Below are 72,089 nucleotides of genomic sequence, written 5' to 3'. Positions count from 1 at the left end.
ACACTCGGAACTATTGTGAGTGGAGTGACTGCTAACGATGTTGACTATTCTTTCTTCTTTAGAAGTTTTTCCATTTCAACCCCCATCTCTTTAGATTCTCCATTTTTTTCAATGATAATATTGAACATGTCTTATTTCTCTTTCTGTAGCAGTCCAACTTCATTGGTCTATGGATATTTAGTGGATGGAAGCTTGAGTTGCTTCTTTAGAGCTATAATGTCAACATTCTTTCTTTTAATAATTTCCTTTACATCTTTCACATTACTGGGATCATATCCCAATTTGATTACTAGATCCTCTAAAGACTTAATCTTAGTGTCTTTAGCTAAAGAAGATATATTTTCTATTTTGATTTGGGACTGAATGTTGTTGACCGAAGCTTGCAGCCTATAAGTTGTTATTGTTGAGTTTGTCAAGGTTGAATACAACATCTCACATGTTTGTTTGTTTAATTCCATCTAATCAATGGGATGGATTTGATCAACATTGAAAGAAAAGATAGATTTCTTGTAATCATCTGGATTTTTGGGAAAAGGAACCTCTGGTATCACCAAAAAATTGATCATATAGCCTAATTTACTAGATGGATCGAAGTACACCATGTAAAGCAAATTTTACCATAGTAAAATTTCTTTCACTGTGAGAAATTACTTAATAAACCACTTTTGTCAAGTAAATTATAGTTAAACCCATGAAAAATAATTAAATAAATCACTATTTATTTGATTTTCTTCTACGAATAACTAATTAAACCATTTTTCAATTAATATTCCTTGTCATATTTGACCCAATTATGAAAAATCAATAGCTAAATCGTTAATTATCTTATTTTTCTCTAGGAATAATTATTTAATCACTAATTAATCATTATTCCTTGTCAAATTTGACTAAATCCCTCAAGAATAATTAAATAAATCATTATTTGTTTATTATTACTTAACCAATTTCTTGAGATGATAAATAAATCATTTATTTATTTTTATTTCTAAATATAAGTTTAAATACTTTTTCCCTCCTACCAATTATAATATAATATTCCAAGTGGTTATTCCAAGAATGGGTTCATAATATTTTATTATTGCTCATTATTTGAAGATAACTCAATATTTTGTTATAAATAGGAGGGTTTTCCATTCATTATTCACTTTTAATTATGTTCATTGTTGCACTCATTGCTGTAACTCTGATTATTTTCATTGTCCACCACCATTTTTCTTCCATTTGAGTTCCCATTGAACTCAAACATTTCATTTGTTGGGTTTACACATTATAGAGAAGAGAGACTCTATCAAAAGTTGAAGGCGTTTGAGGATAGTGACGAACCCATCCCATAGAGGGGACTGGTAACATTTATTTGTTCCCTTCATAGGTGTTACAATAAAATATATTCTTTATATATCTAGTTTCCATTGGATGATTGAAGTTATTACTATTTCCTTTTGTTGTTTAACTATGATTGTAGCATAGATCGGGACTTTGGCAGGTTCTTTTCTATCAGTTGTTGCATATCTACAATGTTTAGTAGCCATTTATATATTTTTGATACTATTTTCCATCCATAGTGTTAAGTGAGTTCTTTTCATACATCTTTGAGAAGAAAGCGCTTCAATAAAATTGGTGACTCTGCTGGAGAATTTCTGATCGTCGCTAATATTGGCGACTCCACTAGTTTTATACTTCACATTGAGAAAACTGGGTGATATTTAGTTTTCAGCTTAAGGTTCCTTCTTTCTTCAATATCTTAATGTTTCCTAGCTTTTTAACCCTAGATCTATTAAATTTTTGACTTCCGCAAGTTTTCTGGTCTTTTCCGCGGGTCACAAGAACCAGCCGTGACAGAGACGACAATTTTTTTCTGTGATATTCTGACCAAGAATCAAGGAGAAAAAACCATATTTTTTAGCCCAAAAAGTGTAAATTGGAGTCCAGCGCACACCTTTCAGCCCAAAAAGTGTGATCCCACCGGAAAACAGGTCAGTACCTTCGATTTTAAGGTTTCTAGGTTTTTATGAGATCTTCTTCTGGGTTTTTTCGAGAGTTGTTTATTGGGTTGTTTAACCTCTATCTCATCCCTATTAGGCCTTTGTCTATTCTGATTTAATTTCCAAAGTGGAATTTAGCCCCCTAGGGCTTCTAATATGCTTCCACCTTTACAGGAGGAGTTTAGCTGAGTGTGTAGTCTAAGTTTCTGCAACGATTTCAACCATATTTTCCAAATCTATCCCCTTTTGTTTTAGATATCCAAAGATAGGTTGTGTCCATCCATAGTTTCATATTAAAACTTCCTTGGTCATTGGCCTTAGGGTCCCATCGGTTGCCCTAGGTTGTTCACCCATCTCCCTATCTTATTGCAGTGATCTTCTTCTCTGATTTTTTGATCTTGTTGCAGCACTTTCCAACATCTTAGTGTCATTTGATCCCATTCACATCGACAATTAGATCTCTTGACCCTTTTTAGTGTTTTTTCTAGTTGATTTAGCCACCAACCAGCACATTGTTTGCAAACCCAATTTGGGTGGGGTTTAGTTAATTGTTTTGTTGTTCATTTTATGTTATTAATTTCAGTTTATGTTCAACAAGATTTTTTCTTTTTTACAAACACGATCTGGGCTTAATCAATAAATACACTTTCACATACAAGCACACCTTAAGTGAAGGGCACTTGGTTTGCACCACCAAGCCAAGACTTAACATAATACATTTATCTCCTCTCATTGAGACAAAGGCATATTGTTGATCTCCCTTCACCATTTTTGTGTCATGTGTGTCTTACCACCATTGTGCCACCAAGGTGTTTGTTGCAGAGAATATTAGGCCTTCACCCCGAGTTTCCACTTCGGCATATTACCCCTCCCTATTGGGTTCGAGTTCATAGCCTTATGAGTCCCTATACTGACTCTTCTCCTAGTTCATCTGATTCCTCATTTGATTCCAAGCCTCCTTCACCGCATATTGTCCCCATGTCTAGACCCATAGTTGGTGCAAGAACCCAACTTGGTGTTGGCTCTCATTCTATCTCAGTGGTCACATCAAGCGAAAAAGTCTCAAGAACCGTTCGGACAGTCCCTATGCTCCCTTTTATGCTTGGGTTAAGTATACCATATTTTAGCCAGTTCATAAATGACCCCATACACCACGATGATAGTTTTCCTTCTATGTCGACTAAGATTCCCTCAGACATCCCAAAGTTTGAGGGTAATGCTGGAGAGGATTCTACCAACCATGTCCACTCCTTCCATATGTCGTGCTCATCCAACTGCATTACCAATGACTCCATTCGCCTTTGGCTATTCCAACACACACTCACCGGAGACACTATAAAATGGTATGTAGACTAGCCTGCCACATCTCATTCCATTTTCGCGATGTTTGCTAAAGTGTTCCTCTCATATTTCTAGTTACCTCTTCGATACAACACTGGTACGAAGTTATTGACCTGTTTCTACTAGTCCTCTGCCACTAGCCTTTTCGATCATGTTTAGCAATGGCATAGAAGGAGGAGAACATGCCATGCCCTGCCCTTCAAAGACTGTGTCTATCTAGATTGGTTTCTTAGGAGCCTTTTAGCATCCGTTGGAAACGATGTTGCATCCCATTTCCTCAAACCGAGGAAGAAGCTCTCCAAACCACTCTAAGATACAACCTAATTTATGTGCAATCTGGTTATGTCTATACCGTCATTCCATACCTCCCTCACCCTGGAAGTGCTAATGCACCAGGGGCATCTCATGCTATTGACGGTATCATTGGAACCCTTTCACACCCTTTTTCATATACTCAGCAAAGTTATGGCTATCTACAGGGGGTACTAGTTCCTCTAACAATCATGCCCCTCCTACTAGCAACATGTTTTCAGGGCCCTAACCTGTCTACTAAACTGTTGCTCCTCCTTATGGACATCTAACTGCTCCAACCCCTCAAGTATTAGCACCATAGCCTCCCATGCATCCTCAGCCCCACCAGCCATTGTCCCCTTAGGGTAAAGTGTTTTCATGGCAGAGTGCGACCAATCCCTAAAATTCAAAGATAAAGAATAATGAGAAAGGTAACAAGGGTAACTAGGGTAATCAAGGTAATCAACCTAGTTAACATGAGGGGAACCAACCTAACAATAACAACCAGCAATAGGGCAGTCAACCCAAGTAGAACAAGGCTATTTGTACAAACAATCCTTGTACATGTTGTGGTGTACATGGCCATTATACACATGAGTGTCCTCTCTTACCCCATATGTGCCAAATGTGGGAAGCTAAAGAAACTTCTAGAGGTCAACAGTCACCTTAGAATACTACGCCATCTCAACTGATAATGCTCACAAATCCTTTCCTTTAGCAAGGATTTGTTTCTTCTAAACCTCAACCAGGTTAAGCAGCCCATCACCCCCAACCTTCTAGTCTTGGTGACTACCATATCCTCATGATGAATTATGATGAGGTTAACCCCTCTAATATCAACTTGCAAACTCAGTTGCATAAATATTACAAAACATCGACTTTGTCTGCCACTGAGTCCAAAACCAAAGCATCTACTGAGCCTTGTATGACACCAAATGGTCCACTACAGACCCCTCAACCTAAATTTGAGGAAATTCCCAAGATCCCAAAGGGACCATTACATTGTAATGTGGCCTCTAACCAAGTTTCCCATACATACAATATAGTAGATGACTTGGTGCAATCACCAGCTTCCATGTCAATGTTGGAAGTTCTCCAGTAGTGCCCATCTCAAAATAAATATATACTATCTTCTTTGGGTGCAATAGATCCTTCTGACGATCATTTGATTGTCTTCCCAGTTGATACATCAGACCATTCCCCATTGCCTTCATCTGTTGCTTTCCAAATACAGTCTGAGTCTGTAATGCCATCATCTCCTGATGCATTATTGATGAAGGTGCATCGACCTGTGTGATGTCCACTATAATTTGGAAACAACTCAATTCACCTGAGTTGCCCCTCCACCATCACTCTGCGTGCTTAGGATGGACACTCCTCCCAGCCTCTCAGCATGTACCGCAACTATCCATTGACCCTTGCGAGTAATATTGTCCATGTAGACATTGAGTTTATTGATTTCCCTTTACATTACAACATTCTCTTAGGTCATAGTTACACATGTGCCATGTCATCCTCCACATCTACGGTTTTCTACAATATGTGCTTCCCCCACGAAGGGAATATTGTTACCATCAATCAGTTGACATACTACGAGCCGGCATCTGTGACCTCCTCTGAGTCCATTATCTCATTAGTGTCAAATAAGAAACCTTCAACTCATCTCACCGGTGTTTCACCTGGAGTCTACAAAGATTCCTCACTATTGGGTGCTTTCCCTAGTCCTCCCCCTCTCATTTTAGAGACTAACTCTTTGATTTTTTACATGTTGCAAGCGTCACAGGCTGCTCTCAAGAATTCTGGTACATCTAATCAATAGCTAGCTCCTCAGCACCCTGTTGTTTCCATCCCTGCTTAACCTTTTGGATCCACCCCCCAAGACCTCCTCCATTTGTGGGTGCCTCCCCTATGTTTCCACCAGGAACTATTCCTCGAGGTCTCAACCATCCAAGAACTATTCCACCAGAACATTACCCTGTAGGCTAGATACCTTTTTATTTCCCCCTTTGAGAGTATTTTATGTCCCTGTCATGGCTTCGATGGTCCTTCCTAACATGAATTTTGGGATATCAGTATGTTACATTGATTCCCCTGCAATAATTCCACCTAGTCAGCTATGACCTTATCATGATTTGACTCTGGTTTAACCAATCCCTACAGTGCCTGCTACTACATTTCCATCACAACCTCAACGTGCACCCACTGCTGTTGTGAAAGAAAATGAATAGGGTGCAAAGCTAAGAGGAAAGAACCTAAGGACAAGGCTTCCCAAGCTCCTCCAACCCCTAAGGCCCCAAATTTGTCACCTCTGTGTGCTTTGTGTAAAGTTGTTGGGCACACCACCAATAATTGTCCTGAGCTTCCTCATCTCAAAGCTTTGGTTCATCAAACATTCCATGATTGAAATATCCCTGAATTCCATGTTAAATTATCGGTTCCACCCAAGAAACTCAGAACATTACACACAAATCACCCTTATGCCTTGTGTGGTCATCATGGTCACTATTCCCATTGTTTCCCTTGTCTCGATGAATTTTGTGATTGCCTTGAAGTGCTTCGCCAATACAAGGTCACTTGTAATGGAACACCTACTCCTATACCTATGGATTATGGTACCCCTAGTCAACCAGAACAGGGGGAATCTGGGCCCACCATCATGATCACTCCCATCGATGTTGAGATGAGGGACACCACAGGCCATATCCTTTACCTATCATCATCCTTGATTTCCTTGCAGAGAAACCTTTCTGAGGTTTTTGCACGCGCTTCTATTGAACCTTTTTCGAGAAAATATTGGGTTTCAACATCTGTATATCCTCCATCTACCAACCCGTCATATAACTTTCAAGATGGTGCATATGTGAACCTTATTTCTCAGTTTTATGCACTAGTTATAGTTTTTGCATCATGTAGTTAGTCTTCCTCCCATCTTCCATTCTAATGAGGACATCATCGAAGTTATGTCTACCCTTGATTACCCTTACTTTTAGGCAAGGGGTCATATTTATTTGGAGAATTTTGAAGGCCACTTCCTTCCTAATTGTCCCAGTGCACTCTATCTACATCTTTCCTTTCTCAGTGCCAAAGGTAGAGAGAATCCTATAATGTGAGGATGTTGTCTATTTCCAAAATTGAGAATAGGTAGTAGCTTTTAGAATCTCATTTTCTTCTTAATTTCCTTATACTTAGAAAATATACTTGGTTCATCTTGGTCATGAACCAATTCTCCTGACTGAGATGTGTCTAGTGGCTCTTGGGAAGCTGAAGATGATGGAGATCCTATGAAAATATCTTCATTCCTAGTAGAAGTATAGGGGCCTGTCAAAACTATAGTGGACTGTACATTTTCCTCTTGAAAGGATTCTTCTGTTGGATTGGTCTTCTATCTCTTCTTGTAAATATAAAACTCTTTCCCCTGAATTTCTGTGACTAAAGGGAAAACATCCTCCCTTGGTATTTTTTCCTACTTCTCATGTGGTGTTGGAGTCTGTGATGTCATTGTAGAGAGTACATGTTATTCTACCTCCTGCAAAGTATTTTCCTGCCATTGATCCTGATTCATATATTTTTCTATTTCTGGCCTTGGAGTATGAGTATAGGGAGAATTCTTCTTATCTTATCTTAGTTTCAAAATTATTCCCAAAGCTTCATATGACCAGATGAAGCTGAGTTTAAAATTCATCTCCTCGAGGAGAAGATCTTCTTCTTTGGTTGTTGTCCTAGTATTGAAAATAAAAGTTGTAGAATTTTCATGTGTAGATCAACTGATATATGCATTGTCCTAAAGCATAATACTAGATCTACTTCTACCATAAACTTTGCGGAAGCTTAAACAAATATGAGCATCATCAACCAAGAACAGATATAACTGAGAATGAGAAGTAATCAACCATAACACAAAAGATATAACATTGGGGAAAGCAACTGCCTAAAACCCCAACTTTGTATTATCATACAAGTGGAAATCTTGTTCAAGTTACAAAAAGAATCAGCTCAAAAGCTATTTTGTTGTCTCTGCAATCAAGTAAAATAGCTCACAGACTGAATAGACATAGAATATATATTCCTCAAGCCCTCCAAGCCTCCTATTTCTTTGCGCAGTTTTGATTGGGGTCCAATGATGTCACATGTGTGAATTGGCTTCATCACACTCACTGTAACCTCTGGTTTAACTGTGCAATCCTTAAGGAATAATATTCCTTCTACATGCAAGGAATATTCACAATGGAATATTCTCGCAACTAATAGTACATTGTCCCTCCATCTGATCTCAACTGGGTCTCTGATTGAATTGACATGCATGAGTTATCCATGAGCGAATACTCAGTTATCTGAAATACAGTAGTTACATGAATGCAAGCATTAACTAACTGAACTCTCATTAATTTAACAAACTGTTAATTTAATCTAACTGGACTTGACTCAGTTAGCTAAGCCAACTAATTACAACTCAATATTACAACTCATCTTTTTCTCTTTAACTAACAGATAAATCCCTCAATCAAAGGAGAAACTATTGCATGTCCTCACATAGACTTCATGTTCATAATTCCTTAACTAATTAACTCAAGATGAATTAATTAATCAATTTACAAAAAACTGTTAATATCAAATTCAAATTTTACTTCCTATGTTTAGTCCAAGGACTGATTAAAATAAGAAGGGATCCCGAAATGTTATTTTTAGAAAATCTATTTTTAGCACTTTCATTTTTCACCCATTGTTGCTAAGATCCACAAAGGCTAACTACTATTTATAGTTGTGCTATTTATAGCAGTGCTATTTATAGCAATGCTATTTTTAGAATTTTCTATTTTTAGCATTTATTGTTACACTTTTCAACAAAAATCCCAACCTATGCTTTTATCTTGAATTGAGATTTCTTCTTGGCTGCCACAAAGTGCAGCTCATCCATATTATTCATTTTTCTAATATATTATAGTGAAAAAAAACTCATAAGATTAAATTTGGGCAACCTATATGGAGGAAATTCGCACCCATACACTATGATCTCAGTGTAATTTTGGTACAGGTACTAGTCACATGTCTGGGTTTGCTCACTGAGGTGTAGAAATATTTTTATCTCAAGTCCTATCCTTGGTTCAACATCACTATTAAATATGCAAGAAACTGTATACAAAAAATGGTCTACACAATCATTGAAACGGAATTCATTGGTATGCTTCCTTACCAACAAAGTCCAATGAATCATAGACTGGGCATTCCCTTATTCATCCAATTTCTGTAATTGAAACTAAAACCTGTCTTCCTGATGGAATAAAAAAAATATTAAAACTGAGGCATACTTAAATACCCATTATGTAGAAAATTTTAGGAATTGTTCATGGATGACATCTGCTAAGAATTCACTGTAATTGAAGATGACTGAGGGCTTTTCACTTGTTGAGAAAAATGATAAAATCCCTATGATGGATTCATCAATCCACTGATCGGATTGATATCCCAGTGAATGTATAAATTCTCACTGTAGATCAACAAATTATGCAATATACTAAAGAAAAATAAAATATCTACTTCTACAACAATCTTTGTAGAAGATTAATTGAATGTGAGCAAGATTAATCAAAACACATATAACAGAGAAGAAGATTCAATCACACATGAAACACAGAAGAATACTCTGCGGAAAGCCTCAGCTAAAAACTCTGATCTCTGTATTATCATACAAGTGGAAATATATCCAGATTACACAAAGCTTTAGCTCACAAGCTATCCAGCTCTCAGTACAATTCTTCTGCTACTCATAGATAGTCAAAGGCTTCTCACAAACCTTTTCCTTTGCCCTCCAAGCCTCCTATTTCATTTCACAATTTCTCCTGGGGTCCAATGCTACCACCTGTGTGAATTGGCCTCATCACACTGCTCAGTAACCTTTGAAATAACTGCACAAACCTGAAGGAGATAATTCCTTCTGCATGGATGAGTTTCCTTTATAGGAAAATTCCTCCAACTAATAGTACATTTTCCCTTCCTTTAATCTCAATTGGATCTTTCTCTAAACTAACATGCATGAGTTATTTATGAGAGAATATTCAGTTATCTGAAGTGCAACAGTTACATGTATGCATGCATTAACTAACTGAACTCACAATTGATTCAACAAACTGTTTGAATTAATCTAACTGGACTTGACTTAGTTAACTGAGCCAATTACAACTCAATATTACAACTCATCCTTATCTCTTTAACTGATGGATAGATTCCTCAATTAATGGAGAAACTATTGCATGTCCCCACATAGACTTCATGTTTGATTTTCTACAACTAATTAACTCAAGATGAATTAATTAATTATTTTACAAACCACTGCTAAGATAAAATTTGAATTTTACTTCTCTATTTTAGTTCAGGGACTAACTAAAATAGGAAGGTATCCCGAAATACTATTTATAGAAATTCTATTTTTAGCACTTCCATTTTTCATTCCTTGTTGTTATGTCCAACACTGGTACCCAAACTGCTACTTATAATAGTGCTATTTTTAGCACTCCTATTTTTAGCATTTCTTGTTGCCATTTTCAACAGTAAATAAGAAACTATTGAGATAATTTTATTTTTCATTTTAGGGGACATGGAAGATGGATAAGGAGAATTTTTATTAGGCAAATGGACATCCTCAGTGTTATAGACATTTTTGTGCCTAACAGCATGAAGCATGAAATGTCAATAATCTGAGGGATCCAAAGTCCCTAAACATGTTGTTCCTACCCCTAGAGGAACAAGGTCAGCAAACCACAGCACTGAAAATCAGTTCTCCACCTGAAAACACTCAAAAACAAGCTAATTCTGGATCATGTCAACTGCTCCACTGAGCATCTGCGCTGAATGTCAACTGCTCCACTCTGTACCTGCGCTGAATGTCAAAAGCAATGAAGGCTACCTGCGCTGGGCGAGATTGGCCAAGTGGCACAGTCATTCTGCAAGGTGTCAAATGCCCAGGAAGCTTCCAAAATGACACTTGGATCAGGGAATTCTCCTTGTGATGAGTAAGAGGATCTAGATCTCCAAGTGGAAGCAAGAAACTCCAAGTGGACTCAAAAACTGAAGTATAACTGAAGTGGGAGAGGACACTAGTCAGCTTCATGCCAAGCTCAAGCTAACTCATCCTTTCTCCAAAACTCCTATATATAGAGCTCTCTCATGAGGTCTAAGGGGGCTGGAATCTTGTGAATGTAAGGAAGTGTTGTTGGTTTGTGCATAGAACTATTGGGTGATTTCTTTGAAGGAGGTGAAGAGAAGATTTCTTTCTGCTGGGAGGTGTTGCTGGATTGGGCCTATTATGGTTGTAACACTCTCAGAACTTTACTTCTTCCATTAATAAAGTATTTGAGGTTCTTCTATATGCATGTGTCTCTGTGGCGTATTGATGCTTGTATATTTGATTTATTCTAATCCTTGAATCAATTATGGATGTATGCTTCTCGTAGTTTCCCTTTCTTGTGCTTTTGCAGGATCTTTGTGTAGCTGGGCCAGTGAAAGAGCAAGGAGCTGGGAGCAAGCAGCAAAGAGGGAAGATTGGATCAACCATTAGCGGAAGATAACAGTTAGTGGATCTCTTTCTCCTCTCTCTTACATCTCATAAAGAAGTAATCTTGAATAGCTTTGCATTCGGTTGTTGCTGAGGTACTATCGCCCTTAGAGTGGGATAGGGTCATTCCGTATTGGATACTTTTCCCAACAACAAATTGGCGACTCCGTTGGGGACTGTATCTTGTTGGTTGTTTGTGTTTTGCTATTCATTTCATAAACAAAGGGAGTACCGAATCGAACGGTATTTGGATCCTTCAAATACAAAGTAGAGGGCAGCTACTCTAGCTCAGTTTCTGGGAAAGTTTATGATTTGAAGAGCTGATCCACAAGGACTCTAATAAGCTCTTAGTGATAGCTTTTCATCCTCCTTGTCATCCCTTAGTGTGTCCTTGACTGATAGCTTCTGATTTGAGCTAAAACTGTGAATTTTTGAGCAATCTGTGACCCGGAAACCAAGAGAAACGAAAGTTTCGTTCTTCAGTGCAGGATGTACAAAGGTTGTCTGCATTTCAGCGCAGTTCCCGAAGGGGCTACCTGCGCTGAAGGTCAAACAGACAGTGTCCCACCTGCGCTGGACCAGTCTTGCCTTGTGCTACTGGGGTTTCCTGTTGTTTCTTGCCCTGTTTTCACTCTTGTTTTTGCTGTTTGTTACCAGTCAGTGTGCCTATCTGAAACCAACTTTCCTTGTCACTATTCTGCCTCGGTTGTATAAAGAAACTGTGTTTTTTCTTTGTGTATTTCTTGTATCATTTACAGTTTCCCATAACGAAAGTGAACTAGTCTTGTTGTGGCCTCTTAGATCTAGACCTGTGATAAAGTGTCGTATTGATCTTAAGAGTTAGTTTGTTTGCTGTTCATAGCTGATTGAGCTTTTGCTTTCGTCATATGGTTTGAATTCATATATTTCTAGTGTCGAAACAAGTAAATCTTAAGGTGTCTTTTGATTTTGGACAAGCTTGTTTACTTTCACTTGAAATTGAACTCGAAATTATACAACAGCTTTCTTTTTGTGTCGCACAAACATTAAGGAAGAGAAAATAAATACCTGCATTTTGCATTTTTGCATATAAGTTTGTATGTTGATTTAGGGAAAAAGTGCATTAGCGAGTGCTCTTTGATCTATGTGAAAAGATTTTGTCTCTCTTTTCCCTCAGTAGTTAAGATTTTCATAAGTCGAAAAGATTGAAAAAGCTTGCTTCTCATCTTAGACTGCATTTAGGAATTTGTATCAATGCATCTCGTGGTGAACCTTGAAAGGCAAACTTTAAAAAGATCAACTTAAAATATATTGAATGAACCTAACAACGCTTTGAAACATAACGCAAACATCTAGAGGTCTAAGCTAGAGACGTGTTCCGGCGTCGTTAAACATAGTGACTGTCGATCTCTACGAAGGTGGGTGATTCCTCCTGAGAGTCGGTGGCACTAATACAGACTTTTGCTCCCACATACCGTTGCGTATATATTGGGAGACCCCTATAGGCATATATATTTTATCCTTAGGAAGCTGTGTCAGCCACCCTACTGATCGCAATGCAGTGAACACAGCATTCACGAAGATCGACCACTCGTACCGTAAAACGTATTCTGTGGTTTTGCGAAAAGTTTGGCACACCCTCTGCCTAGAACTCCAGAGCAGTTTCTTTTGGCCTTTTTCAAACTCTATAACTGAAAAAGTCCAACCGAGCATTTGTCACTTCGGGCTCGTTAATACATCGAAGGAGACTAGAGTCATCTTTAGCTTTTTCTCGACTCTTAAAAAGTGAAAAAGCAAGTTGTGTCTAAAAGCGTCTAATAAAATTCATTCAATTCGGAAACACAAATTTCCCCTTTAATATTTTAGTTGATCGAGTAATCCGCAATCGTGGAAGAAAGTCAATTGAAACCCCGTCGTTCGCGGAGGCTTACGAGTCAACCGTCTTTGTCCCCGGAATCGAAAACAGTACGGGCAAAGCGAACTCGTTTAACCGGTTCAAAATCTCCTTTGAAAGTTAGAACAAGTGTTCCAACTGCATTCGAGGTTCCGGTTACTCCTAACATTTCTGGAAACCCTGCCTCTATAGAAGAAGTTCAACAGCCACAGAAGGACAGTAATACTGATCCTAGTCTGGGGGCAAATACTTGTGTAACTGAACCAGTTCCATCTGTAACCGGTCCAGAAAGTTTTGTTCCTCAAACAACTGTCGGTGTCGAAGCAACCACTTCTTCGGCACCAGAAATATTTTACGGACCTGACGGTCTTCCTCTTCCACCGGGTTTGATTGCGATAGAGGAAATTGCAGAGGATCCGCAAGCAAGTACTCCAACTCATTTTGGAGTAGGGGTCACTCTCTTTCCTTCATCAGAGGTTAATCCACCACAAGTGGAAGTCCCTGAAGAATCGCTAGGCAATCTATTGGATAGACTTAAAATGTCTGAACAACCGTCATCGTCTAGGACTGTGTCAAATGACACAACGACAACAGAAGCCCCTGCCACCACTCCAATGATGTTTGCCGGCATACCAGCTGTCCCAACTAGCTCTCAACAGCTAGAAGGAGTCCACCAAGGGACTATTTCGACAGTATGGTCTGTTCCAGTTTGTTCATCCGGAGTAATACCCGGTAATTATTATGTTGAAACTTGACAGATTGATCCTCATGGAGGTCAATTTGGGCCATCCAGTCCTCAAGGACTAACAATCCCTCTGAGTTCCGGATTGCTACCATATGGGGGGCAGTATGCCCTTTCATTACCTCCTCCGGGAGGATATCCATATGGCAGTTCTCAACAGTATTCGGGTTATACTGGAATTGTATCAAGTAGTTGGGTACCTATGCTACCTCAACAACCAAGGATTGTATATTCTATGCAACAGTGTGTACCTGTGACGAACATCCCAACCACACCGGCTATTGTAACCATGTCGCAAGTTCAAGCGATACCTGTTACATGTCAACCTCAGATTTCTCAGGTTGTAATGCAACAGTCGCTTGACCATGGGTCACAACCACAATCGCCAACTGGTGAGACGACACAAGTACAAACGGGTACAATTACCCCACACCTTGGTCCAATGGTTAGCATGGCGCAACAGAACATGGCGTCACAACCATGGCTTGTACAATACCAACAACCGCAATTCCAGCAAGTGTACCAAGGATCTGAGCAGCAGGTCTTTCCGAATAGTGGACAACCGTATATCCAAAACGGTCAAAACCAACCACTTTACAGTGGTCAAGTCCACCAACCGTATCAGTCATACCAACATCAATTACATTATGCTGGTATGCAAAGACCCACTGCTCAAGCGATTCCATCGTACCCTGGGTACGCTTCGCCTAACCTGAATCAACAGTTACCATTCGTGGCAACTTTAGAGTTACCCGATTTACACCGGTTAACGAACGATCCGATTGCTTATGCCCCTTGGTGGCCAGCGATTCCTCATAAACTTCCATCTGACATTCCTAAATTCAATGGAAATCTAGGTGAAGACCCATCGAATCACGTGATGACTTTTCATCTGTGGTGTTCGTCGAACACCCTTAATGACGATTCGATAAGACTTCACCTTTTTCAGAGGACATTGACAGGTCCAGCGGCTAAGTGGTATATTGAATTGCCAAGAGCCTCTTTCGACAACTTTAGTTCCCTAGCCACGACTTTCTTAACCCACTTTCAATTACCAATAAGGTATGAAACGGGAACAGAAATATTAACCAACTTCAAACAGACAACTGCTACCCATATATCTGATCATATACATGAGTGGCATCGTCGTCGTAGGATGGTGAAAACATATGTTCCCAATCAGCTACTAGCTGAATGGTTTATAAAGTCGTTACTTCCGGCTATTACGGAAGATGTGGCCAAGGGGGAAGTCGTAACAGAGGAGCAAGTGATTGCTCGTGCACAATATTTGGACTTAGTTTATACTCAGTCCGGCACACTCTATGACAAAATACCTGACGCCCCTAGACCAGAGTTTTCAATTCCTCCCCCTCCTAAATCAAATAGTGACTCTCATGTCGGTGATGGCATGATTGGCACAGCAAACGCGAAATCGATAAAGGCTTCGTCAAAGAAAGCCCGTAAGAATTCGGATCAAAATGCAAAAGAAGAAATTCTTGCTTTGGAAGTAAATGCCGTATCAGAAGATAAAGGCAAAGAAACCAATCAACCGGGAAGCAAGAAGAAGCAAAACAAAGGGAAGAAGAAGAAACAGGGTGAGTCATCCCCTGGAAAAAATTCTTCAAACCCTCCTGGAAAAGGGAAACCAAACAGTCCATGTATGATATGTGACGAAGATCACTGGACAAGGGATTGTCCTTACAAAGCTGAGCTTAAAAGGTTCTTTAAAAGTTCCCAAACCTTAGCTATGTTGACTGATCCGTTTCCCAACCCAGGTCAAAAACTGGTTGATAGTGGAAATGCTTCCCCGTCGCAAGTCCTCATGTTGTCGGTTTCGAAACAGCAGAATGATGCTTTGATTTCGACAAGGAACAAAGATTACGGGAATCCTCAGCTGTCGAACGAAAAAGGTAAAGATCAACCAAGTAGCTCGACAACAACTTCGACAGAAGTTGTAACGCCCACCATCCCTGAATTAACAATAAAACCGCCAAAGGGCATAGTACACAAGTCGACATTTAATCCTCGTGCCAGAGCAGCGCAGCATTATAACATAGTGGAAGATTTGGCCCAATCGCCATCCGCTATGTCGACTCTTGAAGTGCTACAAAATTGTCCAACCCAAAGGCAGGCGTTGTTATCGGAAATTGGTGGGGTTGATCCTAAGGATTCCAATCTTGTGTCCTTTGATCACAAAGGATATGATCCTCAGTTACCAGCTCAGCTAGCTTTCCTTATTCAAGTGAAAGCACTCAACAAAACTGTTCACAGAACAATAATTGATGAGGGAGCCTCGACATGTATTATGTCAATGAGTTGCTGGAAAACTTTAGGATCTCCAACCTTGTCGCGATCTTTGACGACATTAAAATCTTTCGACGGAAGGACTTATACCCCTTATGGTATCCTTAATAACTTGAAAGTTGAACTAGGAGGAAAAACAGTAGAAATTGATGTAGAAGTCATTGATGGAAATCTTGACTATAACATCCTACTGGGTAGACCATGGATTTATGCCATGGCAGCTGTCATGTCGACTTATTTTAGGAAGATCGCATTCCCATTTGAAGGAGGGATTACGATCGTCGACCAACAGAATTTCCTCCCTAATGGTTCACAAGTTACAGGAAGCATTCCCATGATCCATGAAAGCAACCATTCAATTCAAGATATCGGAGTAGGATTATTGAAAGACCCCACATTGATGGGAACTTTCGCGCTACCACCTCCTATTTATATAGGAAATGTACCGTTTGTAGCAACCTGCAACATGATATCTTCCACGAAGGTCAACATGGATCATTCAATGGTTTTGCCCCCAAGCCCTTTAGAAATATTATAGCAATCAATGTTTCAAGCATGGGAGGCGAGCCCAAATCAACGCTCGTCAAGCGTTTGGGTAGATAGGTCTAGAGAATATGGAACCCCATTAGATCCTTGGTCGAAAGTACATGGGACTGACGAAGGAATCTTACAATCAATGATGATTGAGGGGGCACCATGGAATGATCACCACCATCGTTCCCTTCTTCCGGAATATGAAGAAGATACTCAAAGTGACCTTTATCACCCTTCAGTATTTGAATTCCTAACAAATACTGTAAACACGGTGGATTCCGAGCGAAACCTATCCAATATTGAAGAGACTATAGCCATAAATATCTCGACTAAAACAAATGTTGTAGAGAATATTTATGTCGGCAAAGGTTGTTCCCCTTCAGAACTGGAAATATATAACGCTCTTTTTCGCGAATTTAGAGATGTCTTTGCTTGGTCATACGATGAAATGCCAGGCATTGACTTGAGTATCGTTGAACATGAAATTAAAATGTATCCTGATGTCAAACCAGTAAGGCAACGGCTTCGGAAAGTGCACCCGAAGAAAGCCGCTGCCATTAAGGCGGAAGTTGAAAAACTCCTCCATGCTGGATTCATCTACCCGGTTCCTCTAACCGATTGGGTATCGAATATTGTCCCTGTTATGAAGAAACAAGGGACGATTAGAGTGTGTGTCGATTATAGGGATGTAAACCAAGCATGTCTGAAGGACAACTACCCTACACCCTTCATCGACCAGATAATTGATGAATGCGCCGGATGTGAAATCTTTTCATTTATGGACGGATTTTCCGGGTATAATCAAATAAATATCCGCCCACAGGACTAGTCAAAGACTGCATTTATTTGTCCGTGGGGCACATTCGCTTATCGAAAATTACCCTTTGGTTTAAAGAACGCAGGGGCGACGTTTCAGAGGGCGATGAATTATGCCTTCCATGACATCAAGAACATTGTTCAACCTTATCTCGACGATCTTCCGGCTCATTCGCGAAAGCGGACTGATCATCCGCAGCATTTAAGGGCGATATTTCTACGTTGCCGACACTACAAGATAAGACTCAATCCGCACAAATGTGTGTTTTGCATCGGTTCTGGTCGTTTACTTGGCTTTGTAGTCTCTAAAGATGGGATTCGTCTCGACCCCTGTAAGGTTCAGGCAATCATTAATTTGCCTCCACCTTCAAATTTGCTTCAGATTCAGAAACTCCAAGGGAAAGCAAACTTTCTGAGGAGGTTCATTCCAAATTACGCAGAACTTGCTAAGGGTTATACTCGTCTTTTAAAAAAGGATGTACCTTTTGTTTGGGACCAGGTGGCGTAAGCTTCCTTTGATGCTCTGAAAGATTGTCTAGTAAAAGCATCATTAATGTATGCCCCGGACTATCAAAGAGATTTTAACCTGTATCTGGCTGCAGCAGATACGACCATTGCGATGGTTTTAGTTCAAGAAGTCGATGGAATTGAACATCCTATCTATTATTTAAGTAAAAACTTAAACGATACAGAAAGTAAATATTCTTATGTTGAAAAACTAGCGCTTGCAGCTGTTCAAGCGATTCAAAGGTTTCGACATTATGTCCTCTTTCGGAAAACTACCATCTTGTCAGATTGCAACCCCATGACTTATATACTATCGCGACAGTTGCTGGGGGGAAAATATTCAAAATGGATAGCGATCCTTCAAGAGTTTGATCTGGAATTTGTAAAATCCAAATCAAAGATGGCCCTAGTTTTCGCAGAATTATTGTGCGATCTCCCATCATCGTCCAACGATGAAACATCGGAAGAGTCAATCATGGACGAAAGTTTGTTTCTGATATCTGTAAGCGATGAGTGGTATGGAGATATCATAGTTTATCTCCAAACCCAAAAGTTCAGGCCTAACACCTCTCGCTCCGAAAAAAAACGTATACGATACCAAGCAAAAGACTACATGATCGTCGGTGATACACTTTACTGTCGTGGTGCCGATACAGTTCTGAGGAGGTGCCTTACCCATGAGGAGGCCGAAAAAGCCCTGAATGATTGTCATTCAGGCGCGTGTGGGGGGCATCAGTCTGGATATGCAACAACACAAAGAATCTTACGAGCAGTATACTTCTGGCCAACCATGTTCAAAGATTGCATAACCGCAGTCAGAAGCTGCCATGCTTGTCAAATCTTTGATAGCAAAACCAGACGACCACCCGCACCTTTACAGCCGATAGTTGCTGTTGGGCCCTTCGCCAAGTGGGGCATCGATTTCATGCAATGTAACCCCACCTCGACCGGGGGGCATGGGTATATTATAGTCGCTGTTGACTATTTTACCAAATGGGCCGAGGCGATGCGTACATTGGATAACACTGGTGAAACAGTTGCCCTTTTCTTTTTCAATCATGTAGTCGCCAGGTTCGGCGTACCACAGGCTATAGTTATAGATCATGGGTCGCATTTTCGCAACCACATGATGGTCGAATTAGCTGCCAAGCTAGGGCTATCTCACGACAGCTCTACCCCATATTATCCGCAAGCCAACGGACAAGTTGAGGCAATCAACAAGGTCCTGAAGCGTATGTTGCAAAGGATGATTGGGGTTCATAAAAGAAGGTGGCACCTAATCCTGTACTCAGCCTTGTGGGCTTACCGAACGTCGGTAAAGAACGCAACCGGGTTCACACCTTTCCAACTGGTGTATGGCCTGGAAGCAGTCTTACCAATCCAGTGCGAAATTTCGTCGCTTAAACTCGCAATCGATCTTCTCCCCGGAACCTCAGAAGAAGAGGCTCGTTTCTTGGAATTAATCCAGTTGGATGAAACCCGTCGTGACGCCGCTTTGGCTAACGAAGCTCATAAGAAACGAGTCAAGGCTCAGTTCGACAAAAATGTCAAACCCCGTGTCTTCTCAGAAGGTGATTTGGTCTTGCTTTATGACCAAGAATCTGATAAATTGGGAGCAGGTAAATTCAAGTCCTTATGGATGGGCCCCTATATTGTTAAAAGGGTGTTAGCAAAAGGAGCCTACGAGTTAATGGATTACGATGGAATTCCACTGGCGCAACCCCGCAACGGGTTGTACCTCAAGCGTTACTATGCTTAAATAGTAACCTGCATGCTTTTGTTGTATTTTGTTTTCGCTAAAGTGTTTGTTCTGGTCGAGTGATCCGCCTTTTTCGTTCGTTGCAGATGTCGAACCTTATGGAGACATGTGTTGGATATGCCGACGGAGCGAGTCGTAGTTCACGGAACCTATCCTCCGCAGCCTGGGCCATTTTTGATCCAAGCGGCGAGTTAGTAAGTTTCAGAGGTGTATATATTGGGCAATCAACGAATAACATCGCTGAGTATAGCGCATTGATAGAACTACTCTCTGATGCCATCACACGTGGCATACGCCGACTAATTGTCAGGCTAGACTCACAGCTCGTAATACTACAACTCAATGGTATATATTTTGTTCGCAATCCAGCTATTTATCGCATGTTCCTAAGGGTTAAGATCTTGGAAAGACGATTTGATTCAATTCAATATCAACATATTTCAAGAAACTTAAACACATTAACTGACTCATTAGCAAACTATGTGTTAGATAGACATTTGCAACATTTATAAAAAGGACACATCATCAAAGATTGTATATATGGATCACATAAATCAACCAGAATAAAACTCGAAAATCAAAATATATATATAAGCTGTTTATATAAGTTCATACATAATGTTCTGTAACCAAGACAAAATTGGTCATATGACCTAAAAACTCAAAAAGATGCTAGGGGGCACCCTAGCCTAGTGGTGCTCATGATAGTACGTCACGGCCTGTGCAATCATGAGCAAGAGACGAGTCCATCGTCTAGGCACACCAATGGTATGCCGTTGCATCTATAAAGGTAACTCGTCAATCTGTACATCCGGAAGGCCACGAGTAAGGCTCTCAACCTGCTCCTGCACAGCTGTAAGAGTCTCAGTGTCGTCAAGATCGCGAATAACAACTCTCCTAGCGGGCTCCCCTACCGGGACAGCAGCTGGCGATCTCGGACGAACTGCTGGATGAACAGGACCAATATCTGCATGCACCCAAGAGTACAATTAAAAGTCTTGATAGAATAAAGCACAGCAAAATTATGAGTAAGAACAATAAACAGTAATATGGTCAAGGAGTTTACCAATGGCTCCCCACTGCTCGCCATCCGGTAGCACCAAATCCGGATCACCTCGGAAATCCATACCCACATATGGATACTCAGAAAACGCAATCTCCTGGCGCTCGAACCACCTAAAGAAGGCCTCAGTAAAAGTAATCTGAGGTTGACCTGCGTGCCTAGACATGTGGTCAACCCACCTCTGCATGCGTGGCTCGGTCGGAGAAGGCAAGTCAAGTATGATGTACTGAGGCTGCATCAGTGGGATTTTCTCTAAGGCGAAGGCAGTCAGAATAGAACCAAATCCAAAGTTCTTCAGCTTCCCGTCCTTTACCTTGGTCAATTGACTTTTCATCTGAACAAGTACTGCATCACACCAGTTGAATACTTTCGGTTGGAGACACTCCAAGGCGTGCTGCATATAAGACCTGTTGGCAACATGTAGAGCTGCGCTACCGGCCATCCTACCAATAGTGAACAGAATGGACCTGAGAGCCCGATCAGTAATCTCACGGATAACAATCTTGCCATCTCTGCTCGGCTAAGAAACTTCCCTACAATACTGGCGAACATAATCTCTGGTGGAATCAGTCCCCCGGGCCGTACCTGATAAGGAAATGGGGGCACCTCGTCTTGACAATCCAGTCAAGAAGTACATGTCCTCTATGGTCAAGGGGATGGTCTTCCCCCTAATCTGGAACACTTGGTTAACAGGATCCCAAGCATCAAGCATATACTGTAGTAAAGAAATCTGTGCTCTCATGCTAGAGATACGGAAGAACTTCAGCAGGCCACAGTTCCGCAGCGCGTTCACCGTGACCGGGTCATGGAGGGAAATCATGTCCTCCTCTTCATGTTCTCGTTCTCACCATGTAAGGGACATTTTGTTCAAGGTTCCCTGCAAAGCAAACAAGAGAAAGAGTGAATTCCTGATTTGATAAAAAAACTGGCGAAAAAATCATCAAAAATAACCTTAAAACTCAGTCTTTTTGAGCCCAGCGCAGGCAGAAGGTCCTCTACCTGCGCTGAGGGTCAAACTGCCTTAAGGCAGATTGACCTTCAACGCAGGTTTCGAATAGAGAACCTGCGCTGAACCTAGGGCGCCCTGGCAAAACCCCAGGGGCTCAGAAAGACCAAAAAACAGGCAAAAAACAGGAAAATGAAACCGTGAAAAGAAAGAGCTAGGGTTTAGCTCCTACCTGGTCCAGACGGCACCGAAAATCGTCCGCAGAATCTCCCGGAATCAGCTGGTGAAAATCAAGGGGGAAGAGGCACCTCCAGAGCTCCAACAAACCAAATGCAAATGAAATGGTAAATGAAAGGTAAAAACACCTTTTAATGGCTTTTTACACAGTTTAAAGTGAAATATTAGGGTTATAATCTCATTTTCATGCAAATATTATTCATTTCTAATGAAGTTTGTTGCAGCAATTGAAAAGCAGTACTATATTTGAAAAGAGAAAAGCTAGTAATGGTAAAAAATCAAAATTTGACCATATAATCGAGCAGTTTTACCGCGGAATTTATGCTCGTTAAAAAATAGAAAAGCGAGATCCGAGTAGTTTTAACGCGGAATTCATGCTCGTTAAAAAATAAACATAAGCATTGAGCAGTGTTTTGGCGCATTCAAGCTCATTAAAAAATGAACCCATCTCGGTAAATAACCACTGTGATCGTAAATTTATTAGCCATAAAAAGCTTTGGTCGTCTTTGCACCCGCCACCTCCATTCCATTTGGCCAATCGTTCACGTCCATATGATTGTTTACCTATTTTGAGGAACAGCTGCGAAGAGTGATTTCACCTAGCCATCCTTGTGACACTGCCGTGATTGGAAAATTCCAACCTGTACCTGGAATCTGCTGCTATCCCTATTTATCACTCGTTCCTCAAAAGATGAGTCTTCTTTGAGCTCTTTTCATCTGACTTGTAAAATATGAAAAGTTTGCCGAGTTTTGGCCTTCTAGCTCGTTAAATTGACCGGAAGAGCTATCCCTCGTCTAGATTTTAATCTTTTTGGACCGGAGGGATTATTACATAAAAAGGTCGAGCGCTTGTTTTATTCGGCTCGTTAAAGTTATCGAAAACTCATCCCTTCTGTATTGTTTTATACTTTTTCAGACTTAAGGGATTAGATGACGAAAAAGGAATTTTGGAGTTAACTTTCTGTACCTTTTCAGACTCTCTAAAATTGAAAAGGACCAAGTTTTCCTTGTCGTTAGACTCGTTAAAATGATTAAATAGCGACAAACTTGTCTTTAGACGAGAACGAGTTTCCCTATCGCTAAGCTCATTAAAACATAGCGATGGGCCTGCCCGAAGGGCAGGTTATAGAACAAGCATATGTTATCCTCCTCAAGCTTGACAAAAATAAAGAGGTACTGGTCAGAAATGACTGGGGAAAAATTGGGAGAACCTCAAAGCTTTAATGGTAGCAAGTCGCTCTTGAACATGACACTTTGTCCTCCGTATCACATCGGGTTGGGTTGTTTCATTCACCGGTCTCATCACCATGGTCTTCGCCAAACCATCCACATTTGGGGTAATGCTACCGATCCATCACATCAGTGTCGTTATATGTTCAAGAGATGTTGTTCAGAAAGAGTCAACCGTGTCCCATCCACTGCCATACATTATCCTTCACCCACCCATGATCACCACCCTGAATCATATCTCACAGATTGTTTTCACCTCCACTAAAATCATTAGCTCTGTTCCGTGTCACTGATGTGGGATTCATTAAGGCCCTCCTTTGACGGATCGCTTCTTGTCGACTTCAACTCATTATCCAAGAAGTTGATCTAGGAACAACCCCCCTCAGTACTTTGAAGCTTGCATGCCTCAATGGAAAGTTTCTCACTTCCGGCGACAGGTATACATCAATGACCTTCGACCAGAAGATTTTGCATGGTGTTCGACGCCAAGTCCTTTATTCACACCACGTGAATTGTACTGCAGTACCTTGAGGATCATTGTCATTATTGGTGATTCCTCTCGCGCTTGTTAACGGTTTACATTATTGACCAGTAATCAAGCGATGTCTTTCCATGTTCGACTTCAGCGCAATTCTCACATGGATCGACTTGTACTTAGAGTGAAGATCGAACGAGTTTGAAGACCTCGGATCTAGTTTCATCCATTCGGGCTGCGATATATATTCAGGAAATATAAAGACATTTGTTATGTACATCATTGCAGCAGATGATCATCCTACTCAAAGGATGATAATTTCAGCAGAGAATTATCAGTCTACCATCAGACGATCGTCTGTTCTATGTACCAAAATGAATTTATAAAGCTGAGCATGGGAATGCCCGCCTCAGCCAGATCATGAAAGCAGAATGAAAAATAATGTATTGTATTGTATTTTATTATAGGGCACCTCTCAGCGATTGAATGAACTTCGGATCCTCCTGATAAAGCATTTCACCCGATAAACGACCTCATACTTTAGGGGGCAACTGTTATAGACATTTTTGTGCCTAACGGCATGAAGCATGAAATGTCAATAATCTGAGGGATCCAAAGTCCCTAAACATGTTGTTCCTACCCCTAGAGGAACAAGGTCAGCAAACCACAGCACTGAAAATCAGTTCTCCACCTGAAAACACTCAAAAACAAGCTAATTCTGGATCATGTCAACTGCTCCACTGAGCATCTGCGCTGAATGTCAACTGCTCCACTCTGTACCTGCGCTGAATGTCAAAAGAAATGAAGGTTACCTGCGGTGGGCGAGATTGGCCAAGTGGCACAGTCATTCTGCAAGGTGTCAAATGCCCAGGAAGCTTCCAAAATGACACTTGGATCAGGGAATTCGCCTTGTGATGAGTAAGAGGATCTAGATCTCCAAGTGGAAGCAAGAAACTCCAAGTGGACTCAAAAACTGAAGTATAACTGAAGTGGGAGAGGACACTAGTCAGCTTCATGCCAAGCTCAAGCTGACTCATCCTTTCTCCAAAACTCCTATATATAGAGCTCTCTCATGAGGTCTAAGGGGGCTGGAATCTTGTGAATGTAAGGAAGTGTTGTTGGTTTGTGCATAGAACTATTGGGTGATTGCTTTGAAGGAGGTGAAGAGGAGATTTCTTTCTGCTAGGAGGTGTTGCTGGATTGGGCCTATTATGGTTGTAACACTCTCAGAACTTTACTTCTTCCATTAATAAAGTATTTGAGGTTCTTCTATATGCATGTGTCTCTGTGGCGTATTGATGCTTGTATATTTGATTTATTCTAATCCTTGAATCAATTATGGATGTATGCTTCTCGTAGTTTCCCTTTCTTGTGCTTTTGCAGGATCTTTGTGTAGCTGGGCCAGTGAAAGAGCAAGGAGCTGGGAGCAAGCAGCAAAGAGGGAAGATTGGATCAACCATTAGCGGAAGATAACGGTTAGCGGATCTCTTTCTCCTCTCTCTTACATCTCATAAAGAAGTAATCTTGAATAGCTTTGCATTCAGTTGTTGCTGAGGTACTATCGCCCTTAGAGTGGGATAGGGTCATTCCGTATTGGATACTTTTCCCAACAACACTCAGGTAGAAATGTCTCAAAGATTTTGGCTTTGTGAGAGAAATTGAGGTTTTTATAGAGTTCCATGAGGGAATCTACTAAAAAGGGTTTCAGAGAGGTAGAATTCTAAATATGAAGCATTTGGCTTATGGAATCAGGGGTAGTTGTGAAAAGAATATCATTGTTTTGGGCTACAATTTCCCTTTGACTAGGAATGTATTGGAAGTGGTACCATGAAACAAATTCAATAAAATGATGGGTCTGAGGAAAGACAAATTGGGGTGTGAAGGAGTCCCATAAACCCAATTTGTCACTAAGATCAATGAATTTTTATTTTAACCAATTGTGGAGTTCGTAGAGATCAAACTCACAATTGGTTTTAATGATTTTGTATTTTTTATCTACTAGGGGCTAGTCGTCTAAGTCAATTAAAGGGGGAAGAAGGGGTTTTTTTACTATGGTTTTGGATTTACCCTTAGAAGTCATGTTGGAAACAAAATAACTGGAATATTAAAATTACCTGGAAATTGGTTGGATGAAGATGGGTGGCTTGGTGACTAGTTACAGTGGCAATTTGCTTGTTGACTGGTCACTATAATCGGCTTTGTCATTCAATGCCTTGGAATAGTAAAGGGAATGGCCAACTAAATGGTTTCAAGCTTTATTTATAAATGAAATCATTTACCGTTGAGATTAAAATGTTTAATGGAGCAAGTTAATTACTTTGGGAATGATTACCTCTCGAACGGTTAGTTAATAGTTATTGGCAAGTGTAAAGGATGTGCCATGTGGCGGGAGTGAGTTGGAGTGGAGTGGGAAGGGATATGCTAATAAAGGAAGTAGATTTGGAAGGGATGTGCCACTTGGCAGTAGTGGAGTGGGGTGGAAGGCGCAGAGTCAACGGTTATAATTAGGCAGGAAGAAGGAAAAGGTGGATTTTGAAGGGAGGGTGAGTGGTAAGCAGTTTTAGGTGGGGGATGGTTCTGAAGTCAGCCAAGAAGCATCATGATGCAAAAAGTGGTAAAGGAGAATCCACTTTTTTGACCGCTTCCCCCCTTGATTAACTATCAGAGGGGTGGGAGGGAGGGGGCTTTGAAGTGATCTCCCGCTATTCATCTGGGTGGGTTAGATCACTGCCCTTGATTTCAACCCACACATTATTAAAAAATGACAAGTTTGTTGTATCAAAAATTTATTAACCTTTAACATAATCGCTCTTAAAATGTGCGATTAAGTAATTAAACACACTTTATTAAACTAATCTAATCATGCTTAAACTATGCGATTAAATAATTAAACACATTTATTTAAATCTAATGTAGCATTTAGACTAGCTGCGCATATTTATTTTTTTCTAAGGGGTATTTCATCATATATTCTTTTATTTTTTTCAATATATCTCTTTCTTTCTAATTGAAGTGGCATTTGAACTAGCTCACTTATTGGGGCTATTTTCATTTTTTCATAATTTTTTTTTCACACACACACATATATATATCCTTTTTTTGTATCCCCTTTCATTTTTGTTTTTGTTTTTTTTTTCTTTTCTTGGAAATAATTTGCAGAATGAAACATTATTTACAATATCTCATAACATAAAAATTAACAGATAATCATTAATTGATCCTATAAATTATAGGACCCTAACAATGGCTCCAATGGGAATGGCATCCTCCCTGTGAGGTGTCAAGAACGTTGTAGATTAGTAGCCTTTGAACATTTGGTATCATGTTCTTACTCTGAAAATGAGTTGATTATCTATTGTTATTATAAATACTAGCGTCAAATCATGAGAAGCTTAGGGCCTTCTCTTCGGGCTTCAATTCCTAATGTTAGCCACCCTCTCTTGCATTAAAATAGTAAAATGATATTTACAATGACTTGAATGAGAAACTTATCTATTCTGGAAGAAAATATTGCTTGAGTAGTATGTCATTGACATGTCCTCCTGGTAGTCCTTCTCTAGTCAACTCTTTCAAAAATAATGCATTGTTGCCTTGAAAAGATTTAATTTTATAGGGTATTGTTGCCTCAGAAAGCTTCAATTTTATAGGGTCCTCTCCACAAACTATCAAATTTCCCATGCTTACCTTTTTCTTCATTTCTTGAAGTCCCATATCAACATAAGGTCATCTACTTGGAAGTCACCTACTTTGGTTCTTTTGTCATGGATATTTTTTATTTTGTCTTGAATAATCTGAGTTTTGTTGTAGACTTCCTCTCTAGTGTGCTACAACTATATTGTTTGATTTATCCTTCTATCTACATAATTTGGCTTGACATGTGATTCCTGTAATAATTTTAGCACAGGGATTGCCAAGGAAGTAGGAAAAATTGCATCCACTCCATATACTAAATGCAAAGGAGACATTCCAATAGACTTCTTTCTGCCAATTCTGTCAGCCCATACAAAATTAACCAACTTCTTGTGCTAGGATTTTTTATTTTCTTACAACATTTTCTTAATAATGTTGACTAAACTCTTATTAGAAGACTCATATAACACATTCCCTTATGGGTAATAAGAAGTAGAGTGTCCTAACTTGATGTGATACTTGTGGAAAAAATCAATCATTCTCTTTGACTTGAAATCATCAGCTTTTTAAGTAATGATTTTATGTGAACATCCAAATATGGAAAGAATATTACCTTCTAAAAACTGAATGATTACGGTGTTTGTATCTTGTCTGGTTGGAATAGCCTCAATCCACTTAGTGAAGTGCTCAGTGGTTTTCAAAATCCATTTATGTTGGGATGAGGAGCTTGGGTGGATTTATTGAATTAGATCTAGGCCCCATTGTTAGAAAGGAACCTCAACTGAAATGGGTATAAATTTAATGGAAATTTTTTTCTCTTTTCTTCAAATATTTAGCGTTGATGTCATGTTCAAACTCTCCTATAAACATCTGCAAACAAGGTAGGCCAGTAAAAACTAGCTCCCAATATTTTGTTAGTTGTGGTTTTCCAATACAAATGTCCTCCATAATCTCCTTGATGAAATTACTTTATAGCCTTGTCTACTTGATCCTTCAATAAAAAAATTAGCAAAATACCCCTAGCATCTTTCCAATACACATTCTGATGAAAATGCATAATTTTATAGCTTTTAACTTGAGAAATCTAGATTCTTTTTTTGTTAAACCAGCAGGATCTTGTAAATTTTGTAACACAAAGATAATATGCGCATACCAAGGAGAGGCAGCAAAGGATTCTGATACCTGTGGAGTCGACAACTCTTCCTCTTCATCAAGGGAAGCTATGAAATTGCATGGAATTTGAACTTGTCCATTAGCTTAGCTAATCCCTGACCTTTGATGAGCTTTGTAGGTCTTATCTCAATGTCATATTCTATAATAACTACAATCCATTTGCGTCTTTTCCCATCTAGATTAGTTTGTGTAAGGATATCTTTTACTACAACACTTGGGACAAATGCAATTATATGATAATGTAGAATTTAAACTCTAAAATCTTTCAGTGCCTTCACTAAAGCAAAGGCTTGTTTCTCCATGATATTATACTTTAATGAGGCATCCCTTAAATCTTTGTTGAAGAAATATATAGGTTTTTCTTGTCCTTCACTATTTTTATGCAACAAAACTACTGCAATAGTATGTTCAGATGCAAAAGAAAAAATCATGAAATCCTTTGTAAAACAGGAGCAATTGTCAAAGCTAACTTTACTTGAATAGAATGTTTTTTTGCTTCACTATTCCATTTTATTTCAATGTCTTTATTTAGCATGTTTGAATTGGCTCTCAAGATCTCGGCCAAGTTTGGAATGAATCCTCTTGGGAAATTGATCCTATTGATAAAAGAATGAAATTCTTTTTTGTTCCTGGGAGGATCAATATTCATTATGGCTTCAACTCTATTGGGGTCTATTCTGATGCCTTTTTTCGAAATAATGTGACCCAATAGTTTTCCTTCCTCTAAACCAAAAGGATATTTCTTGAGGTTCAAGGAGATACCATATTTTCTGTATTTTTCAAAAAGATTTCTCAAGTGTAATAGGTTCTCTTTATCTCTTTTGGAAAACACGGTAATATCATCCAAGTAAATCATAATGAACCTATCTTTATCATCAGAAAATGCAATTTCCATTTCTCTTTGAAAAGTAGCTTCTGCATTCATAAGGCCAAAGAGAATTTTTATATACATAAAGGTCCCCAAGGTGTAGTGAAATGTGTTTTATGTTGATCATCAGGATGAACCAGGATATGGTTGTATCCTAATAAATGATCTAGCAAAGAAATTTTGTTGGAACCAACCACTTTTTCTAAGATATGATCCATTTTTGGAAAAGGGTAGTTGTCCTTGAGAGAAACTTTTTTTAGATTCCTAAAATCTACACAGAGACTTATTTCTCTTATTTTCTTTCATTTTGGTACTAGATTAGAGGCCCATTTTGAAAATATTAGGGGCAAAATGATTTTCGCATTAAAAAAATTGACTTATTTTTCTGTCAAAGGTAATAGGACTGGATTTACTCTCCTCAAATTTTATTTGAAGGGTTTACGATCTTCTCTAATGGGAATGGTATGTTTTATGATACTAGTAGCATATCATTTTAAATCTTCGTAGCTCCAACCAAGCACATCAGAAAATTCTTTAAATAGCTCAATGCATTTATGCTTTTCTTTAGGAGGCAAGGACTTGGAAAACTTTACAATCTCTAGAATTTCTTCAGTACCAATATTATAGTCCTCTACCACAGCTCCTGCAAGTTTTATTTTTTGCTTTTTGTCTACATCGTTAAAATCAAAAAGATCTTCCAATGGAACCAATCCTCTTGGTAGCACATTGTATTTTAATTGCAGAACCTCAAGTTCTTATGGATTATCATTAGTTTCATTTAACACTATTTCCTTTATATTCTCATGTACATCATTATCTGTATCAATATGTACACACTCAAATTCATCTTTCAATTGTAAAAGAAATTCTACTTGCTTATCACTACCAATAACCTGCCAATATCTTACATTATCTGGAATAGCTAGCCTTTGTTTCACTTCCACCTCATATTTTCTATTGGTATGGAATGGAATTTTACAAGTACTGGCTAAAGTAGCCAAAGCACCAGCTAAGGTAGTTTCCCCTCTAGGGATAACAAAAAATCTAAAATTGCATTTATGTAGGCTCTTAGTCTAGGGTGTTTAGCTGAGTACTCACCTTTAATTTGGTTAATTATGAGTTCAAAATCCCCATGGACAAAAATTATTTTACCTCCCAACCTCTTCAAAATTTGCGGTCCCAAAATCATTGCTTCATATTCAGTTATATTATTTGTACGTTGGAAATTTAGCTTGTAAGCATGTACCTTTGCTATATTTTTGTGTGCGTTTGAGATGAAAGCACCTACCCCTACTCCTTCCTTGATCACAGCCCCATCAAAATCAATATTCCAAAGGGTTTCTCCCTCTTCATATGGTTTCTTAGTATCTAATTTTATATCCTTCATCTTACTCAATTCAGCTTCCAAGTGTGACACTTCCTCCTCTACACATTCATTACTATACAAAATAAAGGAGTCCATATCTAAATGCACAAAGTATAGGGGGTAATTATTTAGCTTGTCTTGACTAATAACCATATATTTCATTAATGTTTCCCTATATAACCTTCTGACCAAAAACATGAATGGTAGCATAGGTCATGTCCATCTATAAAGTACCTTGTAACTTTGCTCCCCATGATCTTGTAGTAGCATTCCATTCTTGGGAGGTATGCCTACCACTAAAATATCCATTACCAAACTCTTTGTTGGTATTTGGACTAGTGTAACACATAATTATTTGATGATACATAAGAATCTTACTTTGTTGGAATCAAAATAATACAAATCTTTGTAAGGTCTTGTGATGTCTAAACCTAGTTTTTCCATGATAGCTCTGGGCATCAGATTGTGAGAAGCACCAGAATAAAGAATTGCATTGTGAAGAATCTTGTCATGAATTTTTACACTGATATAGAAAGGTGGCACATTTCAATCACGAGACTTTCCTTCAATTTCAGGTCCAAACAATAACTCAGGTTGGTCATCAACTAAGTTGATTGTGACTGTCCCTCCCCCTATCATTAGAGCCTTCATGACTTGAGATCTATATGCATTCTTGTTAATTAATTTAGTGAGAGGAATAGAAATTTTCACCTTAGCCAATTCATTTTCAATACTAAAATATATTTTAGGTTTATCTATTTCTTTGATATTTAGATCCTATTTTTTAAAAGTCTCCTTTTGAGAATCATCTTTTGACTAGCTAATAGAAGGGGTGTTGTTCTAAATTTTCTTGGGAGGATTTTTAGCAGCCGTTTTACTTCTCAAATTGTACTGTCTTTGCACCTCCATGATAACATTTTGGTATCCTTGTTTATAATTATTTGACTCTAAAGGGAGGAATTCTAGTTGTGATAGGAAGAACAGATATCGCTCCTCTTTAGTTAAGAAAATGTGGTCAATTTCACTTTCCTCAAATAATTTTATTTTATTTTCTTCATGATCCTCTAGTTGCTTAGATTGTTCATCTGCATAATTCTCTTGGAAAGGAGGTCTACTTTTTTTATAATCAGTTTGGCCTCTCTGTTCTCTCAGTTTCATTTGAGGTGGATTTCTCTTAAAACTAGGATTTCTAATTGGAGGGCCATCTTGATTTTCTCTTGGAGGAACCCTATCAGTTAAACTTATCCTTTCCATTATTCTATCCATTTTTCTAACTAATGTATTCAACATAGAATCTAATGAGGAATAAGAAGGTTCTTCCTTAATAATCACTTTACTCTCAGATTTTAATATAGCTCTCTTTGCCAACAAATTCGCTTCTACACTGATTGCATTCCTCTGCATTTCCTCAAGGGTGGAAGTATTTCTTTCTCTTTTTTGGTAAGACATGTATGGATCAAAACTATCTAGAAATTTGATCATGCCTAGTCCTGGTGAGGGTTGTATAATAGCTGTGATAGAATTGTAAATGTTATTAAATCTAGTGCAATAGTCTTAGACAGTTTCACCAAGGGCTCTCTCTATTCTCTCATATTTAGCCAAGATTTCAAGAGGATTATTATTTACTTTTATCTTCTAAGGAAATATTGGTGAAATTGTGTGAGATCTGGGATAGAGGCAGCTAGAAATACATTAAACCATTTCTTAACTTCTCCTGTGAGACTTTCGACAAATAGTCTCATCTTCACATCATCATCATCATCATAAATTTCTTGCAAATCTAAATAATCATCCATTTTTTCTATATTTTTTTGAGAAATGATTGGCCTCATGCCATCAAATTGAGGTATTCAAATCTCATAATCTTGTGGCATGGCATTAAGTTGCCTAGATAGGACTAGGGGGGTAGAATGAGCTGTCATGATTGGTAAGTGAGAGGAATATGTAACTACAATGGATGTGGATGTGGAAGGTGTTATCACAAAATCATGCCCCTGATAGGCTGCTGATCAGGAGGACTTTGAGTAACTATTTCAAACCAAACTTTTGGTTGAGGCTTAGCCTCCTCAGCCTGAGAGGGCTCTCTCAAAGGGTTAAAGATTTTGATTAAAGGATAAGATAGATGGCTAACTCTATGGTTTGTGATTGTATATGTTTATAGGTTGAAAGATGAAGGTTGGCTACCATTGGGCTATGGAGTCAAAGTATGTTCAATACCACAGCAAGATCAGCTTAACATGAAGTCAGGGCATAGAGAGTTTTTATACATCAACAAAACAAAGATACAATGCAAGGAAACACAGTTTATAAATACATGAAGGAAGTTAGAGCATCATTGATGAATTCTAAGTAACATGTATTCATACCACTACAAGTAAGTGAAAGAGAAAAGCCATGAGACAATAGGACATTAAAAACCCTCTTTGAATCCTGAGTAGTGAAGCCAAAACATTCTACCTAGCATGGAAGTCAAGGCATTATAGAGTTCAAGTGCAAAAATGCAAATATAAAACAGTGAAACACAGTTAGTTTATCTATGAAGGAAGTCAGAGCATCATTGATGAATTCTGAGTATCATAAGTAAACCTCACTGCAATGTAAGTATTGGAAGATGCCATCAAAACAAGAACATACAAGAACTCTTCATGAATCTTGAGTTGTCTAAGTAGAAATTCTGCATTAGGTTAAAAATATACACAGTCTGCACATAGAGCAGCAATTGAGCCAAAAAGTCTCCAACCCCTTGCTAATTCGACCTCTTGCTCTATATAAAGCATTTAGAATTAGGATTCCATCATCCCTCCTCAAGAGAATTCGAATTTGCCATCAGTGACACCTATTCTAACCATAAAACAAACCATTAAATGTATTTGACACCTAACTAGTAGTCCTAGAGACCTAATACAACTAGGAGTGTAACTCCTTATTATGATTACAAAAAACTTATATAAACATTTAAAGCATTCTTTGACACCTAAAACTCCATGAGGTCGAATTTGATGAAGCCTCCCACGTGGTCACCCAACTGCTGATGAGAAACCCTAGAAATTAGGGAACATGTTTCCCTGTTTTTAGGGTTAGTTCCTTGAAAATTGCAGAGCCTTTATCTCTTCATCCACGACACATTTTACGAAACTGAAGGAGGTTTTTGTATCCCATGTTGTCCAGAACAAAAACCTCTCCTGGGTTTTGAAAATATTTCTCCAGCTGTCCAGAAACTGTCCTTGAATAACACGTGGCAAACAGGGAAAAATCCGTTTTCTGAAATTAGGGTCTCAATGAAAGCTTCTTATCTCCCAACAGAAAACACATACGAATAAAGTGAGATAGGTTATTGTAGCTGAACATGTTATGAAGAGAAACCTCCTTCAGAACTCCAAGATAGCCTTTCATGTGACCAGAAACTGATTTTGAAAAACACTACTAAAACCAGTAGACAAAGCTTGACTTTCTGCAGTTTCGTAGCGCAAGTTTAACTATAAATTCCTCCCACCTCAGAACGAATTTGAAGAAACTAAAAGAGGTTTTTTTAGTGAGAATGTTAGGAAGAAAAGCCTCTTTCAGTTTGCAAAATTAAGTTCTCAGCTGCTCAGGAAAGCTTTTAGAAATTGAATAGTAAAAGCATAAAACAGAGTTTCTTCAGCTGAAACAGACTGCTACAGGGGTTTCGCAGCGCGCTGCGAAATCACTGATTTCGAAGCGCAAAATAGGATTTTTACACTGTCTGCGCTACGAAAACGTGGATTCGTAGCTGGTTTCAAAATTTCTCCTTATCCTCCTCAAAGCTCTGTCTTTCTTCTTGACTGCTGGCTGCCTTGCTTGAATTTGATGAAGATTTCTGCTCTCCTTTTCCTTTGAAATATTTTCAGTGATAACAGTGGCTCCACTTGGGATAGTGTGCCCTTGTGGTACACTAAGAACTCGCAGGTCCAGTGCCTTATCCTCTTATGATAAATGGAAATTTGTTTGACAAGCATCCCCTTTAATCTTCTTGAGCCTTCACCTCGGGCTTAAGCTTGATGATGACTGTGGGAAAAAGAAATCTACCACTACTGAAAAAATGCTCAGTCAACCTTGAGCTTTTTTGCACTTTCCTACCTACCTACCCTATCAGCTGTATTCTCCAATTGTAGCTCAAGGAACATGAAACTTCCAATGAAGCCAATCATCAATCTGATCTGAAACTTGGATCTCCTTACTGTGCTTGAAGCATAAATAAACCAGATACTGAAATAACCAAGGAAGCATGAGGTGCAACTGTTCTTCAAGATGAACATATAATTGGAAGCCTGAACAGTAAATCTTTTCCATGTATTCAGCTATAGGGTCAAAAAACACATGGTTAGTTTTCTGATTCTCAAAAACTTCTATATCTTTAGACAACTTATCTTCAGCCACACCAAATTTATTTGATATGCTATCCAACTGCCTTTCTAAATGATGCTCACAAACAATGTAATTTTCCTCACTACTATGATCATTATTTGAAGTAAGCTGATGCAAGGAATTACAAAATTGAGCAAGCTTTTCCTCTGCCTGAGGGTCATAGAAAATTTCCTCCAGTATTTCTTCTTGCTGGGTGTAATCATTTTCATCTTCTTTATGTCGAAGACTGAGAGATCTGTTGCATCTCTACATCAATATCAAAGGATGAAACATGGGTTTCACAACTAAACCCCTGCTGCTCTTCATGTTGTGTTTCAGGGAATGTTATACCTTCTCCTTGGTGCAGGAATGCATTGTTATGGAGAGCCTCTAAAATTTCTTCATCCATAAATTCATCATCACCATAACAATCCTCCAAGTACTGAATAAGATTTAAAGAATGCCTACAGCAATCTTTGAGCAGCAACAAAGAAGGATAACATTCTTTATACATTTCACAGAACACATCATGGAAATCAGCAAGAGAAGATAATGAACCATTTTCCAAACTTTTATACCAAGACCATGCGTTTCCTTCTAAAGTGGCCATAAACATCCTCATGAGACAATCTTCAGGGAAATGAACCTTAAGACTGCGTACATGCATATGAAACCTAACCAAATGGAGAGCAGCATCATCCTTCTTTTCATCTTTGAATATTGGAAGATCATCTAACCAATCAACCTTTGGCATAGGATTTGGAAAACCAGGGATATGAGACGGATTCATAGGAACATACCTGGCATTCATTCTTGCAGTGGAACTCATTTTGAAACTTCATCAAGCTACTGATCTTCTAGCAGTGGAGTCACCTTCTAATTTGTTATTTGATGTGTGGAGTCGCCAAGGTAGTTTTGCAGCCTCAAAAAGATGTCTGAGCTCCTGCTACCTTCAGAAGTTCAGCCTCTTGATTTCGGGAATGAATAGACTTCAGGCTCCCGGCAGACGCACCAAAATGTTATCACAAAATCATGCCCCTGATAGGCTTCTGATCAGGAAGACTTTGAGTAACTATTTCAAACCAAACTTTTGGCTGAGGCTTAGCCTCCTCAGCCTGAGAGGGCTCTCTCAAAGGGTTAAAGATTTTGATTAAAGGATAAGATAGATGGCTAACTCTATGGTTTGTGATTGTATATGTTTATAGGTTGAAAGATGAAGGTTGGCTACCATTGGGCTATGGAGTCAAAGTATGTTCAGTACCACAGCAAGATCAGCTTAACATGAAGTCAGGGCATAGAGAGTTTTTATACATCAACAAAACAAAGATACAATGCAAGGAAACACAGTTTATAAATACATGAAGGAAGTTAGAGCATCATTGATGAATTCTAAGTAACATGTATTCATACCACTACAAGTAAGTGAAAGAGGAAAGCCATGAGACAATAGGACATTAAAAACCCTCTTTGAATCCTGAGTAGTGAAGCCAAAACATTCTACCTAGCATGGAAGTCAAGGCATTATAGAGTTCAAGTGCAGAAATGCAAATATAAAACAGTGAAACACAGTTAGTTTATCTATGAAGGAAGTCAGAGCATGATTGATGAATTCTGAGTATCATAAGTAAACCTCACTGCAATGTAAGTATTGGAAGATGCCATCAAAACAAGAACATACAAGAACTCTTCATGAATCTTGAGTTGTCTAAGTAGAAATTCTGCATTAGGTTAAAAATATACACAGTCTGCACATAGAGCAGCAATTGAGCCAAAAAGTCTCCAACCCCTTGCTAATTCGACCTATTGCTCTATATAAAGCATTTACAATTAGGATTCCATCATCCCTCCTCAAGAGAATTCGAATTTGCCATCAGTGACACCTATTCTAACCATAAAACAAACCATTAAATGTATTTGACACCTAACTAGTAGTCCTAGAGACCTAATACAACTAGGAGTGTAACTCCTTATTATGATTACAACAAACTTATCTAAAAATTTAAAGCATTCTTTGACACCTAACACTCCATGAGGTCGAATTTGATGAAGCCTCCCACGTGGTCACCCAACTGCTGATGAGAAACCCTAGAAATTAGGGAACATGTTTCCCTGTTTTTAGGGTTAGTTCCTTGAAAATTGCAGAGCCTTTATCTCTTCATCCACGACACATTTTACGAAACTGAATGAGCTTTTTGTAGCCCATGATGTCCAGAACAAAAACCTCTCCTTGTTTTTGAAAATATTTCTCCAGCTGTCCAGAAACTGTCCTTGAATAACACGTGGCAAACAGGGAAAAATCCGTTTTCTGAAATTAGGGTCTCAATGAAAGCTTCTTATCTCCCAACAGAAAACACATACGAATAAAGTGAGATAGGTTATTGTAGCTGGACATGTTATGAAGAGAAACCTCCTTCAGAATTCCAAGATAGCCTTTCATGTGACCAGAAACTGATTTTGAAAAACACTACTAAAACCAGTAGACAAAGCTTGACTTTCTGCAGTTTCGTAGCGCAAGTTTAACTATAAATTCCTCCCACCTCAGAACGAATTTGAAGAAACTGAAAGAGGTTTTTGTAGTGCAGCATGTTAGGAAGAAAAGCCTCTTTCAGTTTGCAAAATTAAGTTCTCAGCTGCTCAGGAAAGCTTTTATAAATTGAATAGTAAAAGCAGAAAACAGAGTTTCTTCAGCTGAAACAGACTGCTACAGGGGTTTCGCAGCGCGCTGCGAAATCACTGATTTCGTAGCGCAAAACAGGATTTTTACACTGTCTGCGCTACGAAAACGTGGATTCGTAGCTGGTTTCAAAATTTCTCCTTATCCTCCTCAAAGCTCTGTCTTTCTTCTTGACTGCTGGCTGCCTTGCTTGAATTTGATGAAGATTTCTGCTCTCCTTTTCCTTTGAAATATTTTCAGTGATAACAGAAGGTATTAAAGGGGGTGGGATAGTACTTTTTTGTGTTGATGTAGTGGTGGTAGGGATAGTAGATGAAATGGGTACATTGGTGATAGGGAAAATTACTGGAGGTGTAGTAGAAATAGGGGGAATCTTTGGATGGGTAGTATAAATAGGGGTGGATCTATGGTGGGATAGTAGTACTAGGTGGAATTACTAGCAAGGATATAGTACTAGGTGGAATTACTAGTGGGGTTGGTGATGAAGCAGTAGAAGAAGAAGGTAAATATCTACAAGATTCAAGTGATTTATGCACAACCTGATCTAATTCGGTTACCAACACTTCAAGCTTATTGAATTATTTGATGACATCATTATCAAAGTCTGGATTAATGGGTTGATGCTTTGAAATTTAAGGCTTTAAAATCCTTTCAACAAAAATAGTTTTAGGTGCAAAGTCGTCAGAATTAGTATGAAAAATACTATGATAAAAAGCTAGATCAAATTCAATTTCTTCTACAGTCACAAAACTTTCATGAAGAGAATTAAATCTAAGTGGAGGATTATTTCTTGCTTGGTTCTCAGTTAAAGTCTTCTTTCTGATAATTTTTTTCAGGAATATCTACAATTTTTGGTGGTTTAGGATCTGGATTATCTCTAGTGTATATCTTTCTAGGAGCTAGATATACAATATTATATTTACAAATATAAATTATGTACAACTTTAAAGTGGAAAACAACCTTAATAACATCTATTTCAAAGCCACACACTTGAAATAATTTTTAAGCTTTGAAATAAAAATTTTACCAAGGAAAAATTGAATCATATCAGATTTGTTTGAAGGTCCCTAGTATGGTCGCAAGAACCTAAGGTTGTAAAATAAATCTAGAGGTAACCACAAAACCCCTTGTAAGCTTAGAATCTATCCCTTCTAAACTCATAGAGGGATTGCTCTATTGCATTTAAATTTATTATTTTGAGATTTTTGCTAGTTATTAGGTTCAGAGTTTGGTTTTTTCAAATGTTTGGTTGAGACTACAAGGAAAGGCCATTGGGAAATGGAGTAAAAAAGTCTTAGGGTGATCAGATAGAGAAATAGCAGAACAAATTATATAATAGGGCAAGGTAGGCAGACTATTGGATCCTTGGAGATTTTATGGAATGATAGGGAGGAAATATTTAGATTCAATTAAACATAAAGTGTTTTATAATGAATTCTATATTTAATCTTAGTTTGAAAACACATAAATTGTTTACTAGCCAGAGAAGAGTGTAATTAAATAAGTTTGGCCCTTAATTTTCTTTAAACAATACAGATAGGAAAAACATATGGAAAAAAAGAGAAATAACAATTTCACAAGAGGAAAAGCATCACCAATTTTCCTGACACGTGAATCCTGGAATGAATTTATGTATTAATGAAATGATCACTTTAGCTCAGTACACAGGTTTACAACAAAATTTTCTTTCTTGGTACAAGTTCCAACCCTTTGTACTTCGAATTACGAAGTATTTATACAAAACTTATCAAAATATATTGAATTGAAATATCGATATTTTGCTTATAAAATATCCTAAAATATTGTTTACAAAAATAGTACAGAAATATGGGAAAATAAAATTTTGTAGCTCTCTCGTATCTTTGAGGATTTTGGTGTTGACTTAGCTTGAAAAATTACTACGTTGTTGTTGAAGATGAACAGTTGTTTTACTCAAGTAGTTGGCATATTTGATCCCATCTGTCTTCATCTAGGGTGGATAATTTGATTAACCTTTTGTAGTTTTCATCCATTTCAATATATTTCTATAAGGCGGGCTTAATTAAAACAAATGTTTTATCTCATGTTTGATAAGTAAATCGAATTTCAAACCCTCCATGAAATATTTTCCTGTGATGGTTCCCTTGATGGTATAAAACATTGAAATATCTCTGGCTATGGAGTGTAATTTATTCTAATAATCATCTAACTGAACCAAATTATCTCTAATTGCTTTCAAACCTGGTAGCCCCTTTTGATTCAGTACATTGAATTTTTTGTGGGACTTTTGAATGCTGGCCTCCAAGTTATTTCACTTGTTTTCTAAATGTAGCATCAAGTTTGTTTTGTAAGGACTCTTCTCACCTCAAGGATTGTTTTTATCTTGTCTTCATTATCAAATTCCTCTAGTTCCTCCTTTGTCTTTCAATTTACAATCCTTATTAGGGTAGTGGCTTCACCTGGTTTCTATCCCAAACTTTCTTTTATTTCTTCAATAACTTCTTTTGATCTCTACACTAATTCCCCTTGTTTGAAAATTATTTCAATGGAAGGCCAAATTTCAGTCATATCTTCATTGATTTCTACCCACATGTTCTCCTTTACCAGTGCAATTGTTTGGATTGTGGCATATTCATTCTCTAACTATTCAATTCTTTGGGTTAACCTATGAGTCTTTTGAAGCCCTGTTATGTACACATTATCAATCTTTAATTTTTGTTCTTAGAGATTTTTATCTAAGCTTTCATCTTTTCAATCTCTTGCCCTCTGATAGACAGGTCCTCCATAGCTTTGACTAGTTCTCCTGATGAGTTTGTAGACTATCCCTCTACTGTGATGGTTGTTGAAGTGGAAGCTCTTGCTATTAATGTACCTGCAATTAGAACTACTGTGAGTGGAATGACTGCTAACTGTGTTGATTGTTCTTTCTCCTTTAGCAGTTTTTCCATTTCAGTCTCCATCTCTTTAATTTTCCCATTCTATTCAACGATAATCTTGAACATGTCTTCTTTCTCTTTCTCTAGTTGTCCAACTTCCTTGGTCTGTGGATCTTCAGTGGATGGAAGCTTGAGTTTCTTCTTTAGAGCTGCAATGTCAACATTCTTTCTTCTAATAATTTCCTCTACAGCTTTCACATTACTGGGATCATATCCCAGTTTGATTACTAGATCCTCTAAAGACTTAATCTTAGTGTCTTTAGCTAAAGAAGATATATTTTCTAGTTTGAGTTGGGACTGAATGTTGTTGACCAAAGCTTGCAGCCTGGAAGCTACCATTGCTGAGTTTGTCAAGGTTGAATACAACATCTCACCTGTTTGTTTGTGTAAGTCCATCTGATCAATGGGATGGATTTGATCAACATTGAAAGAAAATATAGATTTCTTGTAATCATCTGGAGTTTTGGGAAAATGAACCTCAGCCTGGAGGAAGGCTATCTGTGTCTTTCCTTTCTCTATGTCAAAGGCAGAGAGAATCATATTGGGCCATAGAAAAGGTATGTTTTATCCTCATATTATCTTCATTAATAATTCATCTTTATAGGTTTCTCTTCATTTTAGAAAAGATTTAGAAGAAACGATTATAGAAGTTGGATAAAATCAATCATTGACGAATTATGTAATTTTGGGCACAAAAGGTAACTTTCGCTATTTTTATATGTAGGAATATGAATGGAAAAATTATTGTTCAAATGATAGAATAGCAGCGACCAAGAGAAGTAAAAGAAAAATGTTTCACTCACGAAGGCTATTGGAAGACCAAGGGAATCGAGTTTATTTTGTAATAAAATCTAATTATCGGTTGCGAAATCCTTAGAATCTCCTGATCTTGAGGACTCACTCCTATCCGTTTGTCTCCCATAGGTTATATAAAGCCGATAGGCGAAATATAACAGCTAGCAAGGAATTGGGAGATCGTAACTTTCATTTTGACACAAAGTATTCTCACTACAATGATGTTTTCTCTTTATTATTGAATTTAATGAGAAAGACATTGTTTCACTTAATCACATTTTGAGTGTGTTTTGGCAGTGACTTCTAGAGACTTTGGGCCCAGCCGCTAGGAGATTTGCTGCTTTGATTATGCCATACTTATTTATTCTTACTCTTGCAATTATTTATTCCTGTTATTTCATGAAATTAGAATTATTCTAATTGTTGTGAGTATTGATCTTTATGATTTACCTTTATCTTCCAAAGTAGATTTTAGGTCTTGCTATGTTTACATTTGTGTGTTAATATTTTATGAATTTATTAGATTAGTTCAAGTATTTTATTGTTTTTCCTTTTGAGTGGTGTTATCAGAGATCTTGAGTTCAAAGTTGATTGCTTTCAGTTAAAATCTTTAATAGTTTATTTTTGTTTTTTTTGTTGTAGTTTTCCTTCTTGTTGAATGAATGATTATCAATGCTAGTTAATAGATCTCCTAAGAGTGATTCCTTTAGCATAATTTCATTCATATTTAGTATTTTCACAATAGATTAAAATATATTTGAAAATGATTGAAAGTTTTCCTTTGGATTTGTTTTGGATTGAAATTTTAGAATTATATATTAATTATTGCAACGATTCGAAATAATTTCATTCTGAATTAGCCTTTGAATTCACTTGCATAGTAAATGTTAACACTCTTGAAATAAACAGACTTACCCTGGGTTGATAACTAATGTAGGTATTAAGGTTTCTTTTAAAAGTCATCTTAGTGCACCAACAATTTGGCATTGTTGCCGGGGAGAGTGTTTCAAAGTGATTTCTTTCTATTTTTCTTTCTGTAAAAGAATTGGGTATTAAAAATGAGAGGTAAGAACATGTGTAACCAACAAGTAAAGCACTTTCTCAACAACCTAGTTTTCAGCAAATGCATAAAGGTTAAATAAAAGTAGGGTTTTTTATGAATGACTAAGAATAAAAAGGTAGAAAAATATTATAACCCCCACCCAAATCCACAAAAACAAAGGGATCGGTGATCCTTGGAAGATTAAATTTTATAGACGAAATCATAAGAAAGAAAAATCTTAGGCATCAGTAGGACTCCAAACTATATCTATAAAAAGTCCTACCGTAATCCCTTAAGCAGTAAGCTCACCATCTGCAACCTACACTGAGATTAATAGCCAAATCGGAGGATCTGAACAGAGCTTTCAGGTTCACGAAAATTTACATTATGATCCTTCACAAGAGGGAATATCGTGCAATTTAAGAGAAGGAGAGGGATAAACCGGTGGAGATGCTAAGGTAGATCCACAGTTGTCTAAACTAGGATCTCTTGTGATCCTAGATCTCGGAAGTGCCACAAAACCACTTTGGATTGAAAATACTCCACTTACTCAGACAACATTCCCTAAAGTCCTTCAAGGATATTGGCACATTTTCGACCAAATGACAAATCCACCTGAAGGTCAAACCTCGATGTTGGAATATCCCTTAGTCTACCCAGTAGCCAATGCCTCGATGAAAGCTATTCCCTCGCAAAATATCCCAACTTTTCATGGCATGACCACAGAATATCTAGCTACCTTCTTATTCAAGTTATGCAAAGGTTACAATTATACCATCGACCCTCAAATTGAAGTTTTACCCTTCTACTTTAAAATGAGAACCTTTACGGTGATTCATGGGTTTAGGTGGACGCATTATTAACTCTTGGGATGACATGAAAACTTCTTTTCTCATGAAATATCAAGACTACTGTAGGACTAGGGAATTAAAATATGAAATCCTTAAAATGTCTGCAAAGGATAATGAAACTCTAGAGGAATATGTTGAACGGTTTCAGTACAATTTACAGAGATCTCCTTACTCCACACTACCAAAAGCGGCCTTGAAAGCCTTCTTAACAAAAGAAATGAAATAAGACTGGATAGAAACTTTAAATTTGATGTGGAAGGGAGACATTTCTCAAGAGGATTATGATGAAATTGTTCGATTGTGTATGAGGTGTTCACGAGGTAGCACACACACTGGGTCAGGAAGTTGAGATTATATGACTAGAGGAACAAAACCGCCCAGTGGAGGTGTGAAAAGAGTAGAAATCAGTAACCTTTTGGAGGACTTCAAGACAAAAAACTTAGGCACATTTACTACACAGTTAGATTTCCTATAAGACAAATAGAAACAAGCCTTATCAAAACAGAATTTTGCCATTTTATTCCCATGTTGCGGGAAAGCACAATCAATGGGATTGTCCATTAGACATGGTCCAGACATGTGCTATCTACACCAAGGACCATGCCACTAAGCAGTGTCCATCACTTCCAGGGCTAAAAGTAGTTTTTAAATAGGAAAAAGAAGAGATAGAACCATTGTACTTAATGAACTAGCATTGACAATGGCAAGGCCAACCCACAGGTATGTCACAAGACCCATCTCAATGCTTTCCTTCTTCACCATTTAATCAACAACAAAATTCTGGAACAATGTGGCCAGGATAATCACCTTTCTTGACTTGTCAGTTCCAATGGTTTCCTATGTCATGTTGGCCAACTCATTCCTTCCAGATAATGGTTGGACGAATTCTCTTTTTTCTACTCCTTTTTGGAAAAATAATCCATACCCATCCTGGTGGCCTACCTCTACTTCACAAAATTCAAACTGGTCTTCGAATTGGAAATAACCTCTAGGGATAACCAATACACCTATGGGGACAGGTCCTCAACCTCAACCAACATTATTAGCCCCATATCCACTACAGAAAAATCCTCAACCTCTTTTGTGTCCCCAACTACTAGGCCAACCAAATCCAAACCCCAATAACATATCAGTTCAATTGATACAAATTGTTGAAAACTTATACCTTGAGACCGAACAAAAAGAATGCAGTGAACTTAGGCTAAGGTCAGGATGCATTATCACTCCTAAGGAAGATAAAGACTAGCCACCAAATGAGTTAGAAACATCACCTATAAATACACCTCTGGTTGTGACTGACACAGAAATAAAATAGGGAGAAGACACAGTCGAACAGAAAGATCCTAAAAAAATCATAATTACTTCTCTCCTGTTCCCTAAAATATTAACAATACCTGAACCAATTGTTTACCTAGAATTTTATCTCTTAGGGGAACTTAAAAATCTGTGCATTAAAATTACTCTCCTCCAAGTCATCTAGGATATTCCTATTTATGATAAAATTATTAAAGAACTATGTGCGAAAAATCTTGTGAGGAAAATAAAAGCTTCATCATCTATCCATGTGTTAGGGACCTTTTCTGACTTACTTTTGGGCAAGGAAACACTAATAAAATATTAATATCCATGGAAACCCATAGTTACAGTCCAAATACATGGATGCTCCTTTCCGAACACACTAGTTGACTTGGGTGCAACCATTAACATCTTAACTGCAAAAACTTGTGAGACACTTGGTATCATAGCTCTAGAACCAACCACCACCCTTCTAGAACTCGTTGATTTATCGGTAGTGAGACTAGAGGGAATTTTATAGGACATTATGGTTCTTTTTTATTCATGGGAGTACCCAATGGATTTTCTAGTTATCAACCCAAAAATTTGATTAGACGGGCACCCTTTAATTTTTGGCCGACCTTGGTTGGAAACAGTCGATGCTTATATGGGTTATCGTACAGGCATCATGACCATTGCTAAGGGAGACATTGTAAAGAATCTCGTTTTATATCCTCCTACCTGTTGAAGCGTCGAAAATCGCTGCAACAACATCGGGGATAACCACCTGGTCCGGACCTTAGTACAGCTCCTTTTCCATTTGGAATAATGGCTCCGACTGGGGATAATGGGACCAGTTTCCCAAAAGTGGATAAACAGGATGAATGTATGATTTATAAACTAAGCTAGCGGTAAGTGAATAACTAAACTATTAACAAGAATACAAGAACTAAAACCTATCCCGGGAATCTATTGAACTTTAATGTGCAGCGTTTAATGGTCTGTGTCTAAAGACAGGCATATAGATGACTCCATCGATCAGACATAGATATTAATTCATTTAAGATTATTGTGCCTAAATAGTTAAGCCAGTGATTAATGTGATATTACCACACTCATCATTTATATTATTGACATATACATGATTAAAAGGAAAGCATATCATAAAACATCCAATAGTGGCATGAATGTAGATCTGTTGTTACAGCGCATGCATATAATCAACAATAGCAAGGATAATCAAATAACAATTCACATAACAGGAATGAATTCAGACATAGATAGAAATACCATATGAGCTGCTTTGACACTCCCGATATCAATCGCTACTTGTAATTCTTTCTTCAACGCAGAAACATTCTCAACAAAGACAATAGTGCACAATTGCATAAAAAGCCTCCTTGTTGAATTAAGAACAACTGGTCCAATTTCATAAAATAATATTGACTGAAGCACAATAGTGCAAACTTTAGCCTTTAAGTCTGGTACAAAACTTTCCCACCCCTTCCAAAACAATGAAAGGGTCTATAAATACTAAATTAATCTAAATATCTATTAAATTGAAATGCAACTAAATTGGTATCAATAAATTTTGATCCTATTTTTCTCAGTGATCTGGCAATCGGCGGCATGATTCATCAGGTAGGCTTCTTGCCTTTAAATCTGAGCTGACTTATCACAAGCATTGGCTCTACTTCAGGAGGTTTGTTGAGGCGCGAACTGAGCTGGGCGGCATAGGTGGCATCCTGAATATCGGGAATTATATACTCGATCGCATCTGTTAAGCACTTAAGGGCGACTCTCTGTGTATGCGGCTTTACCAAAAATAATCAATATGCTTCCATAGTTAAACTATTAATCCCAGCGATTAATCTCCCCTTTTCCTCTAAATCAGGATAGCATGATTGCTCCAATGTGTCTGTTGTTGTCATCTTTCCTGGTGTACATTGGGAAATCATATTTGATAAGTAGAGAGTGTTGTTGACTAGTTCAACCAAATTGCTGGAAGTTGATTTACATCTTGAAGCTGCCCTTTCTGCTTTCATCATCTGAGAGTGCCATTCTGTGAAAAGTATATCTTTATGTGTTTCTGAAATCTTGGGCAAATTTGCTTCTCTCCCTTGATCAGAATCTTGCCAGTCAAGAAATGCAGTTATGATCTCTTCGGCTTGATCTAATTCATTTCTGGCCTTTTCTACCTGCTGATTTATGGATGTCGTTAATTCACAGAGTGGCTCTGCCTGAGCGATTTGTTGACACAGAAGCCTAATTTGAGATATCAATGCAGTGTTTATTTGTAATGCTTCTGCTCTAAACTCAGCCACTTGTGGAGCGCCCTTTATCTTTTCGAGCTGCGATGACAATTGAGCGATTTGCTCATCCTTTGTTTTCATCATTTGCTCGTTTGTTGCTCTTAGTTGTGCCAATGCCTCTGATAATTCCTTCTGTTTCTGGATCGCGCTTTGGTCGACCCTTTGCTTTTCTGCCTGCAATTGTTGGGTTAGTTGACTGTTCACTTGCTGTTGTGTCAACAATTGCTGCTCTGCCTGCTCTGCCTTCTGCTTTGTTTCAGCCAATTCTGCCTGTAGCGCGAAAATTTCTTGATCCTTGGTTTTCAGTAGAAGACTTACCTCTGATGCCTTATCGATTGTCGCTGCCGAATAGGCTCCCGCATACTGCGACAGTTTTGTCAGGTCATCGGAGGGGTTTAATTCCTCCTTCCAAACCATGCTGCCCGTTACAGTTTGTTCTGGAAAAAGGGGAGGTTGATCAATCTTCCTCCTTTTCCTTTGTCTTTTTACCACTGCTTTATGCCTCGGGCTGTAGAAAACATCCAGGGGAGGAATGTCTTCTACCTGGAGAATGATTTGGTCGAAGGGGTCTTTTGGTATTACCTCAACATCCTTGGAAATGGGTGGGCCACTAGTTCCACTTAGAACCTGAGGTGAAGTGATGTCCTGTGTATCGTTTGTCTTGGAAGTGTCTGTATCCTTGGAGCATTCCAACCCACTGATGATAGAGTCAAATTGCTTCCACTCCTGAAGCAATTTATGGTCAATATGAGTATCTATATTGACATCAATGGTGGTTTGTTTTTCCTTTTCAGCTTGGGACTCCTTCCGTACTTTTTCCTGCTCCCTCTTCTGTTGTTCCTCTTGTTCTTTCTTTTTCCTTTCCTCTTGTCCTTTCTTTTGTTGTTCCTCTTTCTCTTTCCTCTGTTTCTCCTCCTGTGCTGTCTTCTGCTGTTCTTCTTTTTCTTTCTTTTGCCTTTCCTCTTGCTCTTTCTTATGATCCTTTGTTACAACCGGAGGTTCCTTTGACTGTTTCCGACCAGGCTCGCTTGATGATGTTGCCGAGGTTGTTGCTAGTAAATATAGAGGCAGAGTTTGCAACCTCTATTCTCTAAGCTTATTAAACTCAGTCAACCCTTCATCCTTATATTTCATTCGAGCGAATTCTTTAGCCTGACCTATTGATTCGGATGAAACGAATAGGTCGTCAAACATATCTTCTTTGTGCTCAAATTTTGTCAATTTGGCCTGTTCTAGTGCATTGTAGGCAACTTTCTTTGGATCATATGGCCTATTTGGGATAGTCGCCAGAGTTAAGGATTGAATCTTTATGGCTTCCTTGTCTGCATTTTTAAGATCATGCAGAGTATAGACACCACACCTCAAGGGAAAAGAGGGCCAGCCCCTCTTCTTTTCTTTCTTGAGAGTCTGCGTAACACTCTCAGCCGTAATCTGATAAGCGATTTCTCCTCCTAGCAGTTTATCTGGTATGTACAAAGAGAGAACATGTGGGTTGGATTGGCTGCTGAAAACTATTATGTAGGTAAATCTCTCCTCTCCAAACCAACTCCCTACTGCTGTTATATCAAACGAAGCTTGATAGGAAATCTTGGGAATGGGTTTATCAAAAATAGAATAATGAATAGGCACCATAAAGCCATTGCAGATTTGGTACAGATGGTGCTCGTAAGAGGACTTCCATAATTTCTGATGGTATATGTGGATAGCCGTGGGATCTTGTGGCGTCCACCTCCAGCCGAGCATGGGAAATTCAGAATTGAAACATAATGTATCTAAGATATATGCACTGTAATAGAATGGGGGAATTTTCCTTTCAGAGACAACAGTCTGATTTCTAAAATCACACACAGCTTGTGCTAATTTGTCAGAAAGGATGGTGGCCCAATCCATGATTATACTGTTGCATGCTGCTTCCATTAGAGGAACCATTTCTATGGTAAAATTAGCAGAGTCATGCAATCCCCATAATCTACACATCATTATTCCAGCATAGCAATAAGGAGAAGCCAGAGAATCAACCGAGTACTTACCGGAAGATTCGTGTTTGTGCTTGGCCAGATTTTGTCTCCAATCCTGGATGGGTTCGGATTCAACTTCATTTTCATTTGCGAATTTCTCCAGGAACGCCTTATTATATATCTTCTCTGGCTCGGGCAAATGATACATTTGCCTTAGATCATCCGCCCTGAACGATCCGAAGATTCTTCCGTCTCTAGTGCTGAAAGTTCTATCCAAGATTGGGATTTCTTGAATCGCCCACCGCACTACGTCTGTGTATGGGAGAATTTGCTCCCTGGCCGCTATTCTGTGAAGGAAAGAGTCGGCTAAATCCTTGAGAGTACATTCAGACTTCCGAGTAGGATCCGCAGTAGCTTCAACTATTGTCCTTGTTGGTTCTTCGGCTTCAATCAGGTTATAGGTCCCTTGCCAAGTAACTCTGACGAGACCTGTACATGTAGTATCAGATATCAAGCCCTTCTTTTTGTCCACGAGAGCTTGTCCTGTAGCTAGTGTAGCGGAAGCGCCTTTTGTCTTCTTGGATTTCTTACCCATCTTGCTTGAGCTTTCTCCTTTGGATGAATTCTGCACAGAGGCGCAAATATACGTAACACAAAGAAATAGCAATGAAAACTTGCAAGTGATGATAAATATTGAGAAATGCGTAATAAGGGATTAGCTTTAAAAATGGGCGCAGACACAATCCATGGGAGGATCTTACAATTACATTAAATGGCCGTTTAAGACCTGCCACCCCTTAAATGCTCATTATACCATTATTCGGCCGAATGGCCCGTTTAAGCGTGCTGTGGACGTTTTGGCGGTTGAGTGCGGGTGAATGATTGCTTAAAAGATCAAGCTTTAAATATGAATGAATCATAATATCCCTCCATTTAACGATTTTTTTGAAATCCGCGCTATATCGTAATCGGGCGTCGGGAACACTTAAATCCTTACATTGACAATTTTGAAATCCCGATCGCTGATAGCGAAATCGCATCGCATCGAGGTGAATGGGTATCATAATGTGCATAAATAGTGTATCGCCGATTGCGATATCGCATCACATCGGGGGTGAAAGGGCTGGGGTGTTTTAAGACTGTATAAAGATTACCGCCGATGGCCGATCGCCGATTGCGCATCGCGTCGGGGCTAATGGCATGGGGCGCTTTAAAATGTGCATGGAGTATTGCCGATAGCCGATAGCGATATCGCATCGGCGGAGACCAATGTGCCACTTATTTGTGTTTTCTATGCCATTGCGATATGCGATCTTGCGATCGCTTTATCGCAACGATAAAAGATTGTATTATTTGACAAAAATGGGTTTTTAAAAGGTTTTATATAATGTCTTCATTTGGTTTGCGGACCTTTTTCAAATAATGAAGTATTGATACCAACTAACTTCTAAAGGGACCCATTTCATATATTGATTTAGTAAATAAATATGATATGAAATGGGGGGTTGTTGTAGGGCACAACAATTGGCGATTCGCTGGACGAACCAGTTATCTCTGGAAAGCATAAAAATACTTAAACTTTTTCCACAATAGAGTTCTAGTCAAAGTGGAAGATTCTAATATAACTAGGTATATATGCACTCCGAGTAAAATGAAACTATTTTGCTAACTTCCTTTCTTTTTTAAGAAAATAAATACATCCTAAGTTTTAAATAGGCCTTTATTGGTTTATAATGATAAAACAGAAAACCTTTCCAAATCAGCTTTTAAAATGAACTCCTCTATCATAGGTACAGCCTCTGCTGCCAGCAAACGTTCATAGTTTCGACAGGGATACCTTTTAACCATGCTATTGTCCATTGTTCCATCCAATTAAGAGTGTGATTAACAGAATGAATTCAAAACATGTTTTCATATTTTGTATTTCATTTCCTTTTCTGTTATTGATAAGATAAAAATCCATTGTCCTGGTTTGGTGGCCAGCTATTGACAATGCCATTCACTGGTAGTAATCTAACCGAACAAGCTGGCTCTTGATGAGACCCCTTGTCTTATAATTTCAAGCCATTACCCTGTTTTGGTATGCAGTATTGGTAACGTCGGTTAAACTATTTCTCTATGAACATGGTAAGCAGGATTGTAATAAGACCTCTTATCTTTAGTATCAGATATTTTAGAATTACACTCTGAGTAATCATAAACTTTAGTGAATGGGATGAACAATATTCTCCTTAAGAGTAAATGGATGACAGGGTAAGAGTTGAAGATGCTGAAATTGGATTGACTTCTATCTTGATATTGATAACCTTTTGAGACCAATTTGAAAACAGAGAATGATTTACAATACTTTTAAACTTTGAAAGGAGTTCACAAAACTTGAACTGTAGTTTCAGAATACAATGATACCTAATTTCCTAGAAATTATCCCTTTTGGTTAAGAGTTCTATTATTTTAAAAGCAAATATCGTTGTACTCCTGTAGATCAAATTTTCAAACACAACAAAGGTCAATAGTAGATACCTCACAACATTATTTTCTGCAAATCCTACAAACTACAAAAATCTATCAAACTAGAAGGAGAAGGGGTTACCTCCTCAATTAAAGAATTTCTTCAAGATAAGGCCATTAACAGGGAGAGAATCTCTCAACCCTGATAAGTCTTGCAATATAAAGGTCGAATGGCCTATCTTTTCACAGATCTGAAATGGTCCAAGCCACATCTTCTGGAACTTGGTATGTTTACCCTTGTCCTCATGGGCTTTGTCCCATTTTAGAACTAAATCACCGACTTGGAATTGTTTTGAACCGGATGAGACTGAATCAAAAGCTGCCTTTATGACTTGCTAATGTTTGGCATGAATAACCCTGGCTTTTTCTCTTTCCTCTTCTAATTTTAGAATTTGGTCATGTCTAAGCTGAATAGAAGAGGAAGGACTTTCCTCAATGAACTACACTAGGGCTAAAGAAGGAAGAACAAGATTTGTGGGTAGTACTGCTTCTTTTCCATACACAAGATTGAACGGAGAAGATCCTATAGAAGCTTTCTGTGTTATCCTATCAGCCCATAATGCAAACACTAAAGATTTGTGCCAGTTTTTATGATTCTGTTCGATAGTTCGCTTAATGATAATGATTTTGATCAGATTTTTATTAGTAGACTCTGCTAAACCATTACCCTAGGGATAGTAATTAGCAGAATATTTTAATTTAAATCCTCTTTTAATAGCGAAATCAAACATAGCATTTCCTGAAAAGTAATATGCATTATCAAAAACAAGAGCATTTGGGACACCAAACCTGGTAATGATGAATTGATCTATGAATTCAATGATTGTTTCAGAATTTGCTGCCTTTAAAGGGATTGCCTCCACCCACTTAGTAAAATAATCAGTAGCGGTAAGGATATACTTATGCTGTTTGGAAGATGGTGGAGTAATCTCCCCAATGATGTCCAATCCCCATTGCTCAAATGGTTGTTCAATGTTGTCTGGTTGCAGAGGGAAAGCTGATTTACGTTGTCTTCCACTAGAAGTTTGACAATTGAGGCATCTCCTTACATACTCATGGGCATCTTTAAACAGAGTAGGCCAATAGTAACCAGCATGAATAATTTTGTGAGCTGTTGTATTAGCTCCAAAATTTCCTCCCGCTGGTCCATCATGTAACTCCTGCAAAACCTTTTGTGCTTCAGTTTTCTCAAGGCATCTCAATAAGATGGAATCATAATTCTGCTTAAAAAGCACATCATCAATAATTGTAAAATTCTTTGCTTTCAACCTAATGGCCCTTTTGTTCTTGTAAGATAGATTCGGAGGTGCATATCCATTCTTTAAATAAAAGATTAAATCTACATATTGAGATTCAGAATCAGTAACACTTATCTGATTGATTTCTTCAGTTTGCTCTGTATCGCTTGACTCTGGAATTTTGGATGCTCCTGCCAATATCCTGCAAAAACCTTGGCCCCTAACAATCTTTGCTGATCTAATTTCTAAGTCATACTCTTGAAGCGTTGTGACCCAATTTGCCCTTTTTTCACCTAGTTCTTTTTGGATTAATAGTTGCCTAACTGCTGGGAAAGGAACTATAACTTTTGTGTGAGTTTTCAAAAGGAAGGGTCTATAATGTTTAACTGCTTTAAATACAACAAAGGCTTGTTTTTCTACATCGGAATAATTCAATTCAGCACCCTGAAGATTTGAGCTAAAAAATGAAATGGGTGCTTCCAAATTGTGATCATTTAGTTGCGTGAGTACTGCAGCATAAGACAAGTTGGATGCGATGGTATACAATGTAAAATGATTAGAAAAATTTGGAGTATTTAGAGCTGGGGCATTGATTATTGATTGCTTGATTAGATCAAAAGCTTCCTTTTCTGGTAATCCCCACTTAAAGACTGAATTTTTCTTAATCATTGTTTGAAGTGGCAAAATAATTTGATAAAAATCTGGGACAAATCTTTTAACAAAATTGATCTTCCCTAAAAATGACTGCATCGATTTTTTATTGGGTGGAAAAGGGATTTCAGAGATTTCTTTGATCCGATCAGGATCAATATAAATGCCATCTTTGGATACAATAAAACCCAAGAGTTTTCCTTGATCAAGAGCAAAGAAAGACTTTTTAGGGTTAAGAGAAATACCATATCTTTTGCAACGCTGAAAGATTTGATTTAGATCATGCAAATGATTATACCTCTCCTTAGAGAATACAGTAATATCGTCTAGATAGACGACTACTGTTCTATTAATCAACCCTCTAAAAGCTATATCCATAGCTCTTTGGAATGTCAAGCCTGCATTTATAAGTCCAAAAGGCATTTTCTGATACGCATATGTTCCCCATTTCGTCCTGAATGTGGTTTTAAGTTGGTCATCAGGATGAACCAGAACTTGGTTATATACTGAGAAACCATCAAGAAAGGACATCAATTCAGAGCCTGCTACTGATTGGAGTATTTGCTCCATAGTAGGTAATGGGAAATTGTCTTTCAAGCTTGCTTTGTTCAAATTTCTGAAATCAATACAAATTCGAATGTTGCCATTTTTCTTTCTGACTGGCACCATATTAGAGACCCAATTTGAGTGTCGGACAGGAAAAATAATATTGGCTTTCAAGATTTTGTTAAGTTCCGATTTTATCTGGCTCTCCAAATTTGGATGTATTTTTCTTAACTTCTGCTGAATCGGTTTCTGATCGGGAAGCATAGGAATGGTATGCTGGATAATGGATGTATCATAAGTCTTCAAATCATCATATTTCCAAGCAAAAACCTATTTATTTTTCCTTAACAGTTTAATAAATGCCTCCTTCTCTTCCAAGGAAAGTCCTAATCCTAAATTAATATTTTGAGGAGCATGCTCAGTACCTAGATTTATCAATTCGAACCTAAGGGTAGAACTTTGGAGCTTTGCATTAATTACAGGTTTAAACCTGTCTTTGATATCATAAAGATCTTCGAGCTTTACCACTGGCTTAGGAATTGAATTTTCCTGAGGTGTTTCTTTCATTTGTAGATCATGGTCATTTTCCTCAATAATTTGATCGTCATAGGACTTTTCAGAAGTTAGAAATTGTAAAATATCCTCATCATGATTGAATACTCTCCAATTAGTGACATTGTCAGGAATTGAAGGCCTAAAAAGTAATTCTACGGAAAATCTATCTAGGCTGTAGTCTTCAGAAGGTAGAAGCTTGGAAGCTACATTGGCTAGGAGATCGGCTGCTGAGTTTTGAGACCTGGGGATGGAGGAAATGTTGAATGCGGAAAAGTGTGAAGTAAGTTCTTATACTAGTGATTGATAGTGCTTGAGGTGATTTGAAAGACAATGGATTGCATTCCTCACCTGTTTAACAATAATTTCAGAATCGCCGAATACTTTCAAATATTGCACTTTAAGACCGATCGCTTTATACAGTCCCTGGACTAAGGCTTCATATTCGGCTGTATTGTTAGTGCATTCAAATTCTAGCCTACAAGACATCATTGTCTTTTCTCCTTGTGGACTAACCAAAATGCAACCTGCTCCTGAGCCCTCATTGGACTTAGAGCCATCAAAATATAAAGACCAAAATAAAGAGGTATTAACAAACGTATTTACAGTTTTCTCAGCATCATTGACACATCTAGACTTATCAGTTTGTGAAAAATTTTCAATTTGAGATGTAAAATGATTGACTGAAAAAGGAGATGGTTGGGCAACAAAGTTGCCAAAGAATGACTCTGACGAATAATTCCCCAAAATTTTGTTGTTGAACGCTACGAGTTGGTTTTCTTGCTCAAATTCAGTCACTGTATGGGTCATATGTTTCTCTCGATCGATCCTTATTTGATTTGGCTTGCCCTTGTAGGGAAGCCACATATGTGACCAATCAGTGGAAATATACCCATGCAATTTTTCGGACCAATCCCTACTCAGAATTAAACTGTAAAATTCAAGTATATCGACTATTAGGATGTCAATCTTTTGTACTACTCTGGGATCAGCAGACAACCTGATAGTTACGGAATTAATTTCTCCCACAACCTGCACTTTGGTCCTGTCCAACTGTACAATATGAATAGCAGACTTCTGGGGTTCAATGTTCAGTTTAGAGCAAACTGAAGCTGGCATTATGTTAGATGATGCCCCTGAGTCAATTAAATAGTTGCGCAACTTTCTGTTGTAAATCTCATAGGTTAGCAGGAAGGGTGGAGTATGAGAATTTGATCTATCTCCAATTAGAACTGAATCGGTAGCTTCAACCATACCTGGAGGAGGTTGGCCTTAATCATTAGCGGCTTTTGCACTGGGAAGTGGTGTAGAGGGAACAACATTCAGTTCCTTAAGAAGTAATTTCTACTGATGCTTTAATTTACTAAGCTCAAACATAGTAATATTTGCTTTAGTTTTCTTCATGTCATCAACAATGTTATACTCCATTGAATCGGATATGACTAGTGTTTTGGATGTTGAAGGAGTATTAGAAGTTGAAGGCTGGTTTTGGGGAACTGCTGCAGGTGATTTCTTTGTAGGTGTTTTTTCTTTGGTTGTAGCGGCACCTGCACTCCTCTTCTTTGATGATACCTGAACAAGTTCAGAAGTACTTTTTCTCCTAGTAGTGACCGGGAACGCCTCTTCTTCATTATCAGTATCGGAGTTGGGGAGTATAAAATCCCACATTCCATGACATTCTACTACTTCTTCTTCATCATCAGTCGGTGCGATTGTTTCCTCTTCCTCTTCTTCTTCTTGCTCTGAGTCTGCATTAGATATGACATTTGGGGGCTTTGACTCATTTCTCTTAAAAGTTCTAAAGGGTCTTTTGGTTGAGGTTTCGGCCACTTGTTTCTTTATTTCGACCATTTCATTTGATAACGTTTTTAAGACCTTTTGCAAACCTTCCATGTCGTATGGGTCTTTTGGGGTTTTCTTTCTTGAGTCATCTTTGAAAGAGACTTTTTTGGCTTTTCTGTCTTCCAGAGCAGCTTTCTTCTCTAGAGCATTGATGCGTTTTTCCACAGCAAGTGCTTCTCTCATGTTTTCGGCTAAGGTAGGTTTCCCAGCCCTGTCTACAAAAATGGCTATATTGGCAGGTAGGGCGGTGATATACCATTCGCTTCGAATTTGTTCACTTGGGTTGGAAGCCGTAGGAATTTTGTTTAGGAGTTTATTGAAGCGAGCATTAAATTCCTTTATTGGTTCTCTATGCTCTATTCTCATATTGGAGAGATCATTTATTAAAGTTTCCAAAGACCTATCATCTCCATATTTGGTAAGAAACTTCTCTTGGCAAATGTTCCAACTGGTGATGGAACCAGAGGGTAAAGAGAAATGCTAGGATCCTGCTGATCCTTGTAAGGTGTAAGGGAAAAGTCTAACAACAACATCTTGTTCTGTTACTCCTTTCAAGTTGACTGCTAACATGAAATTATTGATGTGTTCCTCAGCTTGGGTTCCATCATCTGGATTAAACTTGGGTAGCCATTTTTCAGGATAATCCGGTAATGGATGCAATGGCGCAGGCATATTGACTGCACTGAGTCTGGTCCATGGATCTGCCATTGTAATAGCAACAGTGGTTGATACTACTGTTGGAATTCCAGATGTATGGGAAGGAAATAATACTGAGGAGTGGGCAGGTTGGGATGTTGAAGCTTCTAATCCCTGGTGAACAACAATATGTAATGGGGGAGTGGATGGTTGACTTTGCAGAGGGGAAGATGCAATGGAGGATATGGATGAAAGGTCTTCACTATCAAATCCTTCAGTATTTTTCTTCGCCTTTTTCCTCTTGGGTAAAGGGAACTCAGTGGGTTCAATACCGAGCTTTTCGCTCTGAAGTCTAGTGAGAGGGTGAGGTAAATTGAACTGCGAAGTCGCATTGCTTTGTGATACCTCATATTCCTGTGGTGAAATCGAGAAGCTCTGAAGTTTGTGGATAAGAGACTGGACTTCAGGTGATTCAAGACTTAATTGTTCTGGAGTATGATGAGTTTGAGCAGTGGTAGTTGATTCCTCTTCTTCTTGTTTGGATACCGGTGAACCAGTATGCAAATACGAAGATCGAGGGGATTCGAAGGGAGGATTACTCTTAGAATGGCTTATAGGTTTTGGCTTATGTGCCATTCACAGTTGATGGCCCTCCTTCTAGCGCCAAAAATGTTGAAGCGTCGAAAATCGCTGCAACAACATCGGGGATAACCACCCGGTCCGGACCTTAGTACAACTCCTTTTCCATTTGGAATAGTGGCTCCGACTGGGGATAATGGGACCAGTTTCCCAAAAGTGGATAAACGGGATGAATGTATGATTTATAAACTAAGCTAGCGGTAAGCGAATAACTAAACTATTAACAAGAATACAAGAACTATAACCTATCCCGGGAATCTATTGAACTTTAAAGTGCAGCGTTTAATGGTCTGTGTCTAAAGACAGGCATATAGATGACTCCATCGATCAGACATAGATATTAATTCATTTAAGATTACTGTGCCTAAATAGTTAAGCCCAGCGATTAATGCGATATTACCACACTCATCATTTATATTATCGACATATACATGATTAAAAGGAAAGCATATCATAAAACATCCAATAGTGGTATGAATGTAGATCTGTTGTTACAGCGCATGCATATAATCAACAATAGCAAGGATAATCAAATAACAATTCACATAACTGGAATGAATTCAGACATAGATAGAAATACCATATGAGCTGCTTTGACACTCTCGATATCAATCGCTACTTGTAATTCTTTCTTCAACACAGAAACATTCTCAACAAAGACAATAGTGCACAATTGAATAAAAAGCCTCCTTGTTGAACTAAGAACAACTGGTCCAGTTTCATAAAAGAATATTGACTGAAGCACAATAGTGCAAACTTAAGTCTTTAAGTCTGGTACAAAACTTTCCGACCCCTTCCAAAACAATGAAAGGGTCTATAAATACTAAATTAATCTAAATATCTATTAAAATGAAATGCAACTAAATTGGTATCAATAAATTTTGATCCTATTTTTCTCAGCGATCTGGCAATCGGCGGCATGATTCATCAGGTAGGCTACTTGCCTTTAAATCTGAGCTGACTTATCGCAAGCATTGGCTCTACTTCAGGAGGTTTGTTGAGGCACGAACTGAGCTGGTTGGCATAGGTGGCATCCTGAATATCGGGAATTATATACCCGATCGCATCTGTTAAGCACTTAAGTGCGGCTCTCTATGTATGCAGCTTTACTAGAAATAACCAATATGCTTCCATAGTTAAACTATTAATCCCAGCGATTAATCTCCCCTTTTCCTCTAAATCAGGATAGCATGATTGCTCCAATGTGTTTGTTGTTGTCATCTTTCCTGGTGTACATTGGGAAATCATATTTGATAAGTAGAGAGTGTTGTTGACTAGTTCAACCAAATTGCTGGAAGTTGATTTACATCTTGAAGTTGCCCTTTCTACTTTCATCATCTGAGAGTGTCATTCTGTGAAAAGTATATCTTTATGTGTTTCTGAAATCTTGGGCAAATTTGCTTCTCTCCCTTGATCAGAATCTTGCCAGTCAAGAAATGCAGTTATGATCTCTTCGGCTTGATCTAATTCATTTCTGGCCTTTTCTACCTGCTGATTTATGGATGTCGTTAATTCACAAAGTGGCTCGGCCTGAGCGATTTGTTGACACAGAAGCCTAATTTGAGATATCAATGCAGTGTTTATTTGTAATGCTTCTGCTCTAAACTCAGCCACTTGTGGAGCGCCCTTTATCTTTTCGAGCTGCGATGACAATTGAGCGATTTGCTCATCCTTTGTTTTCATCATTTGCTTGTTTGTTGCTCTTAGTTGTGCCAATGCCTCTGATAATTCCTTCTGTTTCTGGATCGCGCTTTGGTCGACCCTTTGCTTTTCTGCCTGCAATTGTTGGGTTAGTTGACTGTTCACTTGCTATTGTGTCAACAATTGCTGCTCTGCCTACTCTGCCTTCTACTTTGTTTCAGCCAATTCTGCCTGTAGCGCGAAAATTTCTTGATCCTTGGTTTTCAGTAGAAGACTTACCTCTGATGCCTTATCGATTGTCGCTGCCGAATAGGCTCCCGCATACTGTGACAGTTTTGTCAGGTCATCGGAGGGGTTGAATTCCTCCTTCCAAACCACGCTGCCCGTTACAGTTTGTTCTGGAAAAAGGGGAGGTTGATCAATCTTCCTCCTTTTCCTTTGCCTTTTTACCACTGCTTTATGCCTTGGGCTGTAGAAAACATCCAGGGGAGGAATGTCTTCTACCTGGAGAATGATTTGGTCGGAGGGGTCTTTTGGTATTACCTCAACATCGTTGGAAATGGGTGGGCCGCTGGTTCCACTTAGAACCTGAGGTGAAGTGATGTCCTGTGTATCGTTTGTCTTGGAAGTGTCTGTATCCTTGGAACATTCCAACCCACTGATGATAGAGTCAAATTGCTTCCACTCCTGAAGCAATTTAGGGTCAATATGAGTATCTATATTGACATCAATGGTGGTTTGTTTTTCCTTTTCATCTTGGGACTCCTTCCGCACTTTTTCCTGCTCCCTCTTCTGCTGTTCCTCTTGTTCTTTCCTTTGCCTTTCCTCTTGTCCTTTCTTTTGTTGTTCCTCTTTCTCTTTCCTCTGTTTCTCCTCCTGTGCTGTCTTCTGCTGTTCTTATTTTTATTTCTTTTGCCTTTCCTCTTGCTCTTTCTTATGATCCTTTGTTACAACAGAGGTTCCTTTGACTGTTGCCGACCAGGCTCGCTTGATGATGTTGCCGGGGTTGTTGCTAGTAAATCTAGAGGCAGAGTTTGCAACCTCTGTTCTCTAAGCTTATTAAACTCAGTCAACCCTTCATCCTTATATTTCATTCGAGCGAATTCTTTAGCCTGACCTATTGATTCGGCTGAAACGAATAGGTCGTCAAACATATCTTCTTTGTGCTCAAATTTTGTCAATTTGGCCTGTTCTAGTGCATTGTAGGCAACTTTCTTTGGATCATATGGCCTATTTGGGATAGTCGCCAGAGTTAAGGATTGAATCTTTGTGGCTTCCTTTTCTGCATGTTTGAGATCATGCAGAGTATAGACACCACACCTCAAGGGAAAAGAGGGCCAGCCCCTCTTCTTTTCTTTCTTGAGAGTCTGTGTAACACTCCCAGCCGTAATCTGATAAGCGATTTCTCTTGCTAGCAGTTTATCTGGTATGTACAAAGGGAGAACATGTGGGTTGGCTTGGCTGCCGAAAACTCTTATGTAGGTAAATATCTCCTCTCCAAACCAACTCCCTACCGCTGTTATATCAAACGAAGCTTGATAGGAAATCTTGGGAATGGGTTTATCAAAAATAGAATAATGAATAGGCACCATAAAGCCATTGCAGATTTGGTACAGATGGTGCTTGTAAGAGGACTTCCATAATTTCTGATGGTATATGTGGATAGCCGTGGGATCTTGTGGCGTCCACCTCCAGCCGAGCACGGGAAATTCAGAATTGAAACATAATGTATCTAAGATATATGCACTGTAATAGAATGGGGGAATTTTCCTTTCAGAGACGACAGTCTGATTTCTAAAATCACGCACAACTTGTGCTAATTTGTCAGAAAGGATGGTGGCCCAATCCATGATTATACTGTTGCATGCTGCTTCCATTAGAGGAACCATTTCTATGGTAAAATTAGCAGAGTCATGCAATCCCCATAATCTACACATCATTATTCCAGCATAGCAATAAGGAGAAGCCAGAGAATCAGCCGAGTACTTACCGGAAGATTCATGTTTGTGCTTGGCCGGATTTTGTCTCCAATCCCAGATGGGTTCGGATTCAACTTCATTTTCATTTGCGAATTTCTCTAGGAACACCTTATTATATATCTTCTCTGGCTCGGGCAATTGATACATTTGCCTTAGATCATCCGCCCTGAACAATCCGAAGATTCTTCCGTCTCTAGTGCTGAAAGTTCTATCCAAGATTGGGATTTCTTGAATCGCCCATCGCACTACGTCTGTGTATGGGAGAATTTGCTCCCTGGCCGCTATTCTGTGAAGGAAAGAGTCGGCTAAATCCTTGAGAGTACATTCAGACTTCCGAGTAGGATCCACAGTAGCTTCAACTATTGTCCTTGTTGGTTCTTCGGCTTCAATCAGGTTATAGGTCCCTTGCCAAGTAACTCTGACGAGACCGATACAAGTAGTATCAGATATCAAGCCCTTCTTTTTGTCCACGAGAGCTTGTCCTGCAGTTGGTGTAGCAGAAGCGCCTGTGGTCTTCTTGGATTTCCTACCCATCTTGCTTGAGCTTTCTCCTTTGGATGAATTCTGCACAGAGGCGCAAATATACGTAACACAGAGAAATAGCAATGAAAACTTGCAAGTGATGAGAAATATTGAGAAATGCGTAATAAGGGATTAGCTTTAAAAATGGGCGCAGACACAATCCATGGGAGGATCTTACAATTACATTAAATGGCCGTTTAAGACCTGCCACCCTTAAATGCTCATTATACCATTATTCGGCCGAATGGCCCGTTTAAGCGTGCTGTGGACGTTTTGGCAGTTGAGCGCGTTTGAATGATTGCTTAAAAGATCAAGCTTTAAATATGAATGAATCATAATATCCCTCCATTTAACGATTTTTTTGAAATCCGCGCTATATCGTAATCGGGCGTCGGGAACACTTAAATCCTTACATTGACAATTTTGAAATCCCGATCGCCGATAGCGAAATCGCATCGCATCGGGGTGAATGGGTATCATAATGTGCATAAATAGTGTATCGCCGATTGCCGATTGCGATATCGCATCGCATCGGGGGTGAAAGGGCTCGGGTGTTTTAAGACTGTATAAAGATTACTGTCGATGGTCGATCGGCGATTGCGCATCGCGTCGGGGCTAATGGCATGGGGCGCTTTAAAATGTGCATGGAGTATTGCTGATAGCCGATAGCGATATCACATCGGCGGAGACCAATGTGCCACTTATTTGTGTTTTCTATGCCATTGCAATATGCGATCTTGCGATCGCTTTATCGCAATGATAAAAGATTGTATTATTTGACAAAAATGGGTTTTTAAAAGGTTTTATATAATGTCTTCATTTGGTTTGCGGACCTTTTTCAAATAATGAAGTATTGATACCAACTAACTTCTAAAGGGACCCATTTCATATATTGATTTAGTAAATAAATATGATATGAAATGGGGGGTTGTTGTAGGGCACAACACTACCAAACCAAGTCTGCCCATTATAAAAGTACATGCCACCCACATACCTGGAAGAAAAGTATTCGTTCACCACGTACAGTAGTAGAGGAGATTGAGTTCAAAAATGAGACTCAAGACAATGTAATCAATAACTTTATTAATCAGCCAGCCACTATGAATAATGTAAATGTAAAATTTTGAAAGAAATTCTTGAGAATGAAGCCTTGGAAGACCCTTTGAAAGATACTTATGATCAGCATATCCCAACAACTTTCGTTCATAACATCAAGCCTGTTGAAATTGAACTAGGCAATATTTTAAACATGAATGATAGTCTGGACCGTGACCAACAACAAAATTTAATTCAAGTTCTGCAAAAATATAAAGTGGTTTGCTCTTGGGACTATCCAAGCATGAAAGGAATAGACCCACAATTATGTAGACATCATATCTACAGTGAAAAGGATGCTTATCCTATCCGACAACCTCAAAGAAGACTAAATATGCATCTCAAAGATATTGCAAAAGAAGAACTACAGAAGCTATTGGATGTGAATTTTATTTATCCCATTTTGGATAGTAAGTGGGTCTCTCCACTGGTAGTGGTTCCCAAGAAAAACGTGAAGTGGTGTATCTGTGTGGATTATAGGGAATTGAACAAAGTCTTGCAAAAAGGTCACTTCCCTCTTCCATTTATTAATCAAGTCCTTGATACACTAGTAGGAAAGCAATTATTCTTCTTTCTTGATGGCTTCAGTATCTATAATTAGATCCAAATTTCCCCTGAAGACCAAGACAAAACCGCCTTTACCTGCCCATGGGGTATGTTTTCTTACAGAGTGTTACCATTTGGTTTACAGAATGCCCCAACTACATTTCAGAGGGCCATACTTAGTATTTTTATTTTTGTCGATATGATAAATGAGGGACTTGAAGTTTACATGGATGACTTTAGCCCGTACGGAGACGACTTTGCCCAAGTGCTACAGACATTAGATAAGGTGTTGGAAAAATGCATCACCACTTGGTTGTGTTTAAGTAACGTCAAGTGTCACATGATGATGACAGAAGGCGTAATCCTAGGACACTACTTTTCTGCGGCTGGGATATAGGTAGATCCAGCGAAGATAAAGGTAATTCTCCTACTATATACACCTTGTACTTAGACAGAGGTACATAGCTTCCTTGGATATGTAGGTTACTATCATAGGTTCATAGAAAAAATCACAAATTGTTGCACCTTTGTATGCTTTAACAGGAAATTTTGAATTTAAATGGTCTAATAAATGTGACATCACCTTTACATATTTGAAGAAATTAGTTTCGATAGCACCAGTATTCCATGGACCCAAGTGGGAGTTACCATTTCATATCTCTACGGATGTGTTAGATGCAACGATAGGCACTGTCCTTGGCCAAGAGGAGGACAAAAAGCTCTATGATATTTACTATATCAAAAAAATATTATTGTTGCTGAACTTAATTATATGGTAATAGAAAATGAATTTTTAGTTGTCGTTTACGCCATAAACAAATTTGGATAAATTGGCTATCAATTTTTCTGTATACTGATCATTCTTCCATTATATACTTAGCTAACAAGCCAATTACAAATAGACAAGTGACTCTTTGGTTGCTACTTTTGCAGGAGTTTGATATCACCATTAAACATTGTCCAGCGTAGGAAAACCCAATCAAGGATTTTATGTCTCAAGTTCCAAAGATAAATGATCCGCTGGAAGTGGATGACCAGTTTGTAGATGAACATTTGTTTGCCATAGCAGTTAAAACACCATGGTATGCAGATGTAGCAAACTATCTGGTGGTAGGAAAACTTCTCAATCACTTAATAGCAAGGGAAATGAAACAAATTGTCCAACGCAATTCTCAATTTTCTTGGATTGGTGGATACCCTTTTCATACAGGATCTGATATGTGCATATGAAGATGCATTCATGAACATGAAATCTATGACATCCTAAAGGCCTGTCATGACGAGCCTTGTGAAGGACACTTCAAAGATCACAAAACTAGGCACAAGGAACTACAGATGGGCTATTATTGGCCCAAGATTTTTAAAGATGCTAAGAAATATGTCTAGGTTTGTGATAGCTACCAGAAGATGGGTGTCCTAGTCAATCTGACCAAATGTCGCTATAGCCCGAATTGGTAATAGAACCTTTCGAATGATGGGCATTGGATTTTGTTCGCCCATTTCATCTGCCATCAAACCAAAAGGCCTACATACTAGTTGCTAAATAATATGTAACAAAGTGGGTAGAAATAGTAGCTTTTCCAAGAGCTACGACAGAAGTTATAATTAATTTCCTTTTCGATTTATTTTTGTGGTATGGTTAACCCAAGGAAGTGATAACAGATGGAGGGGGGAAATTTGTAGGACATAAGATTACAGCCACTCTATGGAACCACCAAATCACACATAGAGTCACTTCCCTGTATCACCCGTAGGTGAATGGGTAGGTTGAAACTACCAATAAGGTCATCGAAGAAATTTTGACCAAGACAGTTTAGACACATCGATGAGACTAGGTTGCTATACTACCAGAGGCCTTGTGGGCTTATCACACAACTTGGAAAAACACTATTGGATATTCTCTATACCAACTTGTATTTGGCAAAGAACCCATATTTCCAATTGAATTTGAAATAAAGACTCTCATAATAGCCCAAGAAGTGGGATTGGATCTGACAGAGGCCCAAACTAATCAACTTTAGCAAATAAATGAATTGGATGAAGCTCAACTACTTGCTCTACAATTCACCGCAATTATTGAGCAGCGAAGGGCTAATTGGCACAATAGCCTTATTAAAAAGAAGACATTTTAGAAAGGAGACCGGGCGCTCCTCTATGATTCCAAATTTCAAGACTTTACAGGTAAGTTACATACAAGGTGGCTTGGCCCATATGAAATTCAAGAGGTGCACAACAATGGCACTCTCACTCTGACCACTATTGATGAGTTTTTCCATTCTTTCTGGGTGGATGGACATCAGGTACATCTTTATCATAAACCACTCACCAAAGAGTATTTTTTCCAACAGGTACGTGGTGATCCCACTATGCAAATTTTAGCTGCAGAGAGTAATGACCCGATAGTTTTACTCTCATGAAAAATTATCTCTCTTGAGCTGTAAATAATGTATATATTTTTCTTACAATTGGTTGTAATTTATTTTATATAGGCATCACTGTGTAAAGACAGGGATTTCTCTTAATTTTTGGTGTGTTTAATAATTGTTGTTCAATCAATTGAACAATTGTTGTTGAGTTAATTAAATAGATGCTATTCAGTAGAATGAACAACTCTGATTTCTTTTTGGTGTGTTTTTTGTTCAATCAATTGAAAAGTTGTTGTTCAGTTAATTGAACAATTATTGTTCAATAGAATGAACATATCTACTTTCCTTTTGATATGTTTGTTCAATCAAGTAAACAACTGCTATTCAGTCAATTTCACAGTTGTTGTTTCATAGAATGAATAGCTCTGATTTCTTTTTGGCGTGTTTGTTGTTTAATCAATTTAACAGCTAATTTTTAGTCAATTGAACAACTATTGTTTAGTAGAACGAACAACTTTGATTCCTTTTTGTTGTGTTTTTGTTCAATCAGTTGAAAATTTATTGTTCAATCAATCGAACAACTATTTTTTGATAGAACGAACATCTATGATTTCTTTTTCTTGTGATCAATAGTTGTTGTTCAATTTCAATAAATAAGCCATTTTTTCTCTCCCATGCTTTCCTATCAAAACCATCTTTTTAGATTGGGAATTTGTACCTAAGTTAAAGAAAAAACAGTAATATTAATACCATTATGACTTGTAAAACCATATTTATTCTGAAACTGACCTGGTTCATCTATATAATGACTGATAGAATATTTGCTCTTTGGACATATCACAAAATGATTCAGTATCTTAATACCATACTAGTTTATCTTTTACACTTTCAATTGATAATTCTGTTTGGTATGATGATATAGGGATAAAATCATAACTTTCATTGGCAATTTTTTTTACTTCTCATGCCATCCTTAACTCTTAAGGTGTAAATGACCCTCCCTCCATTTATAATAAAAATATGGAAATATGGAAATATGAAAATACAATACAAATCTTCTTAAAGAGGATAGGGGGTCTCATAACGAGCCATCCTACCATGATCATAAGGATGTAACAAGTGACATTCCATTATGGCTACCACACCAGGGTAATGGCTTTCTAGTTATTTAGAACTGTCAGAAGGATAGGAGTTCTCATCACGAGTTGGCCTTATCACTTTCTTATATCCTGGTGAATGACACTATGATTATCTAGCTACCACGCCAGCAGAGTGATCTATTTATAAAAAAAAATAAAAAAAAAATAACAATCTAAATACTAAATGGAGGATTCTCTCTCATTTTTGGGTTAAAAAGCAACCTTGTCAAGGCTATGAACACCTGTTGGCAGCAGTGGCTCTACTTGTGGTATTGAAGTTATATGTTACATTTCAAACTATTCTTTATCCCAATATTTCCTATTGATTCATTTTTAAAGGTGAATTTACCATTTGAAAAACATTTATAACTATATTAACCAATATGCATGGTAAACTATACTTTTATATGAGTTATATCAATGTTGTCTGATCAATTGATACTAGTAGTCGTCATCCTCTATCGTCGGTCATGCTTTCATCATATTTTTCCAACTAAGGAAATATCTCTTGCATAATGATCACCTCTCTATTTTATTCCTTTTCCAATCATTTCCCATCTTTGCAGCCTGTACAAATCTGACCATTTTTGGTCGTATTTATGCCACTCAGACTATTGTCCTGCTGCATTTATGAACCCCTAATGGCCTTACCCTTTTTCCCATACTTTATGGTCATGGAATCCCTTTTTTGATTGGAGGTGGGAAGGTATGCATTATGGATAGTAGGCATACTAATTATCAAGCTGCGCCAAAAACTGTTGATGTGACAAACAACATAATTTCCTTTTAATAATAACTTTAAAAACATCATTTCCATTTTAATAATAATTTTAAAGCTTTGAATACAGTTTCTTATGTTGTTCCAAACTGAGAAAAATTGTGAGAAAGCACATGAAAATGTCCAATTTGGGCTACTAGGACACAACAACCATGGGAGGAAAAGATATCCTCAGTGAACCCACATTACTCCAAGTAATAGAACAGGCTCGCAAAATTCTTGAGTGCATCTACTGGCTCTAGTACTTGGCCAAATTACAAGGATTCCATAATGAAATAACACTTGAATTATCTCAAAATATACAGGATGGGCGCATGATGGTGAAAGGAAAAAATATAATAGTTTCTGAAGTAGTGATAGTTCAAGTCTCTAGGCTTTCAGTAGAAGGCACAAAATGGATTGATAAGCATGTTCTTCTGCATGACGTAGTTGCAGTATTCTGAGACCAAAATGAATAATTGGTACGCAAAGTCAAAGGGATTCACCCCACATCTTTAAAGGAACCATGGTAGGAATTGGCGACCACTGTTCAGAGGTACATCACTTGTGATGGATGTCAAGATGCGGTAAAATCTCGACAACTCAAATTGTTAGCCCTTCTTAAGCAAAAATTTGCGGTTAATTTTCCATTCTTTTTTAAATCCTTATTGCATGACATTTCTAGTTGGGTTAGGAAGGCTAAAGATCCACATTCTGTCATCAGTGATCATGGTCGTATTAAGTTAATTATTATTCATGGACTAGCCCAAAAACAATTAACTTGGGATAACCTTGTAAATCCTATCTTAACCCCACTATAAGGAAACTTGTATGCACAAATAGGGATAGATGATAGAAACTTGGATAACATAGATACTGAGGAACAGAGAGTGAAGGTAATAGGTCCAAAAAGGGAAAGAAAAAGAAGGAATCATCCTTTGGCCTCTGGACCAGCAAAACATAGGTGTTCTGCAAGGATAAAATCACAACAGCACACCTCAATTCCAACAAAAGAAGCAGAGTCGTCTCATATTCCATATCTAAGCCCGCAAGATGATTTTCTATAGGAATATGAGGAAGAACTGGCTCGCGTATTGGAGAGTATGGGTACATACTGTGAACAAAGGGATCCATCTGGAAACATTGTAGGACAAAGTCATTCCCTTAACCAGTTCGCCTCTGTCGGTAGTTCTAGCCATACTGAAACTTTTCCATATCTTGATAATTTGGGGGATTTGAGGGAATCAATTCCCTCTATGAATGAGTCCCCTAAGAAGGAAGCCCATGTAGAAGAAACCTTAGAGGAAGAAAACCAATGAAGAGATACTATTCCATTGGAATCCCCTAAGAAATAAGCCCATGTAGAAGAATACCTCGAGGACAAGAATTAATTAGGAGATATTGTTCCATTGGAATCCCCTAAGAAAGAAGCCCATGTAGAAGAAGGCCTTGAAAATGGAAATCAATCAGGAGATATTGTTCCATTGGAACATAACCCTGATATTGGCACAACTCCTCATGAACCTGAAATAAACACAAATGTGCCATCTCCAATCAGAAACCCCATGAAGAAGAAATCGTACAAGGCCAGATTAAGGAACTTAATTAGGAAATACAGGAAAGAGAAGAAAACAGTCAAACAATTGAGAGAGTGGTTGAAAGAAGTAAATAAGACTTGGAAACTAAAAGTGGAATTAGAAACTCTAGGGACCCATATAGAACAATGTTCTTTGGAGGATATTGAGACTCAGATTGAAAGTCATTGTGTTTTTCGAATAGGGACCCAAAAAAAACAATGTCCTTTGGAAAATATTGGGACTAGGACTGAAAGTCCTTGTGTTTTTCAATGGAGACCCAAAAGGAATTTCCTACCACAGATCTTGTTGTTCAAACCGATTTTGAGGAGAATGCCCAGGAAGATTATTGTATGTCCCAAGAAACATCCAAGGCTATTGTTCAAACTAGTTCACTGATAACACATGATAATGAAACTCAGACAGAGGAAACACCTCACTATGTTCCTCTGGTAAGAGAAGTTGTTATCCTGAAATTGCAGAATGAATTAACAAAGGCCCAACAAGAGTTGGCTCAACACCAGAAAGGAGTAGTACCATTATAGGTACATCAAGAGTTGTGAAAGAAATTCGATGAACTAACTACAATAAAAGATGAAACTTTTTCCATCTTCAAAGATGAGCAGAAGATATTAGAGAAATCACAAGCCTAGCTTCAGAAGGCCATGGAACAAATTGAAACTATTTCTTCCATTTACTCTAATGCTTTGTCTTGCTAGTCACCTACCACTAATTATGCATTATTTTTGTTGTAAAGGTACCTACTGCTAGAAGTTAAAGTTGTTAGGGCTAGTAAGCAAGAATAATTCAATACCACTCCAGAATTTGTCCATGGTTTTAAGGAAAAAAATGAGCAAGTAAAACACCTTCTATGCAAATTATACCTGCACAATATTTTCATGGAGGATGAACTAGATAGCAATCCTAGCCCCTTCATTGGGGACATTCAATTTCAATATTTCCTCTCTTTTGCTACCAATTGGGTTAAATGGGCTAAAGACTATAACATTTTTTAGAAAAGGGAAGATGGTATAGATTTATGGGTCAAAGGAGAATCCATGAAACCATTACATCTTTCTGTCCAACATAAAAGGTTTATGCAACAAGAGGGAGTTGTGGCTAAATTGGGACCACTCCATACAAATATTATACAGGAAGGAAAATAATATTTTTAGGACATTAAGGAGAAATATTTGTCGGCAACAAGGCAAAGATGGAAAGCTTCCACTAACAATGTCAGAAACTGAGAGCCATTTGGGTACAGAAACTTTAAAGTTGTTGTTGCTCACCTAAACATGTACAATAATATGGTCCTAGGCATGGGTCCTGCCTAGATAGGATGTCATTACATATTTCCTATTATTTGGTACCCCACTTGTTGGCTTATTAGGGTCTGACCCAGGTTCAAAAGTGATTTATCCAAGAAAATCCTGCACTACAAGCCCTTTCGGCAACAATCCACATAGCGCAGACTAAGGTCTCACCCGAGGTAGTATAGGAGGGTGTTGGAACTAGGTATCCACACCCTAGGGATGTCTTGATGAGGTCTGGGAAGTTCACGAACCTATATTGCACACTTGTACTATTCTGCACAACTATCTGACCTTCTTGTAGCCCTTGTACTGAGCACAAAGAGGCGCTGTCTAGATCCCTTACCCTTAGTTTTATTATAGATTTGACTTAATTTAGTCATGTTTATCAATCATTCAATATTTATAACCAGTGTGCAAAAATTTAAACCTTAAAGAGATGCATAAAACAAAAGATATAACCGAAACATAAACACACAGATCAGAATCACAATATTCTAGAATCAACTTTATCTTTTATAGCCTTCTGTTCCGGTACAATCCAATTCCACCCTGCACACTCAGCTGCAGGGGTCCACGCACACATCTTCGAACTCTACTAGGCCTCTGCACCACAGTTGTAGATCCTACTCTTCGTACTACGAACTATGACTTGGACTTACAGACTCAGAGCGAAATATCACATTCAGAAACCCGTAATACTTAAGATCTGAACAAAAACTACTTTCTACACTTAGATCCTCTCTCTATTTATACATTCCCATGGTCCGGTGACCATGGGTAGGCCTACACATTCTATATTAGATTACAATATTTTAGGGTGGACTACCCTAGACTCTCATGCTCCATGCCCACATTTTACGGGGTATTACATCACATTGGCCCAAAACTTGGGCTTTAAGCCCCGAAAACCTGCTATTGGGGGATCTGTTGCCTAACTGGCCCCCAACACAATCATCGTGACTCGTCCCGAATCACTCGGGAAGTGCGTTGATCTTCGTACGAAGGCCGTCCAACAAGCTCTGTGCTTCGCTTACATCTACAACACATTCTTCCGTTGTCCTCTATACCCGTTGTGTGTGTATCTCCGATGTTTCATCGCCGGGTGCGATTCCTTGCTTTAGTGCATATACGCCTTGCATCTGTGCCAGCTTTCCCTCAATCTTTTTTGTGATCGTGAATGCTTCCTCGATCCAAGGCTGGATGTGTTCATTAAGCACTGCTTCTTTCTAACATGTGACGTTCACTTGCACCTTGAGAGCCTAGGCCTCCCTCATCCTGGTCAGTCGCTGAGTAAGGGTGAGTGTCTGTGTGGTCCCTCGGACATTGTTGTAGTCATGCTGTAATTGTTGCACTTCTGTATCTAGTCCTTGTAGCATGGGATCTTCCTGTAGTGAAGTGAGGGTGAAGAGTGATTGATCTAGCAAGCATGTGAAGGCCTGTATGGTGCTCTCTATTACTTCCAACCCTGATTTAACATTGTGGTTTCACTACTCTTTGACTTCTGGTGGTGTAGCGGGCTACGCTTCCAACCTCAGCTCCACGATCTGTAGGTTGACGTCTGTCTGGATCTTTGTTTCTTCCTCCTGCGCCTAGCGGAATCCACTAGCTAGTTTGTGGATCCAGATATGCACTGGTAAGTATGCTACAATCTCTAGCTCGAGGACATGGTGA

Source organism: Pinus tabuliformis, chromosome 2_2 (assembly GCF_031772625.1).
Source record: "Pinus tabuliformis cultivar Carrire ecotype Pingquan chromosome 2_2, CPIR1, whole genome shotgun sequence".
NCBI classification, from domain to species: domain Eukaryota; kingdom Viridiplantae; phylum Streptophyta; class Pinopsida; order Pinales; family Pinaceae; genus Pinus; species Pinus tabuliformis.
The sequence above is the reverse complement of the archived record's forward strand: the minus strand, read 5'-3'. Positions refer to the sequence as shown.